General features: G+C 44.2%; 1 protein-coding gene across 3 annotated transcripts; it reads right to left on the reverse strand.

The window, feature by feature from the left end:
* Window positions 1–11,815: 11,815 nt before the first annotated feature.
* On the reverse strand, window positions 11,816–55,827 carry etv4 (ETS variant transcription factor 4). Of its 3 annotated transcripts, XM_083787356.1 has the most exons (13): window positions 55,702–55,827; window positions 55,488–55,586; window positions 54,764–54,854; window positions 54,459–54,506; window positions 48,595–48,648; window positions 30,854–30,986; window positions 29,070–29,255; window positions 27,811–28,253; window positions 19,578–19,646; window positions 18,300–18,347; window positions 17,002–17,174; window positions 14,713–14,814; window positions 11,816–12,350 (listed from the first exon to the last, which is right to left on the reverse strand). In XM_083787356.1, the coding sequence occupies exons 2-13, from the start codon at window positions 55,542–55,544 to the stop codon at window positions 12,120–12,122; spliced, it is 1,635 nt and encodes a 544-aa protein (XP_083643482.1). In that variant the 5' UTR covers window positions 55,545–55,586; window positions 55,702–55,827; the 3' UTR covers window positions 11,816–12,119. The 3 variants fall into 3 exon arrangements, with proteins under 3 accessions (XP_083643482.1, XP_083643481.1, XP_083643483.1); XM_083787355.1 differs by lacking the exon at window positions 55,702–55,827 and having other exon boundaries at window positions 55,488–55,632; XM_083787357.1 differs by lacking the exons at window positions 55,488–55,586; window positions 55,702–55,827 and adding an exon at window positions 55,283–55,476.
* Between the last annotated feature and the right edge of the window lie 16,262 nt (window positions 55,828–72,089).

Genomic DNA, 72,089 nt, shown 5'->3' on the forward strand with positions numbered 1-72,089 from the left:
AAAAAAAAAAAAAAAAACATGGGTTATAGCCCATCGTTTTTTGAAATTTTGAAAAAAAAGATGAACCTCGTTTTTCATCATTTTTGAACATGGGCTATAGCCCATACCGTACGGCATACTATAGCACGCCGTTTTTCATCATTTTTGAGGATTTGAAAAAAATGAAAAAAACAAACAAAACATGGGTTATAGCCCATCGTTTTTTGAAATTTTGAAAAAAAAAGATGAACCTCGTTTTTCATCATTTTTGAACATGGGCTATAGCCCATACCGTATGGCATACTATAGCACGCCGTTTTTCATCATTTTTGAGTATTTGAAAAAAAATGAAAAAAGATGGGTTATAGCCCATCGTTTTTTGAAATTTTGAAAAAAAAAGATGAACCTCGTTTTTCATCATTTTTGAACATGGGCTATAGCCCATACCGTACAGCATACTATAGCACGCCGTTTTTCATCATTTTTGAGTATTTGAAAAAAAATGAAAAAATGAAAAAAGATGGGTTATAGCCCATCGTTTTTTTATTTTTTTTATTGTATAGCAGTGGCTCACAGCCTCAGCCTGATGACCTCAAAAGTCTCATATCTCCCCTGAGCCATAGGCAGTTGCTTTGGCTTAGTGGTTAAGATGTTGGCCTTCATTGCAGGTGACCTGTGTTCGATTCCTGGGTGTTACACTCTGATGAACGTGATTCTATGTTCAACTCTTGATTCTTTCAACTTTACTATCTGAAGGCTAACATACAAACGATCGCTTCAACAGTACAAAGAGGCAGATGTTACTGAGTGATGGTGTAGTAGGGGTTATTCCGCACAGAGAGTTCATTTTCAAATCCCACTCTTCCTAAAGTTTAATGCTAGTTATTGAGCTTAATTTACTGCTATTCTAGCAGTGGCTCACAGCCTCAGCCTGATTACCTCAAAACTCTAATTGTCGTAGTGGTTAAGATGTTGGCTTTCCACGTGGGAGACCAGGGTTCGATTCCCGGCTGTTACACTATCATATAAAAGAAGACCTCAACAGCGCTAAGAAACATCTGATTAATATGTTTCTGTGTTATTTAAACTTTACTAACTGAAGGCTAACGAACAAAAGATCACTTCAAAATTACCAGGAGACTTTGCCTGAGAGTGTCTGACTGATGGTGCAATGGTCTAATCATCAGGCTTTCAGTACAGACATTCCATGTTCAAGTCCTGTTCCTCCTACAGCTCAATGCTGCAGTAATTTGAACTTTTCAAGGCTTGAATAAAAAATAAAAACTCAAAAGCACCAGGAGACATGTGCTGAATGCCCAAAGGTGCCTTGGCATAATGGTGTGGAGCGCTTGACCTGTTGCCTCTGCTACAGGCAGTTGGCAGGTTCAAGTCCCATGTCATGACATCAAGGTGCTGGAGGACCATCGGGAGAGGGTGCTCTCTCCCCCTGTTTCCTGAGATGTAACGGTTGGGGCTTATGTCTGAAAGAACCCTGTCCAGCTAACCTTTTACCATGAAAATGTCCAATTTAACATACTCTTACCACCTCTCAGTTTGCCCTTTTCCAACTGGCCTGGAAGCCAGACATAAAAGAGGGACTTTCCAACCAAGTTTTGGCCCAGTATGCAAATACACAGACTATTCTTTCTGTCAGATGATGGGCCAAATTGCTATTTTATTTTTAAACGTTTGACCTAATTCTTATCTGTAAAATTTTAGGTGGACAGGGTTCTTTCAAACATAACCCCCAACTGCTACTTTTCAGGAAACAGCGGGAGAGAGCACCGTCTCCCGATGGTCCTCACTAGTACCTTGCATGGGACTTGAACCTGCAGGCAGGTGGTAGCAGAGGCTACCGATCAAGCACACCACACCATTGAGCTAAGGCACCTTGGGGCAATCAGCAGATGTCTCCTGGTGCTTATGAGTTTTTATTTTTTATTCTAGCCTTGAAAAGTTCAAATTACTGCAGCATTGGTTGAGTATTAGTTTTGAACCAGTAACCTTTGGATTATGAACCTCAGATTTATCTTTTGAGCCACATCGGCATGTAAGGTACAATCGGGAACTTATATTTAACCAGCCGTTTAGAATTTAGATGGACAGTGAAAATGTTCTTCAGGAGAATTGAACCCGGAATGTTCTGCTTATAAACCCCAGGTTTATCTACGGTGCCACACGGGCATGTGAGGTACAATCGGGAACTTATATTTAACCATCCGTTTAGAATTTAGATGGACAGTTCTGTTTATAAACGTCTAAAACAAGTCTAAAAATAGACGTGTTTTAGACGTCTGTTTTGAGGATATGAAAAAAAAACAAAAAAACATGGGTTATAGCCCATCGTTTTTTGAAACTTTGAAAAAAAAAAAAAAACTCGTTTTTCATCATTTTTGAACATGGGCTATAGCCCATACCGTACGGCATACTATAGCACACCGTTTTTCATCATTTTTGAGGATTTGAAAAAAATGAAAAAAAAAAAAACATGGGTTATAGCCCATCGTTTTTTGAAATTTTGAAAAAAAAAAAAAAAACTCGTTTTTCATCATTTTTGAGGATTTGAAAAAAATGGAAAAAAAAAAAAACATGGGTTATAGCCCATCGTTTTTTGAAATTTTGAAAAAAAAAAAAAACCTTGTTTTTTATTATTTTTGAACATGGGCTATAGCCCATATCGTACGGCATACTATAGCACGCCGTTTTTCATCATTTTTGAGGATTTGAAAAAAAAAAAAAAAAAAAAAACATGGGTTATAGCCCATCGTTTTTTGAAATTTTGAAAAAAAATAAATTAACCTTGTTTTTCTTCATTTTTGAACATGGGCTATAGCCCATACCGTATGGCATACTATAGCACGCCGTTTTTCATCATTTTTGAGGATTTGAAAAAAATGAAAAAAAAAAAAAAACATGGGTTATAGCCCATCGTTTTTTTAAATTTTGGAAAAAAAAATTACCTCGTTTTTCATCATTTTTGAACATGGGCTATAGCCCATACCGTACGGCATACTATAGCAAGCCGTTTTTCATCATTATTGAGGATTTGAAAAAAAAAAAAAAAAAAAAAAACATGGGTTATAGCCCATCGTTTTTTGAAATTTTGAAAAAAAAGATGAACCTCGTTTTTCATCATTTTTGAACATGGGCTATAGCCCATACCGTACGGCATACTATAGCACGCCGTTTTTCATCATTTTTGAGTATTTGAAAAAAAATGAAAAAAGATGGGTTATAGCCCATCGTTTTTTGAAATTTTGAAAAAAAAAGATGAACCTCGTTTTTCATCATTTTTGAACATGGGCTATAGCCCATACCGTACAGCATACTATAGCACGCCGTTTTTCATCATTTTTGAGTATTTGAAAAAAAATAAAAAAATGAAAAAAGATGGGTTATAGCCCATCGTTTTTTTTATTTTTTTTATTGTATAGCAGTGGCTCACAGCCTCAGCCTGATGACCTCAAAAGTCTCATATCTCCCCTGAGCCATAGGCAGTTGCTTTGGCTTAGTGGTTAAGATGTTGGCCTTCATTGCAGGTGACCTGTGTTCGATTCCTGGGTGTTACACTCTGATGAACGTGATTCTATGTTCAACTCTTGATTCTTTCAACTTTACTATCTGAAGGCTAACATACAAACGATCGCTTCAACAGTACAAAGAGGCAGATGTTACTGAGTGATGGTGTAGTAGGGGTTATTCCGCACAGAGAGTTCATTTTCAAATCCCACTCTTCCTAAAGTTTAATGCTAGTTATTGAGCTTAATTTACTGCTATTCTAGCAGTGGCTCACAGCCTCAGCCTGATTACCTCAAAACTCTAATTGTCGTAGTGGTTAAGATGTTGGCTTTCCACGTGGGAGACCAGGGTTCGATTCCCGGCTGTTACACTATCATATAAAAGAAGACCTCAACAGCGCTAAGAAACATCTGATTAATATGTTTCTGTGTTATTTAAACTTTACTAACTGAAGGCTAACGAACAAAAGATCACTTCAAAATTACCAGGAGACTTTGCCTGAGAGTGTCTGACTGATGGTGCAGTGGTCTAATCATCAGGCTTTCAGTACAGACATTCCATGTTCAAGTCCTGTTCCTCCTACAGCTCAATGCTGCAGTAATTTGAACTTTTCAAGGCTTGAATGAAAAATAAAAACTCAAAAGCACCAGGAGACATCTGCTGAATGCCCAAAGGTGCCTTGGCGTAATGGTGTGGAGCGCTTGACCCGTTGCCTCTGCTACAGGCAGTTGGCAGGTTCAAGTCCCATGCCGGGAATCAAACCCTGGTCTCCCACGTGGAAAGCCAACATCTTAACCACTACGACAATTAGAGTTTTGAAGTGGTCAGGCTGAGGCTGAGGCTGTGAGCCACTGCTAGAATAGCAGTAAATGAAGCTCAATAACTCTAGCATTAAACGTTAGGAAGAGTGGGATTTGAACATGAACTCTCTGTGCTGAATAACCCCTACTACACCATCACTCAGTAACATCTGCCTCTTTGTACTGTTGAAGCGATCTTTTGTATGTTAGCCTTCAGATAGTAAAGCCCCTGGGACTCCGAATCCATATTCAATACACACACTTTTGCTTCAACACTCAACAGCCTTGTGTGGCGCTGTGGACTAGTGTGCTTGGCTGTAAACCAAGAGGTTGTTGGTTCGAATCCACCTCGGGGACGATGGTGCTTTTAACATGATCCGAAGCAGTACTGTTTAAACATTCTTGCTCTGTTTAACTCAAAAGCACCCGCAGAAATCTCCTGAATGCCCCAAGGTGCCTTGGCTCAATGGTGTGGAGCGCTTGACCCGTTGCCTCTGCTACAGACAGTTGGCAGGTTCAAGTCCCATGTCATGACATCAAGGTGCTGGAGGACCATTGGGAGACGGTGCTCTCTCCCCCTGTTTCCTGAGATGTAACGGTTGGGGCTTATGTCTGAAAGAACCCTGTCCAGCTAACCTTTTACCATGAAAATGTCCAATTTAACATAAATGGTGAATGGTGCATGCACAATCTCTGTAAAGCGCCTTGGATAAAGGCGCTACGCGCCTTTATCCAAGGTGCTTTACAGAGATTGTGCATTACATTCACCCATTCATACACCGATGGCAGCGGAAACCATGCAAGGCACCAACTAGCACATCGGGAGCAATTAGGGGTTCAGTGTCTTGCTCAAGGACACTTCGACAGTAACTCTGGGGGAGCCCGGGTTTGAACTGGCAACCTTACGGTTACCATCCAGGCACTCTACCCCTGAGCCACTGCCGCCCCACAAGGCACCTTAGGGCATTCAGCAGATGTCCCCTGGTGCTTTTGAGTTTTTATTTTCTATTCTAGCCTTGAAAAATTCAAATTACTGCAGCTTTGGTTGAGTATTAGTTTTGTTTGAGTTTTGAACCAGTAACCTTTGGATTATGAACCTCAGATTTATCTTTTGAGCCACATCGGCATGTAAGGTACAATCGGGAACTTATATTTAACCAGCCGTTTAGAATTTAGATGGACAGTGAAAATGTTCTTCAGGAGAATTGAACCCGGAATGTTCTGCTTATAAACCCCAGGTTTATCTACGGTGCCACACGGGCATGTGAGGTACAATCGGGAACTTATATTTAACCACCCGTTTAGAATTTAGATGGACAGTTCTGTTTATAAACGTCTAAAACAAGTCTAAAAATAGACGTGTTTTAGACGTCTGTTTTGAGGATATGAAAAAAAAACAAAAAAACATGGGTTATAGCCCATCGTTTTTTGAAACTTTGAAAAAAAAAAAAGAAAAACTCGTTTTTCATCATTTTTGAACATGGGCTATAGCCCATACCGTACGGCATACTATAGCACACCGTTTTTCATCATTTTTGAGGATTTGAAAAAAATGAAAAAAAAAAAAACATGGGTTATAGCCCATCGTTTTTTGAAATTTTGAAAAAAAAAAAAAACCTCGTTTTTCATCATTTTTGAACATGGGCTATAGCCCATACCGTACGGCATACTATAGCACGCCGTTTTTCATCATTTTTGAGGATTTGAAAAAAATGGAAAAAAAAAAAAACATGGGTTATAGCCCATCGTTTTTTGAAATTTTGAAAAAAAAAAAAAACCTTGTTTTTTATTATTTTTGAACATGGGCTATAGCCCATATCGTACGGCATACTATAGCACGCCGTTTTTCATCATTTTTGAGGATTTGAAAAAAATGAAAAAAAAAAAACATGGGTTATAGCCCATCGTTTTTTGAAATTTTGAAAAAAAATAAATTAACCTTGTTTTTCTTCATTTTTGAACATGGGCTATAGCCCATACCGTATGGCATACTATAGCACGCCGTTTTTCATCATTTTTGAGGATTTGAAAAAAATGAAAAAAAAAAAAAAACATGGGTTATAGCCCATCGTTTTTTGAAATTTTGGAAAAAAAAATTACCTCGTTTTTCATCATTTTTGAACATGGGCTATAGCCCATACCGTACGGCATACTATAGCAAGCCGTTTTTCATCATTTTTGAGGATTTGAAAAAAATGAAAAAAAAAAAAACATGGGTTATAGCCCATCGTTTTTTGAAATTTTGAAAAAAAAAAAAAACCTCGTTTTTCATCATTTTTGAACATGGGCTATAGCCCATACCGTACGGCATACTATAGCACGCCGTTTTTCATCATTTTTGAGGATTTGAAAAAAATGGAAAAAAAAAAAAACATGGGTTATAGCCCATCGTTTTTTGAAATTTTGAAAAAAAAAAAAAACCTTGTTTTTTATTATTTTTGAACATGGGCTATAGCCCATATCGTACGGCATACTATAGCACGCCGTTTTTCATCATTTTTGAGGATTTAAAAAAAATGAAAAAAAAAAAACATGGGTTATAGCCCATCGTTTTTTGAAATTTTGAAAAAAAATAAATTAACCTTGTTTTTCTTCATTTTTGAACATGGGCTATAGCCCATACCGTATGGCATACTATAGCACGCCGTTTTTCATCATTTTTGAGGATTTGAAAAAAATGAAAAAAAAAAAAAAACATGGGTTATAGCCCATCGTTTTTTGAAATTTTGGAAAAAAAAATTACCTCGTTTTTCATCATTTTTGAACATGGGCTATAGCCCATACCGTACGGCATACTATAGCAAGCCGTTTTTCATCATTTTTGAGGATTTGAAAAAAATGAAAAAAACAAACAAAACATGGGTTATAGCCCATCGTTTTTTGAAATTTTGAAAAAAAAAGATGAACCTCGTTTTTCATCATTTTTGAACATGGGCTATAGCCCATACCGTACAGCATACTATAGCACGCCGTTTTTCATCATTTTTGAGTATTTGAAAAAAAATAAAAAAATGAAAAAAGATGGGTTATAGCCCATCGTTTTTTTATTTTTTTTATTGTATAGCAGTGGCTCACAGCCTCAGCCTGATGACCTCAAAAGTCTCATATCTCCCCTGAGCCATAGGCAGTTGCTTTGGCTTAGTGGTTAAGATGTTGGCCTTCATTGCAGGTGACCTGTGTTCGATTCCTGGGTGTTACACTCTGATGAACGTGATTCTATGTTCAACTCTTGATTCTTTCAACTTTACTATCTGAAGGCTAACATACAAACGATCGCTTCAACAGTACAAAGAGGCAGATGTTACTGAGTGATGGTGTAGTAGGGGTTATTCCGCACAGAGAGTTCATTTTCAAATCCCACTCTTCCTAAAGTTTAATGCTAGTTATTGAGCTTAATTTACTGCTATTCTAGCAGTGGCTCACAGCCTCAGCCTGATTACCTCAAAACTCTAATTGTCGTAGTGGTTAAGATGTTGGCTTTCCACGTGGGAGACCAGGGTTCGATTCCCGGCTGTTACACTATCATATAAAAGAAGACCTCAACAGCGCTAAGAAACATCTGATTAATATGTTTCTGTGTTATTTAACTTAAACGACCAATGCATTCTCTATGGCAATAGCACAAACTTTGGCATGCCATACAAAATTATGAAAAACTAGGATTTTTTTTTTTTCAAAATTCCATAACCCATCGTTTTTTTCCCATTTTTTTCAAATCCTCAAAAATGATGAAAAACGGCGTGCTATAGTATGCCGTACGATATGGGCTATAGCCCATGTTCCAAAATGATGAAAAACGAGGATAAAAGAAAATTTCAAAAAACGATGGGCTATAACCCATCGTTTTTTTTCCATTTTTTTCAAATCCTCAAAAATGATGAAAAACGGCGTGCTATAGTATGCCGTACGATATGGGCTATAGCCCATGGTCCAAAATGATGAAAAACGAGGATAAAAGAAAAATTAAAAAAACGATGGGCTATAACCCATCGTTTTTCTTCCTTTTTTTTCAAATCCTCAAAAATGATGAAAAACGGCGTGCTATAGTATGCCGTACGATATGGGCTATAGCCCATGGTCCAAAATGATGAAAAACGAGGATAAAAGAAAAATTCAAAAAACGATGGGCTATAACCCATCGTTTTTTTTCCTTTTTTTTCAAATCCTCAAAAATGATGAAAAACGGCGTGCTATAGTATGCCGTACGATATGGGCTATAGCCCATGGTCCAAAATGATGAAAAACGAGGATAAAATAAAAATTCAAAAAACGATGGGCTATAACCCATCGTTTTTTTTCCTTTTTTTTCAAATCCTCAAAAATGATGAAAAACGGCGTGCTATAGTATGCCGTACGATATGGGCTATAGCCCATGGTCCAAAATGATGAAAAACGAGGATAATGTATTTTTCAAAAATTCAAAAAACGATGGACTATAACCTGTGGGGACCTGTGTTCGATTCCTGGGTGTTACATTAACATACAAAACAACTCTTGAATCATTCTTTGTTCAACTCTCGATTCTTTCAACTTTCATGTTCAAATCCCACTCTTCCTGAAGTTTAATGCTAGTTATTGAGCTTCATTTACTGCTATTCTAGAAATGGCTCATAGCCTCAGCCTGACGACGACCTCAAAACTGTAATTGTCGTAGTGGTTAAGATGTTGGCTTTCCGGGGCACGGTGGCACAGTTGGTAGTGCTGTCGCCTCACAGCTAGAAGGTCCTGGGTTTGATTCCCGCTCGGGGCGCTGTGGGTGCTGGCGGCGTGTTTCCTCCTCCGCGTCATCAGTGCCCATACCCGAAGGCGGGGTAGGCGAAAGGCCCTTTCTGTGTGGAGTTTGCATGTTCTCCCCGTGTCCCCTAGGGTAGGTACCCTCACAAAAACATGCAGTAATCCTGGTCTCTAAACTGCCTCCCCCTGGCCAGCCGGGACGCCTGATGGAGGGGAAAGGAACTGGTTGGAATAACGTGCTCCTTCCACGCGCTACGTCCAACCAGGGAAACTCCCCCCTGTCAAGTGTAAAGGAGCAACTTGGACACTCAAGCATGAAGGAAGCATGAGTTAAGTCCGTTGCTCTCCCTAGGTTGGCGGAGGGTGTGTAGAGCCCAGGATCACATCACAGGATGATTGACACAGGGGTGAAAAATGGGTTACAAAATCGTGGGACAAAAAATATAAATTTAAAAAAAGATGTTGGCTTTCCACGTGGGAGACAAGGGTTCGATTCCTGGCTGTTACACTAACATACAAAAGAGTATGTGAGGGCTACTTAGTGACCCAAACCCGGTAGTATATGGAAGAATCACACCCGTGTGAACTGAGCGTTGCAGGATCCTCAACAACACTGCTGCTCAACAGTGCCACTTTAGGTCACCCAGTAGTATTGCAGCTGTTCGTACTCTAAACAGACAGACGTACAAACATACACACACGGCCAGTCAATGGAGCGGTTAGGCACCGCTCAAAAGCATGAAAGCACAATAATGAAATACAATGTTATTATCACTTTTCAATAAAAGATTTCTACGGATTATACGCTTTTATTTTTAAGACAGAGGAACCATTGATCATCCTTGTTTGTCTTGTTATCCAGACTAACATCAAATGTCAAATCAGTAACTGATTTAGTCTTTACCCTTTCTGTGTTCTGTTTTCTCACCTAATTCATTTTGCAACATGTTTTGCTATTTTGTTTTGTGAAACGTTGTGTTTTCCGTTTCACTAATGTGTTTTGTGACATGTAAGACCTCAACAGCGCTAAGAAACATCTGATCCCCAACCGTTACATCTCAGGAAACAGGGGGAGAGAGCACCATCTCCCGATGGTCCTCCAGCACCTTGATGACATGAGACTTGAACCTGCCATCTGTCTGTAGCAGAGACAACGAATCAAGCACACCACACCATTGAGCCATGGCACCTTTGGGAATTCAGAAGATGTCTCCTGGTGCTTTTGAGTTTTTATTTTTTATTCAAGCCTTGAAAAGTTCAAAGTACTGAAGCATTGAGCTGTAGGAGGAATGGGACTTGAACATGGAATGTCTGTACTGAAAGCCTGATCATTAGACCATTGCACCATCAGTCAGAGACTCTCAGCCAAAGTCTCCTGGTAATTTTGAAGTGATCATTTGTTTGTTAGCCTTCAGTTAGTAAAGTTAAAATAACACAATGATATTAATCAGATGTTTCTTAGAGCTGTTGAGGTCTTCTTTTGTATGTTAGTGTAACAGCCGGGAATCGAACCCTTGTCTCCCACGTGAAAAGACGACATCTTAACGACTAAAACAATTAGAGTTTTGAGGTCTTCAGGCTGAGGCTGTGAGCCACTGCTAGAATAGCAGTAAATTAAGCTCAATAACTAGCATTAAACTTCAGGAAGAGTGGGATTTGAACATGAAAGTTGAAAGAATCGAGAGTTGAACATAGAAACATTCAAGAGTTGTATTGTATGTTAGTGTAACACCCAGGAATCGAACACAGGTCCCCTGCACTGAAGGCCAACATCTTAACCACTAATCCAAAGCAACTGCCTATGGCTCAGGGGAGATATGAGACTTTTGAGGTCATCAGGCTGAGGCTGTGAGCCACTGCTATACAATAGCCTTCAGTTAATACACCTCTACATGTTCAAATCCCTGTTCTCCTATAGCTTAATGCTGGAGAGTTTCAACTTTACTAACTGAAGGCTAACACACAAAATTACCAGGAGACGTTGACTGTGTGTGTCTGACTGATGGTGCAACGGTCTAATGATCAGTCTCCCTGTACGGACATTCCATGTTCAAGTCCCATTGCTCCTATATAGCACCATGCTTGAGTACTTTGAACTTTTCAATTTTCTAATAAAAAATAAAAACTCAAAAGCACCAGGAGACATCTGATGAATGCCCAAAGGTGCCTTGGCTCAATGGTGTGGTGTGCTTGATCGGTTGCCTCTGCTACAGACAGTTGGCAGGTTCAAGGTGTCATCAAGGTGCTGGAAGACCATCGGGAGACGGTGCTCTCTCCCCCGGTTTCCTGAGATGTAACGGTTAAGTTAAATAACTCAGAAACTACAAAACATTTCAAAGTAAAACGTTCCAGCATGTGTCTCCACAGTAAGCTGTATTATAAAAAGTGTGCTGGAGTTTCTAGGTGAAAGTGATTTTTTGACGTCCCTATATCTGCCACTGTAGATTTCTCAAAAAACAAAAAACAAGCACTGGACACACACTTCCATTGACTCACACCTGACAAAGTGTGAAAACTTCACACAGACTTTCAGAGAATATTTCGCAGCTTCTTGATTTCAGGTTCAACTTTACAGAAAAATCTCTAAAAGAGAAAACCAGCACTACATCATCAAATTTCAATGTACGTATGACACATCATTTTAAAGCATACATTCTGTACCTTCATAAAAAAGAAAGAAATAAAAAACTAAAAATGACCAGGACCTACACGTGGCACCAAGCACTGTATCCGGTCACATATGACAGAAGAAAGAGCAGCTTGGAGTCTTCTTAGAGTAGTAATATGGGTCTTTATTAAGCAATCTCTTTAACCACAATCATGTTTATGGATTGAATAGGCCTCAGAAGTGAGAGGAATGCAGCTCTTACAAACTCAAAAAAAAAAAAAAAAAAAAAAAGAAAAACAAAACATCCCTAGAGATTAATTTAAACAAAAGAACAAAAAACAAAAAGAAAAAACACCATAGCCTTATATACACGTGGATGGGGTGGGCATGTGCAAGAGATGGGGCGATTGGGGCATGTATGATGATGATGGGTAGGGACAAGAGTAAAGGTTTCTGAAGGCAGGAGGGTGGGGTTGCCATTAGTACATGTATCCTTTGGAGTAGGTCTGGCCGGCCCCCATGTTTTGGGAGCCTTGCTCCGGGGGATAGGAGACAGCCTCGTCCAGGTGCGACAGAGGCACCGTGTCCTCCTCGTTGACGTAGCGCTCAAACTCGGCCTTCAGGCTGGGCCGTTGATTGTCAGGGAAGGCCAGGGAGATGAGGGCCTCGGGCTCGCACACAAACTTGTAAACGTAGCGCTCCCCTGCCACCTGCGGACACAGAGGAAGGGTTGAGTTAAAAAGAAACATCACACCTGTGTGAAGTGAGAGTACAAACAGCTGCAATACCACTGGGTGACCTAAAGTGGCACTGTTGAGCAGCCTAAAGGGCCATTCACACTGAACATCTTATCATCATACATCATCATACATCTTCTCGTTCCGGCCAATCACAATTTGCGCCTTCAATTTTCTGCGCTCATTTTTTGAGGGGCGCTCCTATATACAGCTTTTTGTCCTTTTGCCATTGACAATGAAAGGGGAATTTGTCTGAACAAATCGGCTTTTGTGGCAACAACATTAAATGCCATTGACAACGAAAGGAGAATTATGTCATGTGTGGACGAGCAAATCGTCTATCACATAGATTCAGTTGTCATCTTACATGTGGTGAAAAGATGAGTTTTTTTAAACATTAATTGTATCATCATGGTTAAAAGATAATAACATAAAGTTAATTAATTCATGAAGAAGTATATTCATTTTTTTATTGGATGATGTACGACAACAAGAACGCCCCTCACTTCACACAGGTGTGATTTCTTTATCACACAAAACGGGCATAAAAGACACAAAACCGGCATAAGAGACCCCTCAAAAAATATATATAATATATATATTTTTTGAGGGGTCTCTTATGCCCGTTTTTATTATATTATAATAAAAAGGTTCAAGTGGTAGTGGCAGACCATTCTGCTCCGTTCCAGTTTGTATTTAGGTAGAGAGATCAAAAGTTAGGGATCTCCATATATGGGCATAAAAGGGACAACCTGGACATCCATACAGTATCATCATCAGTGATCGATGATGATGATGATGATGATACTGCATGGGCAAACACTGAAGACATTAGGATCTCCATATATGGTCATAAAAGGGACAAGGACTGACAGATACAGAGATCTCCATATATCAGTGGGACTGGCGGTGCGACACAGATGTGAGGGCCGCCGCATAACAACCAGAACTCTATTACTCTATTACAAACTATATTGGGTGCGTTCAGATATGCACACCGGGAGCACACTCACGTATTAGTTTGTATTGCACAGTGCGCTCAGTGTCCTATATGCGAACGCACCCTATATGTGAGGGCTACGTAGTGACCCAAACCCGGTAGTATATAGAAAGATCACACCCGTGTGAACTGAGCGTTGCAGGATCCTCAACAACACTGCTGCTCAACAGTGCCACTTTAGGTCACCCAGTAGTATTGCAGCTGTTCGTACTCTAAACAGACAGACGTACAAACATACACACACGGCCAGTCAATGGAGCGGTTAGGCACCGCTCAAAAGCATGAAAGCACAATAATGAAATACAATGTTATTATCACTTTTCAATAAAAGATTTCTACGGATTATACGCTTTTATTTTTAAGACAGAGGAACCATTGATCATCCTTGTTTGTCTTGTTATCCAGACTAACATCAAATGTCAAATCAGTAACTGATTTAGTTTGTACCCTTTCTGTGTTCTGTTTTCTCACCTAATTCATTTTGCAACATGTTTTGCTATTTTGTTTTGTGAAACGTTGTGTTTTCCGTTTCACTAATTTGTTTTGTGACATGTATTTCCGATTTGTTTCGTTAAATGTTGTTGTGTTATGCACTGATAGTGGGGAGATTTGTACAGAACCTTAGAACCCTTGCAACCTGCGGGTGCGTGCGTTGGGTCCGACGTACCAACAGTGCGACAGGCATTAGTCCAACACCCTACCAAAAACCTAAACCTAACCTCACAGGAAGCCATGGTTTAGTTTTAACCTGCCACAGATTCGTTTTAACCTGCCACACATGTCGGGAGCCACGGGTTAGTTTTAACTTGCCACAGGTTAGTTTTAACCTGCCACACATGTCGGGAGCCACGGGTTAGTTTTAACTTGCCACAGGTTAGTTTTAACCTGCCACACATGTCGGGAGCCACGGGTTAGTTTTAACCTGCCACAGGTTAGTTTTAACCTGCCACGCATGTCGGGAGCCACGGGAGAGTTTTAACTTGCCACAGGTTCGTTTTAACCTGCCACGCATGTCGGGAGCCTCTTCGTTTTAACCTGCCACGCATGTCGGGAGCCACGGGAGAGTTTTAACTTGCCACAGGTTCGTTTTAACCTGCCACGCATGTCGGGAGCCACGGGAGAGTTTTAACCGGCCGCTGCTTAGTTGTAACCGGCCACGCATGTCGGGAATCGACGGTGTTGTCGGACTGTCAGTATGTCTAACCAACGTATGCACCCTGCAACCTGCAGCCGCTAAAGTCCAAGTGTGATAACAAAAAAAAAGCAAAAGGAAGAAACTAGAACATTTTCATTAGAGCTGAAAATGCGTCCCTCAAAATATTGTGAATAAAATACCTTCTGCATGATTCCCTTCTCATAGTAGTACCGCAGAGAGCGGCTGAGTTTGTCGTAGTTCATGGCCGGACGGTTCTTCTGCATGCCCCACAGCCTGGCAACCTGAGGAGACACAATAAAGCCAAAGAATCAGACCAAAGAATCACGAAAAACGGTAACGGTAACGCATGCAGAAAATAACCAAGCTACAAGTTTGTAGATCATCTATTTTCGGTGCATGACACTGTCAAATAATATATCAATTTATTTAGAACATTTGTGGAGAAATATTGCAGCAGTCTGAATTTTACCTACGGCAGGAGAAAGAGAAAGGAGGGAGAAAACCGCAGAGAGAGAATAGCAGAGCAGGGGAATGCGGGAGGGAGAAGAAAAGAGGTGGTTACGCATCTGGGATGGTTCAGCTCTGGTGGCTGGGGCCTGGGTTCCTTCATGGGTGACTGACTGGACAGTTGGGTACACTTTAGAAGGCTTCAAAGAACACAGTCTTCTCTTTCTAAAAGATGTTTCAACATATATTTTTCTCTCTCTCTCTCTCTCTCTCTCTCTCATTTCTGAAACAATTCCAAGTGAAGCTTCTTTTGTTGAACAATAACTGATCCCACAATTGAACCAGAGCAAAGATGATAACCCACCACTGTGAGTCACAACTCTGCCCTTTAACCACTAGGGGTCCTCAGCGATAAGTCAAAGGCCTCAGTTCTCCCTCTCCATCTGTGTAGGCATGCAGGGCGAGTCCCCAACATGTGGATTCACTTCCTTTTTATGTAACCCATTACCACTTGAATGCAACCAGAGTCCCACAGTGTGTGCAGTGAAATAAGAGTCAGCGGCTGCTTGTCATGGGCAGGCTATGAAATACTGTCCCCCAAACCCAGGTTGAACTTGGGGCCGACAACAGCAGCAGCAGCAGCAGCACACTAACCTCTCGCTAGTAGTCTCTCATCCCAAGTGGAAATGTGAATCTTTGTGTTGACAAATGTCTTGGGGTATTGTGCGAGTAGGTGTGTGTGTGTGGGGAGGGGGGGGGGGGGGGGGGGGGGGGTGTAAAGCGCTGGAGGAGGTTATAAAGATTTGGGCAGGGAGGGTGCAGGAGGAGAAGAGACGCTCTGCGAGGACAGACATAAAGCGAGGAGAGGAGAGGAGGCTCATGACTCAGTAGGAGACTGGTCATATCCCACGGTGGCTGGCCTAGCCAGAGGCTCCGTTTGATCTCCGAGCACTCAGCCCCTAATTGCCTCTTGTAAAAACTCCTGGACCCATTCATTTTTAATGTACAGTAAAAAAAAAAGATAATGGGAATGACAGTAGGCCTATCTAGCGTACTGCAGGGCCCCCGTCCAAATGCATGATGGACCATCCGGCTGATACGGCCAATCAAAGCCGCAGACTTAACCCATTTAGACCCGAGGACGTTTCTACAAAATATGTCTTCTAAATCTACGTTTTCTGAAAAACCCATGTTTCTAACATCGTCTCAAACATTTTCATGTCAAGGACCCCCAAATGTATATGTAATTGTCCCCCATTTGAAACATTTGAGTTGAACATATTCTTTCAGAATGAACATTTTTAAAGGTTTGCGCCACATCTTCGCGATTTTTCAAGAATAGCAGACCTACAAGCTCGTAGCGTGGCACTGAGTGCCGCGCTACGCTTGTATATCTGCTATTTTTCAATAGCAAAAGTATAACATGATAATAACACCAAAAGGGGGTTTCCGCCCAAAATGGGTTAAACATTGCGAAAAAATGCCCAGACCCGAAGAAATGTGAGGAGGTGAGAGGGAGGGAGAGAGAAAGAGGAGGGGTGGGGGTGCGTGATTCGGCGATAGAGCTTGTCCTTCATTTTGTATCAATCTATTGTTTCATGTGCTGAATAATGTATGGGAGACTAATGGAGCAGGGATCAGAGTACAGAGCATCGTGAGGACAGAGGCCAGATCTCACTTCTAATCACTGGGATCTGTGCTTTGTTTTTAAAAACCCTGTCTGCTAACATGAATTCATCACAACTCAGATCCCAGCGCCCTCCTCCTCCTCGTCACCTCCCTATCAACATTGTTTAGGTGCAAAGGAAAGCGAAGCGAAGAGGAATCGATCTCAAAGGATCGTACAGACATCCGCAAACCTACCTGGAAAAAGAAAACGCATACTTTTCAGGAAGAAAATGTGTTCCGATGGACCGGTTTAGAGTTAGGAGATTTAGTGACAAGCTCCCGTTAAAAAAAAAACTCCACTCCACTTTTTTTTGTTTAAAGAAATCAGATCCTGATGACTGAAGACGACGTACCTCCTCAGGTTCGATGAGTTTGAACTCCATGCCGCGGCCGGTCCAGGCGATGAAGTGTGCGTTACCGGGGTCGTCCAGCAGGGCCACCAGGAACTGCCAGAGCTGCAGGGATCCACGGCGCTGGTAGGGCGTGCCCTCGCGGAACACGCCACCACCCTCCTGCTTCACTTCACCTGGAGGAGGCGGACATTTCATTTTGGTTTTATTGCCAACTCCGGTTATATCAGTATCTCACCACTTTATACAATAATATGAAGCGGCAAGGCCGAAAATCTGCTTTTAACAATTGGTCCTGAATACTAACGCCTCCGACACCTCCAGCACCAGGATCTTTGCACACGGACCCAAAGACCTCTGTTCAAAGTAGGATTTTCAAAGCCTTAAAACTACGAGCGTGGGGGGGAAAAGGTGTCCGGCATGTAAAACACGCTCTGGAATGACCTTATCCTTTGATGTTTTACTAATTCTATTTAAGTCAGTAACGTACATGCATTAGTAGTACGTTGTTGGACTGGGATGTATACTGTACACCAACAAGCCGAACTGTAGGAAAAGGAATGTGTGAGACAAAAACAGGGGATGGGCAATATGCTAATTGGCATCGATATGCGTTTGGCTATAGAGTTAGTTATTTACCGGTTACTGGATACTCGGTACACAAGTGTGGGAACATGAGGACCTCGGCTATGTTACTGGTGCACTTCAGTTGTTCAACCAGTGCTAAAGCCTCCAGGCTCTCCACTCAATCTCCTTCAGCGCGTCAATCTCGAAAAGAACACATGGGAAACTGGCTGTCACCGTTCCCACCCTGACATAGGAGCCCTACACGACACGTTGCGCCACAGAGAAACCAGACCCAACCAGCTGAGCTCCTAACCTGATGTAGTTCACCTGTTACGTACGGACCCCTCCAGTGCTTATTGTGTATAGGGGATGCTAGCTGATACACAGGGAGCTCCAATACCCATTCAAGATGGGGTAGATAGGGATTTGATGCCAAGCACAGAGCCAACTGTGCCTGCTTTGTGTGGCTTGTGTTTCTCTATTGGAGATAGATACTCTTAAGTGCCGTCACCCATAACTATTTCGTACCAACTGACACCTTCCCGAGTGGATTGTGGTGTTTCACGGTAATAGTGTGTGTGTGTGTGTGTGTGTGTGTGTGTGTGTGTGTGTGTGTGTGTGTGTGTGTGTGTGTGTGTGTGGTGATTTGGTCATGCTGCTATATGTTGGTTTGACCAAAGCCTTTGTGCATTAGTGCAAACATGCATATACAGAAATTATGAATTATGACTCACCCTCAAATTTCTCTGGAACCACTCGGGAATCGTTTTCAAACAGATAGCCTGCAAAGATAAGGGGGGGGGGGAACTGTGTGAGTGTTTCAAGTGGCCTTTCTCTGTGCTCTCACAATTACAGTCAAATTAGCCATTTGGGCTCCACGCCAGGCTTAATGAATAACATCTCAACGAAATACAAGGGTGTATTCACCCATGAATAACATTAAGCAGTAAGTGTGTCCTCCTGATCCACTCCACCAAGAGTAGAGTGGAGGGCTTGTTGAGAGTGAGAGCATTTCGCCCTGCAAATATCTGTGACGGATTAGGACAGTCCTGCTCGATTCCAGGACCTGTAAACGTCTGATCAACACTCCTATTAACTCCTCTCAACAGATTTTGTGGACTATTTAAGCACATACTTAACTTGGCGTCCCTACTCCCTATTCTGAGGAGAACATTTGGCAAAACTAGCAGATCTACAAGCTGCCGATGCATCACGTTGGGAGCGTGTCGATTGTTCCGTCTATTCTACACCAAAGATATAGACGTGAAAATAGCCAAAGGAGGAGGCCTATTGTAGACCCCTGGGGGACTCCGGTAAACTCAGTATTTAGGGTTTTAACTGGTGAAAAGGTCTTCCACTGTCCTGTCCTGACTGGCTGAATGTGGGGCAAAATAGCTACAAACGGGGTCACAAACAATGGGAGTGAATGGGTGGATTGTTTTCCCTTTTCTCACTAGGAAAAATACTTTAGCTTTTTCCAGGAGTAATATTTATCCAGGGATTCTTGAGGCGGGGGGTGAGGCCAGGGCCCCTGCCAATGGAAACACAGGCACACCGCCGGTTAGCCAATGGAAACACGGACACTCCAGGCCGGTTAGCCAATGACCGCAAGGCTCCAGCCAGGGCAAGGCTCCGTTATGATAAAGGATGGGCAAGAGAGAGATCCGGTACGTGCAATAGAAAGAATCCCATCCCGTCTACATTGTCTTTAACTATTAAATGACTATTGTTTAACAAGCCTATTGCACTTTAGCCTGTACGTAACTATGGACAAGATGAAAGCACATTTACTTCACACTGGACCTGAGAGTTAATCGATTCAAAAAAATTTATCCATAATAGAACATTCTATACATTTAAAATGGTTCTAAAAGAGAACCATGTAAGATTTTCATAAAGGTTTTTCATTTTGGGAGCCATATGCATGGAGCAAATATAACTCTTTCTGGTAAAAGTGCACAGTGGTCCTTAAGATAGAAGGCATGCAGATTAAGAGTAACATTGAGCCTTACCTTCATTGCTGTGCTGGGGGTTGGAGTAGCCCTCGTTGTGGTGGTACATGGAGGGACAGCCAGGCACATCTGAAAGCAATTAGCACACATCAGTGGACTGGTGCTTACAGCATTGGTTCCATTTATCAAGGAACTCAAAAAAGGGGATATGTATTAAACCCTTTGTGGACAAAGGGTTGTGAACAAATGGTTCCTTATTGCCCCCACTGCAACATGGGCAACAATCCGTCCGTCTGTCCGTATGTCACTCTCTCTATCCCCAAGTTCAATACTGCCAATGACGTGATGTGTCTACAAGCACAATATGGACAATACTATTGTGTATCTACTATTGACAATAGTTTAACTTTATGTTATGTTAATTTAATTATTTTTTTCACTTTCTTTGCTTTAACCCATTTAGGCCTGACCTCAAAATAAATAAAATTTTTCAAAAATAGCTCATAGGTAGATCTATGTAGATCTGCTATTTTTAGGGGTTCCCGCCCAAAATAGGTTAAATATTACTGAATTCATGTTTTACCCATAAAAAAGCACTCAGAATGTAGCTAAACTTAAGTGGATAAAACACTCCCCCCCCCAAACAGGGCTTCTCTTCAGAGATCTGTCCCTCTCCGAACATGATCACAAATCCTCCATTTGGTGTTACAGTATGTGAATATCACAGAGGGCTCATCCCTATAGCGCTCCGGCTGCAAGGGCAAAACTCTGGAATTATCATCGTATCACTTGTCTTGCCTGGTATTTTTAGGCCAAGCACCTGCGCCCGGCTACGGGGTAAGAAAAAAAGAAAGCTGTACAGTATACAATGTCTGTGCTTTGTCCGGGCACATCATTGACTGTCTCAAATAGCTGCATTCGCCAAAATAGATTTTATATTTCCCTCATTAACCTCGCAGTAAATTCTTAGCAAGCTGGAACACTTGTGAGGCGGCCTCGTAACGCGCTGTGAGGAGTCGGTCCGTGGCGTGCTGAGCAGAGCTGCCAGGGTGTCGCCTGTGCGTCACTTGACTGCATGACTTATGAGCAGCTTAAATCCACAGCGAAATGTGTAAGAGTGCATATTAACACGGACCCACATTGACCCTCTGAGTTTAATGAACACTTGTTTCACACTCTCAAATGTGAATTTTTAATATTAGAATATTAATGCTGAATATGTGGCTTAAAATCCTTGATTATGCAATGAAGTATGCAGGTCTTTATGCGATTCTTTCCCCCCAGATATTACTTTGGGCTGTTTGCCTTCATGGTAGGTTGACAGGAAACAGGGAGAGAGATGGGGGGGGGGGGGGGGAGAGAGAAGCAGCAAAGGATTGGGACTCGAACCCGCAACACATCGCCAGGCTGGATTACCAGCCCAGGTGCCCGGACCGCTAGGCTGGCCTGGTTATTATGTGATTTTATGCGGTGACTTTGCAGGGAGTTGTGAAATATGCAGGACGTTTGCACGATTACGCGCAAAAATGGACCCCTGCATAATCTGCGCCATTTGGCGGATTATGCTGTAAATTATGCGATCGCATGAACGCATTTTTCTGGAGGGTCTAGAATCTGTGTGTTACTTGCCTGCATTGAGTTAGCCATTTTGGGCGGGAACCCCTTTTGGTGTTTTAAACATTATGTTATAATTTAGCTATTGAAAAATAGCAGATCTACAAGCTCATAGCGCGCGCTACAAGCTTGTAGGTCTGCTATTTTTGAAAAATCGTGAAAATGTTTATTTCAGAAAACTGGAGGATTTAGAAGATTTTTTTTTAAATTTTGAGGTCAGGCCTAAATGTGTTAAAGACAGTGGCTTAAATCCACAGCTGAAATGTGTTCACCCAACTCAGTGTAAAAACGGACCCAAATGGACGCTCTGACCTAAATGAACACTGATTTCGCACTCTCAAACGTGAAATGAACACTGAGGATTTAGCGGTGAAGAATCCAAAAAGTGCCTCTCGCTGTTCTGGGGGGGCCTGTGACTCACTCCTGGGGAATGCAGATGCAGCGCCGTGCGGGCCACGATAAGACGCCACTGGAGTAAAACGAAGACCTCCATTCCGGGGAGGCAGGAGGAGCAGCAGCGCTCCATCACACTGTAACCAATCTGCCTGCCAGCGACAGCAGGCTTCACCCACCGGGGGAGCGAGTGACGGGGTGGTGGTGGTGGTGGGCGTCTGGTGTGAGAGCGCGGGGTCAATTGGTGCGCAGTGTCGTGGTCATTTTGTGTCTTTCATCTGCACACAATGGGCGGTGATTAGGTGACGGGATGCCAATTTGTATGTGAAACTGGCTCTCAGAACTACACACTCAGGGATTTAACGCGCCGCCTCTACAATGTATACTACGTTTTAGATTCCGTTCCCCTTATAGCAAGTCTTCTTATTATGTTATGGAATTGGGAAAGGCTTCTGTTCATTTAAGTTAACGGTCAGGCATTGATGACGTCGGAAATGTAACACCAAACGGCAAAACCAAGGAGATGATTGTGGACTTCTGCAAGAAATGTCCCTTGATCAATGGGGAACCAGTGGAGAGTGAACAGCGTCAAGTCAACTCTGTGTGCATAACACACAAGACCTGACCTGGAGAACTCACACAGAGAGTCTGTGGCAAAGAAATCCAGACAAACATCTGTACCAACTCAGGCAGTCCTGAACGCTCACAGACTAGAACGTCCTGAAAGTCCTTATTCTACTCTGCTACCACTCAGAGAATCCTGACGGGAGCCGTAAATTAATAGCCATTCCCAGGGATCTGCGAGGCCTACAGCAGGTGGTTTGTTCGGCTGCATTTATCACAGGGAGCCTCCACCGGTCCCTGCTGGATATGACAGTGGGGTAATGTTTGAGTAGAGCAAGTAGGATTACAAAGGACAGGTACCACCATGCAAACCCACTGTTTGGAATGATGCAGACTGGATAGTGCTCGAGGTGTCTCAAAGCCCGGGGCTCAATGCTGAGGTTAGTTTTCGTGGAAAAAAAGGACATGGAGAATAAATAAAAGAACAAGTAAGACACGCAAACGTGGGAAGCGAACGCAGCTCGTAAATTGCAATAACAATTCGAATAAATTACGTACTTTTTAAGTTCTCCTTTTTTATGTGTTTTTTTTAAGATATTTTTTTTAAGTTAAGGTTTTTTTTTTATTATTTAGTGTGTATGTGTGCGTGAGTGTTTTTATTTATTTATTATTATTATTATTATTTTTTTTCTTTTAGTTTTTTTTTAAGTTAAGTTTTTTTTAAGTTAACTTTGTGTGTGTGTGTGTGTGCGTGTGCGTGCGTGTGTTCTGCTAGGTCTCAGTTAGTGCTCACTGCATTCGCAATAAGAACCAAAATGGGCCAGATCGGCATGAAACATCTACACTCCCAGTAAGGAAGACAATCTGCCTCATGGTGGCGCTATAATAGGCCACTTCACATTTTTGTACCGTAGGTGGTACATCCATTTGTTTCCCCCTGCATTGCTTGGACCATGATGATACTACCCAATATAGGTCATACCAATTGTTCATTACTACCCACAGATCCAGTCCAAAATGCACACGAATCGGTCATGTGATATACATGTATGGATCTTTCATATTCCAATCCGTGATTAGCGTCGTTATTTTTGCGAGAGGGACCCATTTTATGCCATAAATGCCACACATCAGGAACACAGCGTCCCATTTAGGCACATTGAGGGGCCTAGATACAACAAAGAGCCTAAAGTTATTTCAGGGGTTTTGACGCTCCAAATCATTTGCCTGTAATTACCTTCACAAAACTGTGGACGGGGACTATTTCTTACAAAAACACCATATATGCACACATCCATACAGCTATCATCCCCAAATTGAAATTGTATGATGAAGGGCCTCTACAACGCACCTCGAAAAGTGCTTTCACTTCTGCCTATAGGGCGGCGCCCCCCAGCTTCGTCGTGTCGTGACGCCTGCACCCCATGGCCCCATCACTAACACAGCCCTGGGTAGGCAACAGCTGGGACCGGGCCAACATTTTCTGTCCAAACCCGTCCCTAGACCAAAAGCGTAGTGCCTGAGACCAAGCGCCCGGCCCAAGCCCAAGCCGACGCAGTAATAATTTTACTGTGTTAATTAAACGTGTTAGTGTTACAGCATGTTTTCAAAATTAACTCCCATCATCCACATTTATATCTCAAAGCATGTGATGTTGTGTTCCCTTCCCATGAACACAGCTGCGCAGTCGTCAGGACCACGCAGAGCATTACCACGCAGAGCATTACCACGTAAAGCGGGAAGCCTGACACAGACGAACAACGTTTACACAATATGAACAACATGGCCGACGTGATTCGAATCCCGACCATTACTTATGAAAATACGTCCAGGCCATCGGGTCCCGACAGGTTTCGGTCGGGACCTCCTCTATAGAAGGCAACCCAGCCTAGCAGAGATCTTTGCTCCAAGGAGCACACATTTCTGGTATTCTTTTCCTTTCAAATCATATCCAGTAATTGTTCTCGTTGTGTTGCCGTTATCACAGTCTTGTCACACCTAATAATAATAATAAACTTTATTTGTATAGCACTTTTCATACATAAATGCAGCTCAAAGTGCTTCACAGGGCAGGACACAAAAATAAAATACAATAAAACACAAGTAGTTAAAATGATAGAACAATGGCAGAGAACAAAATTGAATATAAGAACATCAAATAAATAAAAACAAATAAAAACAAATAAAAACACCACATGCGGCAAATCAGTCAGGGCAGGGTAGGAACGTGCATAGTAAAACTCAACTAAAAGCAATGGTGAAGAGGTGAGTCTTGAGTTGAGATTTAAAAATGTCTACAGAGGGTGTGTGTCTGAGCTCGAATGGAAGTTTATTCCAGGCTGTTGGGCCGTAGAAGCAAAAAGCTGCCTCACCATATTTTTTTGTGCACATTCTTTTAGGCACTTCAAGTAGGCCAGCATTGGAGGACCTGAGGGGGCGGTTATGGACATATCTAGGTAGGCAGTCACGGAGGTACAGAGGTGCGAGACCATTGAGAGCTTTATAGACAAGTAACAGAATTTTTAAATCAATCCTGAAAACAACCGGAAGCCAGTGCAGTGATGCCAAAACTGGAGTAATATGTTCTCTCATGTTAGTCCTAGTTAAAACTCTAGCTGCTGCATTTTGGACAAGTTGTAATCTGTCAGTCGTTTTCTTAGGCAGTCCTGAAAAGAGTGCATTGCAGTAGTCAAGCCGAGAAAAAACAAAGGCGTGGATTAGTGTTTTTGCATCGTCCAAGGACAAATAGGCTCTGATTCGTGCAATATTTCTAAGGTGAAAAAAGGCAATCTTGGTAACATGATTAATGTGTGAATTAAAATTCAATTCAGAATCAATAATAACCCCCAGGTTCTTTACTGTACTGTTACTTTCTACACCTAGCATTTCTCTGCTTGTACCTCTACGAGTAGGAATTTACCCATGATGTGGGGTGTGAAGTGGAGCTTCAGATTCAACGGACATTGCATCATTTTTTTAAGAACCCACAGAATAGAAAGAACAGTACTAGTTGTGGGGAAAGTGCCTATAGCTCAAGGGGCGCTTCTGTGGTCTTTTTCATGAAGGAGAGAACATTACTTGTTCACTCTACAGTTTACAGATTCAAACAGATTTCTCCTTGGAAAATGCCTTTCATCGCTGACATTAAGGCCTGAGTGATGGGCTATAGGAGGCATTGAATCTTTTGAACAGAAGTGTAAAAGGGCATTTACATTAGTGGAGAAATTACATGGGCGAGCGATAAATGGCACTATAATCTAGTTTTTTGTTCCCCTGCAACGGTTATTTATTTGTGAACAGGCAACTGCAGCTGGCCATCGTCGTACGAAGTGTAAGCGTGCACACACACACACACACACACAAACACACACGTCCAACAGACACCTTCTCAAGGGGTGCCGATCTACAAGCTCACAACACGTCACATCCGCGATGCGTTGTGAGCATGTAAATCAGCTATTTTCGGCGCATGGCACAGCCGTACGACGGACTATAAATTAAGCATTTCACAGACACACCTCTCTGGCGGCCATGGCCTCCCGGCAACACACACACACTTTTATCCACAGACAAACATCCTTTTGTTGGCCTTTCTCTCGTCCCTGCTCAAGGCTCCTGAAAGCACAAAGCTCAACTTTGTCAGGGCTATCCGTCTTCCACTCCCTATCAAAAGGTACGGGTACAAAAAGAAAAAAAAACATTAACAACAAAAGTAAAGAAAAAAAATCTAAATGGAATTTAGGTCGACGATCCTCGGGTGTTCATTATGCATAAAGTATGCCAGGTTCAGAGTTTGGGAGGCACCCGTTCCTGTGCTTATAAAGGGGGGCAGCACTGCAGGACCGACCATTTCAGGTCCATTTTCACAGAGTCAATTCCACACTTGTGTATAACGGCTAGAACACAGGTGAATTAAGTGTTTCACCATATCTCACCACCCTCCCTTGACATGGGGGGGAGGGGATTGAGAGAGAGAGAGAGTTGGACCAATGCTCTGGGGCTACACACTCGTACAAGTCAATTTTTACACCGTCAAGAGTTACATTAACACTCAGGAGTTTTACAGCGTAGTTGTCTAACAGACTAGGCTCACTAACTAACAGAGAAGGCTCCTTTCTCCCCACCCCCCCCCCCCCAACACACACACCCTCAATCCCTTCAACTTAAGCCCCCCTCTCTCTTCTCCAGGCCAGCCAGTGAGCATCTCAGGTTGCTGCGGCCACGCTCATTTTTCCATTATGAGTTCATCTGCCTGCAGAAAAAGGAAGCCAACAGTGCAACCTGAAACCCTGGAGCACTCCGCCGGGGACGCTAGTCTTTCCTATGCCCTCCATTTTCTCAATGAAATTCCTCTGCCTCTCTCTCGCTCTCTCTCTCGCTCCCTCCCCCTCTCTCCCTCTCTCTCTCTCTCTCAGAGACCAGGCGAGAGAGAACCGCATAGTGAAGAGAGAGAAAAAAAAAAGTTGTTCCTCTTTTTTTGCTTTGCAAAAGTGTCATAGAGTTGAAAGGAGGAGTTTGCGAGGAGGAGGAGGGGTGGAAGTCTAGGAGCCGATACAGTAAAAGGGGAGCGTGTTTTGGCTTTTTGAACATTTTGTTCTAAGGTTGGCTGCACACACACCAGGGGAGGATTTGTCTTCAAAGAGACTCTTGTGGAGGCAAAAGCAAGGCTTAGCGGTTCCGACGGGCCTGACGCATTTTCAGCTTGACACGCTTGCAAACAACTTAAACGCGCTTGTTTAACCACATTAACCCTGTCGGGGAGGGGTTAATGTTAAGCACATTCTTTCAAAAATAACAGAACTACAAGCTCACAATATTGTTTACCATTTGTCTTTTGATTAAGTATATCAGGCTTAAGTGATTAAAGTCCTTGAGCCTACTTGATAATGATCCTTGTTATCCCCATTACAAATATATATCCCCTTTTTGAGGGCCACTAGCCCCTCCTATGTCCACCTTGGAGGGTTTGCACACAAACATTATGTTAACACAAACATTGAAGACGAAGCACGCAAATTGGACATGCAAAGGAGATGATGTATGATGATGTATGATGATAAGAGCGCCCCTCACTTCACACTTCACATTTATGAATTAACCAATTAAGACCAGAGGTCGATTCTACAAATGCCTTCCAAAAAAAGTGGTTCTCAAACTTTTTCATCCCAAAATGATATGTATTTGGCCACAGAAAATGAAAGTTCTTTGTGCCAGGGACCCACGGAAGAGAGGATTTGTAAAAATGCAACATTTTTAAAACACTTTCAAGATGTTTACATTTTTTTCAAAAATCACAAATCACACCTGTGTGAAGTGAGGGGCACTCTTGTCGTTGTACATCATCCAATAAAATAATGAATGTATGAATTAATTTGTCAACTTATGTTATTTCAGAAAACTGGAGGATTTAGAAGATTTTTTTTTATTTCGAGGCCAGTAATGGGTTAAAGAGAGGTTGGCGATTATTTTGGACGCGCAGAGTGGTTGAGGGGCGTTGACGCAAGCGAGCGTCCTCCTCAGGTCATCGCTAGACAAACAAAAAAGCAGCTAAAAGCACCAAAGATATGTCACCACTAAAGGTATTCAAACAGTTAAATGTGGCTTAAATGTGGCTTATGGCTTATGGTTTCCTAATTAAATGTCAGTTATTTCCCCCCCTCCTATAGATTTGCCCTCAAGGAAGGAGTCTCTATATGCAGTGGAGTGTCCGACTGTCACTCACCAGGGTCATAAGTGTAGTCCGTGGGCTCCTGTTTGACCATCATGTGGGCCGGTGGGAACCTGTGTTGTTGGTGGGGGTGTGGATGGTGGTGTTGGTGTTGGTGAGGGTGGGGGTGGGTCTGGGGGTGAGGGCCCCCCGGGCCCCCTGCCGCCATGTTGTGGGCCGCCCGCTCGTACAGGGGGTCCAGATACTCCTGCTTGAAGCTCTGCTGCAAGTAGGGCAGGCACGGGTCAGAGTGCTGCCGATGGTACACACCACCACCACCTCCTCCTCCTCCTCCTCCTCCACCTCCACCACCCGGTCCTCCACCCCCTCCTCCTCCACCACCACCCCCGGCATGGGGGCCCGCGGCTGGGGCAGGCTGCATGCGTTGGAAGGCCTGCTGCCCCTGCGGTGGGAACGGGGTGCACATGGGGTCTGACGCAGGGCCCTGGTACCTGGAACTGAGAGACGAGATTGGGTTAATATTTATAACTAAGGGCTTGGGCTTCCTAAATGTAATAACCAAAACGCAGGTCTATGGGCCCTGATTCACTAAGCCGTTTACACCCATATTTAGCAATGTAAAGGACATTTCCAAACTTCCCACGTTAGTAGTCTGATTCAATCATCTTTTACTTTTATTTTTATCAAGTCTGCTCGGATGCAGACTTACATGGGACCAAAGCTTGCTGTATGTCATTAGAATGCCTTGTTCTAGACTACTGACTTGGGAAGTTTGGAAAATTCCTTTACACCCAAAATATCTGTGTAAATGGTAAATGGTGCATTTATAAAGCGCCTTTATCCAAGGCGCTTTAAATAGATTGTGCATCACATTCACCCATTCACACACACATTCATACACCGATGGCAGCGGAAACCATGCAAGGCACCAACTAGCACATCGGGAGCAATTAGGGGTTCAGTGTCTTGCTCAAGGACACTTCGACACCAACTCTGGGGGAGCCCGGGTTTGATCTTGCAACCTTGCGGTTACCATCCAGGCACTCTACCCCTGAACCACCGCCGCCCGGTGTAAACCGTGTAAACATCTTGAATGTGAATCAGGCCTATTATGTCTATAAATATTATCTATACACATCATTGCAATAACGGTCGGAACTGGTCAGAGGGGACCTTGAGTCGGGCATTGATTACTTCATGTGGGTAAACTAAAGAAATCGATAACAAATCATATGTTCATATATCGTGTGTGCATGTTTTTGTGCATTTGATACGAAGCCCTTGTCATGTCACGGTATCAGTGTGTGTGTCACCTGGGGTTGATGGGGTAGCTGTGGCTAGGCAGTGGCTGCTGGGTGGAGGCAGCAGGGTTCATGTAGCCAGCGTCGGGCCGTCCGGCCACAGCAGGTTTGGGGGAGTAATGCTGCTGCATGGGTGACATGGGCGTTCCGGGACAGGAGCTCTTCCCTCCCGCTGCAGCCCTTTTCTGCTCATAGGCACTGGGAAATGGAAACAAAAGCACGCGCACACACACACACACACACACAATAACCACATTAACCCTGGCATTCCTGTTTTGGGCATGTCATTATACACCCGAAAATACTCCAAGATTTTCAGCGTTTTGCCGTGTAGGATCGGTCATTTGCGTTGCCATTGTCGCGCGGCGAAGTCTAAACCATAGTCAACGCAAGCGGGACGCACGTGGTCGGAAGACGGTTGTGCGTGGGAGATGGCACAGGGCTTAATGATGAGTCAATACGACAAAAGCAGGCTAATGGGAGCCATGTAGTGAGGCCCGCGGTGGTCAATAGCGTGTGGTCACTCTCTTTGCTGTGTTGACTTATGCATGAAGAGCTGACCAGGGTTTGGTTTCCTGAACATAGTGCTTCCACGTCCTTGTTTCTGTTTTTATGTCGTCGAGACAGACTGCACAAACACTCGCAGAAAAGAGACACATTGAGAGCTATATTAACACTAGTGACAACACATCCATACTGCAGGTACAGTAATGCTTGAAACCTGCTCAAATATAGTGGTGGGAAGTAACACCTGGCTTATGGCCAGCCTAATTAAAAGTGGATTGTGCCTTCTGCCTGCACTATTCATATGTTTAATTCGTTATTTTAATGCCTGTGATATACACACTATATCTCATTCTCACACAGCAATCCTATAGTATTAGACACTCAGTCCTGAAGGTGGCGGTAACGTCAACATTGTGCCGATTTTGACCAAATAGAGCGAATATGGCGATGTCATTTCCGGTTTAAGGAACAATAACATCCGGTACTAGCTTTGGACTGTGCAGCACTATCAGATGTCCAGGATGCTAAGCGATCATTGTTTATTTGAATAACTACATCACATAACTATGTACATAAAGACTGCGCGCTTGCGTGATCGACCGTGCACATGCGGATTTCGGACCGGTTTTAGGTAGATCGGCCGTTAGCCAAACAAGCTAAAATTTGCTCAATTTTGTTATATTAAGCTCCCGATTACAGGGGATTAAACAATTACGCCAATAACCATAAGGGATTTATTGATTCATTACGTCAATTACGTCAATAGCCATAAGGGGGTTAACAATTTTGAGGTATTTGTACATTCCTTCAGTATTTCCAATTTCTAATACTTCTACATCTCAGAGGCAAATATTGTACTTTTACTCCACTACATTAATTCGAAAACTTTAGTTATTATAGTTACTTTGATTGTTGTTACAAAACATACATTAAACACTTCAGCCCTATACATTTTGGCAATTTGAAAATATCTAAATCTTTTTCAAAATATTTGTACACATTTGAAAACTTGAAATGGCACATTCTGCACAGCGAGTACTTTCTAGTTGGGGTACTTTAAGTACATTTTGAATGATGCCAATACTTTTGTACTTTCACTCAAGTACATTTTGAATTTCCGGACTTTGACTTGTTAAAGGAGTAGTTCTACTTGCAATATTTATACTTTTACTTAAGTAAAACATTTGAGTACTTTTTCCCCACCGCTGCTCAAATGCACCCATGTTGTGCTGCAGTTACAATGTGACCTCTGTGTATGTTTTTTATTTTATTTGTATAAATCTTTTTACCTGGCGTAAAGGCACTGCTCTCCGCTGCTGGGGTAACTGAAGCTCTGCTTGTGGCTACAGGACTGGCTGGGGTCGGAGCCGGGGCTCTGGGGCTCTTTCTTGATGGTGACCGGTGGGCTGTGGAACGCCACCGCTATACCAGGGGGAGAGACAGGAACGGAGAAACGGACAAGTTATTAGCGCTTCCATTCAGCAGTGGCTCTCACGGTGGGGTCCGGGCAGGGGGGGGCGGGGTCCGTAATTGAGGGGGTTCCAGTAAAATACCAACAGTCAGACACACACCATGAGTCAGACACCCTCCCCCAAACCCTAACCTAACCCTAACCTCACAGGAAGCCACGGGTGATCTTTTTAACCCGCAGCACGGATTAGTTTTAACCCGCCACGCATGTCGGGAGCCACGGGTGATTTTTAACCCACAGCACGGGCGATTTTTGACCCGCAGCACGGGTGATTTTTGAACCACAGCACGGGTGATTTTTAACCCACAGCACGGGTTTGTCTGACTAATGACTGTAGGACTGTCGGTATGTCTAACTAGCCTGGCTAATAAGCCAGACACGAAAAACCTGTTGGCAGCCAGGCTAATGTCTAACCAACGTATGCACCCCATAAAAATCTGTAACCACTTTTAACCCCATGTACACATCGAATACATTTGAAAATATCAACAACAAAAAGAAAGAAATTAAACCTTTCAACACCACAAATCTTGTAAGTATGGGGGTAATCCTGGCACAAAATATTTTCAGATGGAGGTCCGCAGCAAAACGCATTAATTTGGGGGTCCTTGATTCGAAAGTATTTGAGATACACTGACATACAGAAGATAGACCTCGACCTCCCCCCTCTCTCCTGATATGACTGCCGTCAAAGGCTGGGAGGCAAAAGCAAATACTTCTGTCCACACAGGAATCCGGCTGACATGCCAGCCAGAGTGCTTAAGAGACAGTCAATTGAAACCATCAGGAGGCAGACAGACAAATGTAAACACACTGGTGTGCGTTGGCACATACGCACACATACACACACCGACAATTTAGCACACGCATTAAAAAAAAGCTCTCTCACAGTCTCTCCCAGACAGGCGCGCACGCACGCACAAACACACGCACGCACGCACACACGCACACACAAGCACACACGCTAACAAACTGCACACGTATTGACAGACACACACTCACACACATACACGACAGCATTCCAGCAGTCGTTTGGAAGTGCAGCGTGTCCTCGCCCACTTCTTTGCTCTGTGCCAGACACAACAGCAGCCATAACTACCTCGAGTCAAAGTCAAGCTCAAACCTAAACAACTGTACGGGCCAGCAAGAGCGTCCTCTATGCTGATGAAAGGCAATGTCACACCTCTGTGAGAAATGCACATACACTGTATATGTGACTCTGCATTCTTTCCTATCGGGGCCCAGATGTTAGCAGCATGGGTATATTTGATTATCTTTGGACGGAACAAAGACGAAAGGAAAATAATGAAACGAGGAGGAGAGTTTGGTTCTTAAAATAGACGCGTCTGTGTGTTCTGTCGCTACGTGAAAGACAAATACAGTGACGTGTTCTCATTCCTTAATCACTTAAGCCCCGCTTTATACTTCTGCCATTTGAAAAAAAGCCGACAGACAGTGTTCACATGCAGTGTTCACATGCACATGCGTTAAGATTTAGGCGATTTTTTTTTTTTAAACTGAAAACTGAAACAAAATTGTGGGGGTGAAATTTGAAAAAAGTACAACTAATGCAATGAAATGGACCAAATGCACACTATTGCTATTGCTATTACGGTAGTCAAGCTCAGAATGGAAGAAGTAGCTACATCATTATTATACAGTACGTCATATCCAATAAAACTATTTTTCCACATAATTCCTTTATCGACAAATATTACTGAGTTACTTTTGTAGTCACTTAAACCCTATACACTTTTTGATCAGGGTCCTATAGTCTATTCTAAGTGCCCTCCTTTCTTCACTCCACTAAATCTCTTCACTGAAAAAAACTCGCAATGAGACTGCATTGTAGATCTGAGTTTTTCGCGGAACGTTCTCCTATTATGATATTCCCAAAAAGGGAGGATAAGGTTCATGTGGTTAGACCGCAATTTGCCGTTTCCTTGCTGGTTTTCTGATGCAACACATCCAAATGTCCCTAAAAAACACGTCGCTAGTCTTTGCTAATCCCGATTTCTCGCAGCTTCCCGGTATGAGACGGAGGAGATCTGTCCATCAAGCATTGGGACTACGGGAGGGGGGACCTTTTGACTCGATAGGCCACAGAAACCACCCAGTGTGGAGCTTCAAACTGCGCCGAGGGCCCACGTGTTTATTATGCGAGGGGAGGTTTTCACCCAGAGAACTGTACAGGATGTTTTTCTGGTCTCGACACGGTAAACAGCAGCAGCTGTGCACTTCCAGCTGGGGAGGCCTGTGTTTATGCCTGTGTGTGTGTGTGTGTGTGTGTGTGTGTGTGTGTGTGTGTGTGTGTGTGTGTGTGTGTGTGTGTGTGTGTGTGTGTGTGTGTGTGTGTGTGTGTGTGTGTCAGTGCCGCATGCATGTGGATAGATGTGTGCACTTTTTTAAGCGTTCTTAATTTCCGTGTGTGTGTGTGTGTGTGTGTGTGTCGCGTGCATGTCTGCAGTGGGTGTGGACCTGCTGGAACAGGCCACACTGAAAGCTGAGCCCAGGTAATTACATACTGTAGCCCATTCACAAAAAAAGGGAGAGGAATGAGACGCAGCGAGCGCGGCTGGCTGACTACACAGCCTGAGCCGATTCTGTCCCACAAAAACCAGAGAGCAGGAAGAAAATCACATGGAAACAGAGTCAACAGACAATGGGGGGAAGAGATTAGATTGAAACGATCCTATACACAAAATCCTCAGTGTTAATCCGACTCGGAGAGTTACGATGGATAATGAACACTAGGGGTTTTACCGTGTGCTTCGGTTTGGCAGGACAGTTTCCACTTTTCAGCCCATGTGTGCCTCCGTTGAGAAATTGAAGAGAGATCCATTTAGAACTATCTGTGTTTGAACTTTGAAGTACAACTTCCAAGATGTAGGAGCCCCCCCCCCCCCCCCCCCCCCCCCCCCCCCAAAAAAAGTCCAAATCGTTGACTTTGGAGTTCAGTTGATTGACTTATACAAACTACTTCCATAAATAAGACTAATGCTGCGTTCACACTGGCAGATGCAAAAGATACAAAGATGCAAAGCTATACAGCATATTTGTAGCTTTGTATCTTTGTAGCTGAAGTGGAAACCAGCTCAACTTTAGTTACTGTCACGCGACAGTAACTTTTATTTTTTGTAGAAGAGGCAAACTAATGTTGTTTATGCCATCGGCACAAACAATATTAGTTTGCCTCTGCTACAAAAAATAAAGTTACAAGTTAGTAGTCGCTTGTTGCCAATCTCTTGTATTATTTCCCACCACTGAGTACCCTTGCATCTCGGAAGACAGGCAAGAGCAGCAGCCTCGGTAGGCCAATCAGAGGCAGGCGGGGCGTTGCCATGTCTATGCTCGGACGTAGAATAGATATACGCATTGGCCACGCCTCCAGGTCTTAAGACCTGGTACCTGGTGCTCCTTACACCCAACCGGATCAAAGTGGTTGGGCCGACGTTGCCATCCGGCAGACTGAGGTGATTTTTAAAACCTTGATTTTCTATGGAAGCAGGCAAGCAGCAATAAAAAAAATGACTGGGATTGACAGAGTCTTTGGTTGAGGCCTGGTCACTGGCACATGTCCACCAGTCGCAAACATCTCGCTGCTGAATTCCACCAGACAGATTAAAAATTAGATGAAAGCATAATACAAAAGAATTAACAAGTACATTTAGAGCACACCATTCTCAATCTCATGGCATCTCCTTTATGCCACCCCAAGTTTTTTCAAGGATGAGGTACCCTCCCCCAACACATCTGAACCGTCACACACATACTACTAACACCGTCACTAGGGCTAGCCCTAAAAACGATCAGAATTCTAAGCTTCGACGACGGGCCGCGGGGGCGGGGGGATTTAAAAAAAATGAGTCAGTATTTCATGAATCCCTGCAGTGCTGCTCAAGCACGTAGTTTTGAATGGTAGCAGATCTAGAAGCTCTCAACATTTCATGCTACAATGTGTTTGTAGTGATGAAGGCGCTGGAAAAACTATTTTACGTGTTCTAATTCCGTGCCACCGAACAAAGCATTCGAATATTACATTTTTGGGAATCAGCCATAACTGTCACACCTCTTTTACGACAAAATATACATTGTATATCCAACTCGGCATTCTTTCCTATCGGTAGCCAGATGTTAGTAGTCAGTTGAGTTTGTTTGTGTGTTTAGTAAAATAAAAGGGGGGGAGAGCTTTGACGTCACACAGTGTCACGTCAACATGCTAAAAAAAAACCCGTCTGGCCTGGGACATCGACTCACTCTCCCATGACTGGCAGGCAGGTGAGGAAGTTTTGGCTTTAGCAGAGGATCAACGGGATTAGAGGGCATTTAGGCAGATTTCCCCGACAGACACAACGGGATTCCAGAAGCTCCTCTAAGTCTCCGCCAGCTCGTCTAGCTCCCAGAGCAGAGGGCGGGCACATGACCGCCGCTCTGATATTTTTTCTTTTCTTTTTAACCCAGCGCGTGTTTGTCTACCGGCGCATTCCCCTTTCTCTGGTGTGGCCGTGAACTGCAAATAAGTGGTGGTGTGTGTGTACACAAGTCCACTCACAATGCAGCCGAGCGGAGCCGCTAATGCGATTGGCAGGGACACGGCCCTTTTGATGTGGCCCCGTTGCTTTATGAGGACGGCTCGAGAACATGCTGCATTTGAAAACACTGCAGCCTAGGAATGACGTTGAACGTACACACAGGTGTGTGTGTGTGTGTGTGTGTGTTCGTTCTCATCTTCAATATTTAATAACTATGTTAAACAAGTGACTGGGACAGCACTGTGTGTGTGTGTGTGTGTGTTCTCATCTTCAATATTTAATAACTATGTTAAGCAACTGATTGGGACAGCACTGTGTGTGTGCGTGTGCGTGTGTGCGTGTGTGTGCCCGTGCCGTGCCGTACGCCTTTGTCATTGGTGTTCCAGCCTGTTGCCTGGCATGCTTTTTCAATTAGCCACTTGGCTGATGTCCCCGTTAACGAATCCCTAGACACAGAATACTCTAATTAATGGAGGCAGGGTTCAAAGCATCATGCAGAGATAGAACAGAATCACGCTCCACTGAAAAACAGGCACAGAGACCTCAGGTTCATTCCTATTCACATAATGATCTTTCAGAAGAAAAAAAACGTTTAAGGTACAGAGAATAATTTTAATGTTCCGATTTCCCGGAGCTGTTTTAAATCATAACAACCCCCCCCCCAGAGTCTAACAAGTATTTCAAACTCTCTGGAGTATAGCAGTAAATCTCCCTGCTCCAGATGATGTCAAATTTGCTGCAAAAGGTTTATAAGGAAGTGGCAGTCTTGTAAATAGAACCGGGGCAGAGTTATGTTCACGCCGTTCAACGCTAGATCTCTTCCTGGTTTTATTTGGGGCAACGTGACCCCGGGCTCTCGCGGCTCTGGTTCCCTCCTTTAACAGCTCTGTGCAAGTGTTACATCACCCCTTCTCAAAGATCCTCATGTTTCATAGAGTTTCTACAGAACATGGCAGTCAGGTGGGGTAGGGTGGGTGTGGTAGAGCGGGTGGTGGTGGTGAACATCGATGGACACAGAGCATGATGCGCCGACCACAATTTTGTAAACCATTTTTCACCTGGAGCCAATTGCCTAAGCTGGAATCATGGGCGCTATACTCTCTCTCTCTCTCTCTCTGTCAACCTGGGGAGAGCCCCGAACTGAGCATGAGGAGTGAGCAGGCCACTTCTCATCACCTGACAGGGAGGAGTTTCCCCTATAGGACGCAGCGCTTGGAAGGAACACGTTTTTCTCCTTTCTAAAATAGCTGCACAGAGACTAATAAAATAAAATTATAGCTGTCACAAGACAATATTATCGTTAATTGATATTGAGGTATTTGGTCAAGTAATAATGAAATATTGGATTTTGTCCATTAAGGCCCAGGCCTAGGGGTGTGGGTGTGTGTGTGTGTGTGTGTGTGCGCACGCTCACGCATGTGCGTGCTAGCTGTGGACACATTCTCCCTGCCTTGGAATGGAACATTGGGCAGATTCTCCACACATCCTAAACTATAAGATACGCTCGGGGGGGGGGGGGGTTGGCTGCGGGGGCTTGTTTTATCTCCTCCTTCCCGATTTCCAGCCTTTCTTCTGCTGTCCGCCATTCACTCCCCATTCTGAGCACTGAACACCATCTATAGAGGAGCCACCCCCCCTCACAGCTAAAGGTCGGTTGGAAGAGGGCCTTTTCTTCTTTTTTTTTTACATAATGTAAATGGTGGGTGGGGTTAGCGGGGAGAGGAGGAGGAGGAGGCAGGGTGAAAGGTGATGGTCATGGTTGAGTGCTTTAGGAAGTAGAGGGATCATTACATACAAGGGGGTGGTGGAGTTGGGGGTGGGGGTTGCCATTCAGTAGATACCCACCACAAACAAATCCCAGGAGCGAGAGATGGCACCCTGAGAACCGTCATCACTCAGGCTCAAAACCACCCCAACCTCTCGGGTCACACAATGGCCTCCACCAGCTGGGACATATGGAGGAGCAGCAGCTCTACCGTGTTCTAACGGGGGTTGTCGTCTCGTCTGTATGGCTGGAAGCACCGCGGCGGAGCTACAACACTACAGACTGACACACCAAGATTTACCGCGTAATGGAACGAGGGAAATAACAACCATGAAGGGCCACGATCAATGAAATCACAAGACAATTGCACTTAAAGTGTGACACGTTTTTTTCTTCTTCTCCTCAGTAAGTGTTCCTATAGCCCAATTGCAACATTTTATAAAACTTAAAAAATAAAAAATAAAACATTCCAGAACGTCTGATGAAACTACTGTATCTCCATTAAGTAAAGAAAATTATATATATACTGTACATATACATATATACACATATATACAGTACACACACCCAATATCCATTCATGGACATGTCTAATGTCCAATAACCGGTTCAAATGTAAGCATGTGTTCCCAGGACCCGTAGGAACTTTGGTTAGATTTAGTTGTAGGAAATACGGTTTGGAGGTGACGGTGGAATACTAGTCACCGTGACAGTGCATGAAACATGTTACACGCCACCTGTGCACAAGCCATCTCGAGGCGAGGCAGTGGCGCTTGGGGGACCGTCCCATGAACTCCCCGTCCTATTTTAGAACCAATGTTTCCTACCATTAAAGGGCCTGGATATGTGGGGGAAATCCAGCCCCGAAAGTCTGGAGTGGATCTGGAGAGTCTTACCATGGATGTTTATCTGCAGTCGAGCCAAGTCTTAAGTCTCTGGAAGTCTGCAGCACACGACAGCCTGGCTCGCACTTAACTCATCACTTTAGCGGGTCAGAAGACTCAGAACCCAGCTCAGCTCCCTGTGTCAAACAGGGTGAGTGCTAAGCTAGCTAAATCGGAGTACAACACGCGAGCATCAAGTAAATACTCATCATTTAAAATCATAGTTCAACGGGCCAATGTCACACAGACAGTATACCGATCGCTCCGGGATTATCTCTCGGATTTATGGGGAAATGGTGCATATACCTCAAATTTGGTACACATGTGCACATGCAGCATACGGCCCCACATGCGATCTGTCCAGAAATTCAGTGCTTGAGTCCCTGCTGCTATTGGCTCCCTGCTAGCTGGGTCCCTGCTGCTATTGGCTCCCTGCTAGCTGTGAACTGATCCCTTAAGGAGGCGGCAGATCGATTAAACCAACAAGGACGCCAATTATGTTACAAAGCCTTTAAAAAGGTTAAAAAGGAGGTTATTGATTCAGCGTGGCGACAAACAGCATTACTGGACGGGAGGCAGAAGAAGAGTAGAGCAAACTGTGTAACTGACTTGGACACTTTTGCCCTCGACTCGGGTTACATAATGTATGTTACATGCTTAGATTTAACGTTCAATCAGTGTGCCTTGTATAGGCAATTTTATAGCAAGGCCGTATGCAGAGCAGGGTGCAGTTTCTATCAATGATGTGAATGTCATACTAACCAAACATAATAACAAAAACAGCCAACGGCTGTTACAATACCTATATATTATTATTATAAAATATATATATATACACATACAGTGAATGATACAGATTGTAGGGTATAGAAAGGAAGGACTAGATAACAGAAGAGGAGACAGAGACAGATGAAGCAACACAGACATAAATGGAGAGAGATCGAAAAGGGAAGTGAGGCGTTACGATATGTATTACTAGCGAGCGTTTGACCATTTCGATCCAGCCATTCCACTGGTGCGTGGAAACATGTGCTGGACACGTGTGTGTGTGTGTGTGTGTGTGTGTGTGTGTGTGTGTGTGTACGCACTACGCACGCTTCTCAGGTCACTGCAGAGTCAGGAAGACGGGGAGACAGAGGGAGAGAGAAAGAACATGCTCGAATGAAAGGGAGAAGAGAGAGAGAGAGAGAGAGAGAGAGAGAGACAGCCAAGTCGAGCCTGGTCAGAGAGGAGACAGAGAAAATCGGAGTGAGAGAGAGCGAAAGAGAGGAAGTGAGAGAGAGAGCCAAGACGAGTCTGGCAAGAGAGAGTCAGACAGAGACGGAGTGTGTGTGTGTGTGTGTGTGTGTGTGTGTGTGTGTGTGTGTGTGTCAACAAATCCTAAACACAGAGAAGGAAACAGAAATGGAGAGAGAGCGCGCCGAGCTGAACCTGGCCCCGCATCGACAAACTCGTCCTCATCTCTGGGAGTCGACGGGGCCCCTGAGTGGCTTTGGTGTCTGCCTTTTGCTCTCAGGGCGACCAGCAGCACTGCGTCCATTAGTGTCTGCCCTGATCTGATTTACAGGTCGCCCTCTCTCTCTCTCTCATCTGATAATGGTTCAGCTTCCTTGAATATTTAAAGCATTGTTGTCAGGTACCTGCCAAACGAGCCCAGCCAGATTGATGGAAAGTACAGTGCAATCAACCGGAGGAGGAGTGACGGACGGCTCCTGTTGATTCCGAGGGTCTGGCCGTTGTGGAGGAGGTAGTGCGAGAATAACGACATGTTTTTAAACGGTAGAATTTGTTGCGTCAGAATGTCAGCATCATGTGGATCATCACGGGAATTAACTGCTGCGAGACGGCTTTCGCAAAAGTTTCGCTTCTCCATTTTCCAAATATATCAAATTAGGTCACAATGTCCTCGTCAGCTCCAAGTACCGTGACCCCCCATTCCTTAGGGCTGTGACTGTGGGTCAGTTTGATTGTGTGCATGTGGTGCCCGATACGTGGTCAAGATGCGAAGTCAGCTCTTTGAATGATCTCTGTCCCACGTGGCTTTGAATCTTCTCAATGAATCAAGCGAATATCGACTGTATCGTCAGTCATACACGCACAATCTAATATTAACTCCTGTTAATTGTAATTGCAAAGTCCTGCTCTTTGCTGTGGACACAGGGAAGTCTTCATTTTACTCCGAGAATGGCCAAATAGATGGATCTCTATGCTATAAATTAACCACTTGCAGGTGTCTCTACTTTGGACATGTTATAGGCAAAAACTAAGAAAACATTTATTTTCTTTCCTGTACATTATCACTCTTTACACAAATTAAAAATAAAAACTTCCAAAATAGCAACGATAGCCGATCTAGAAGAAGCACACACAACGTCCCATCGCAGCACATCAAGTATGGCGGAAGTGGTTAACCAATTTAGGCCCGACGTCGAAATAAATAAAAAAGTTCGCTCTGAAAGAATATATATATTCAAAGATTTATCTACAAGCTCATACGAGCTTGTAGATATGTTAAAGTATAACATAATGCTTATAGTTAAAACACCAAAAGGGTGTTCCCGTCCAGAAGTGGTTAAACACTTCAGATTGTACTACAATGTATCAAACTTCACGTAGCCCATCGCAGCAGATCACAACATGTATGCATCAAACCCTTCCGTCTTTCACATGTGTTCCGTTCACTTGTCCATTACGCTTCCAATCGCGCCGCGTTGGCTCTTTATAAATTGGCCATTGACTGTTCATAAATCTCATCTCTGGCGTTGCAGTTTAGCGTAGCCCCCCCCCCCCCCCCGATACAATACATCCCCGTTGTAGGACACGTGCAGCGCGAGGGACGATCCGCGCGGGCAGGCGATGGGAGGGTATGTAATTAATCTGGCACAATATTGACTCCTCGCTCACCATCCCTCACCCCCAATATAGCTGTCCCCTCTTAATGTTTAATGTAGCAATCGATCCCCCCCCCCAGCCAGCACAGTTACTGAAATGATATAATGAGGTCCTACTGTCCGCCATCATATTGTGCAAGCGAGGCAGAGATTGTGTGTGTGTGTGGTATGAGAGTGTGTGCATGTGAGAGCACACGAGTGCAGTGCCTCTCCATCCCTTTGTGTATGAGCAAAGATGTGCGTGTGTGTCTGTGTGCGGCACACACACACACACACACACACACACACACACACACACTTGTTTAGAGTGTGTGAGAGTCCGGGGCAGGAATCTGTCTTATCTAAATGAGATAACACATGCAACATCGAGTTTCCGTCAGGCTCCAGAAAGGCCTGGACACCTTGCTCTTAATTATCGGAGCCTGCGCCACGTCCACACAATTCCCTCTGCGCTTCTTCATCACTCCTCGCAATCTCTCCCTCTATTTTCCCTCCTCCTCCTCCTCCTCCTCCTCCTCCTCCTCCTCCTCCCTCTCTCTCTCCATGTCTTGATCGGGATCTTGATCGTAAGGGCCCCCGTGTGGCACGTTTGACCCCCTCTTGCCCCCTTATCTCCCCCTGGTCCTGATTTATCCGTGCTTTATCTTTATCCGTCCATCTATCAAAGCCTCCCCTCTCTCTCTCTCTCTCTCTGCCTGGATCGATATAGCTCCATAGCGATGGCTCTCACTCACTCCACACACCTCCCTGTCTCTCTCTCTGTGTCAGCAAGTTGCAGCAGGTCCATTCTCGCTACGTCGCATGCCCCGTGCGCTTCTGTGTTTGGACAGGCATGTGTAGACACGGACCTGATTTGTGTATGGGTCTATTTTGGGTCCATTCTTAAACTCACAGAGCCAAGTTAACACCGCAGATTTCTTGATTTTAAGAAACCGAGACTGTACAGATGGAACCATAATTGGCTGCTTAAAGGACCACTTCACCACTTTTCAACTTATCTTCATTTAACTGGTCCTCACTAATGTTCATGAACAAATACCACATGGCACTTTATCATTTTATATGAGCATTGGTGAGGACCAATTGTAAGAAGGTAGGTTGAAAAGTGGTCCTTTAGGTTTCATTTGTACACTCTCGGAGGTCTGTTTAGTTCCTATCATTCACTTAGCTCAGTGGTTCTCAAACTTGTTTGGCCTACAACATTTGCCTTAGAAAATAGACATCAAAAGTCCAGGCAGTATGTTAAAAACCAGCATAATGGCAAATAGATATTGCTTTCTATTTATTAACAGTTGTGCTGGTCAGTAAAATACTTTTTTTCCCCCCCATGTTCCACCTCTCATCCATGAATACGGTACCTGAGCACCTTGGATTAATTGAGTACTTCAATGGAAACTAGATGAAAGGCTTCCTTGGATTCATCCTTTTAGCAGACCTTGTACTGTACTTCCCTGTGCTTGTCCATGCAAACCGTTAATGTTTCAAACGGTCTCAACCTTATGAGACCCAGCGGTGTCATGGTTGTGGATTATACTGTATTTAATTTTTCTGTGTGTGTGTGTGTGTGTGTGTGTGTGTGTGTATGCCCACTCGTGTGTGTGTCTCCACGTGTCTACATACTGTATTGTGTGTGACCAGAACCTGACAGACAGGGTGGAATACATCACAATGTGTTTATGCGTACACACTCAACATGTTTCCTGGTGTCCCGACGGCTTGTTGCTCTTATAACGTGCGACTATACTACCATTATTTTTAGCATCGCTCACTCTCCCGTACGGCATCTGTTCTACGCCTCGCTCTGCGCTCACTTTGGAGAGATGAAAAAAAAAAACACTCCAGCTGTAGAGAATGTTTAAAACACAGCCATCCGTCCGCGGGGGGGGGGGGGGGGGGGGGGGCTTCCTCTGGCACATGCATGTACAGTCAGGAACACATGTGCTCTCTTTTCCTGTTTCCCTTTTCCTCTCCCCATGCACATTTACGCACAGGTAAACATTCTCACTCTTTTTCTGCGACACACACACACACACTCTGTCTTGTAATAAAACACACAGTGCCGTCCATTGACAGAGCCGGTGGCTGCTCTAACGCCGGGCTGTATGGGCCTGCCTGGCTCAAATCCCCGCAGCCACTAGGCTTTGACAGCGCTGCACTGAATCAACACGCACTGGAGGCTGTTTCACGCCTATCACCCCTGCCTCATGCGCGTCTGGCCCGTCACTGAGCCATGCTTCATCGGGTTTGGTCGGCAGCCCGCATGGAGATACAGTTTGTATAAAAAACAGGGCTATAAAGAAACAAACTTACTTAAAAAGTACTGTTTCCATAAAAACAGGGGTAAAAAGAAACAAACTTATTACGTTTTTTTTCTTCCCTTTACCTACCTTATTTTATTTTATTTACAGTTTTTGTTGTTCTACAATATATCATTTGTTCTGGGGAGAAAACATGTACAACAACTAATAACACCTTCTCAGCACAAGCTGGGAATAAACTGGTAGTTGTGTGTCCATTACAAATAAAATAAAACACAGTAAAATCAATTGAGGACAGTATGAAATACTAAAGCTCTGTCCAGTGTAGAGTGAGTGGCAGGGGAACATACTAGCCGAGAGTTTTCTCCTGGAGTAACAGGCAGCCCCCCCCTAAATCCCCCACTCCCCGCTTTTCATGAATGGAGGTTCACTCCCCTTAACTCAATCTGCTGCCTCAGCCAGTCTCTCACAACCAGCCCATTCATAAAACCCTGGGGCTCAAGTGTGTGTGTGTGTGTGTGTGTTGTGTGTGTGTGTGTGTGTGTGGTGTGTGTGTGTGTGTGTGTGTGTGTGTGTGTGTGTGCTTGGCGTGTGTGTGTGTGCTTGCGCCGTGTGTGTGTATGCACATAAAGCACATGTAGAAAAAGCATGCGTGTAGTATGGGGAGAGTGTCGAAAGTACATGTGTGCGTACCGTGTGGTTATGTAGAGCATTATGCAGAAAGTTTCTTTGTACATGTACATATGTGCATTGAGAGTATATGTTTGTATGTGTATGCATCACACCAACTCGAGTGTTCCAATGTGCATGCCTGGATGGATGAGTGCCCGTCACGGCCAATAAAACCACTGCTCATATTCACACACACGTTCACTTTGCATTACTTCACTTGTGAGGACATCAACATTTTAGGACGGTGATTTTTATGAAGACCATGAATTGTTTTCCCAAAATAGCAGATGTACAAGCTCACAACGGGTCATTGTGACATTTAGCCCTCACAAGTATAGTACTACAAGCACAGACACACACGCACACAACACACACACACACACAAGAGTGATGACCTCCCCAGAGCTAGCAGAATCTGCGTGTCACCTGGCTGTTTTCGCCGACTTTGTTGCGTAGCAGCTGTATTTTGGAAAGCCGAGAGAACACAGGGACGCATGCTTCTCTTTTCAGCGGAGAGGGGAAGAGAGAAAGGGAGGGGTTGGTTCACCCATTCACTCTCTCCTCTGCACTCCAAATGGGGACTGATTGGGCCAGCTCCGATCTGAAGCGAGCGAGGGGAGGAAAAATCAGCCCGAATGACCAGACAGACAGGCCGAGAGGAAGAGAGAGATGGGGGGGGGGGGGGGAGGATGTGAATCCATGACGAGGCAGAAACGCACACATCCAGAGAGACAGACAGACTGCTGGGAAACATACAGAACTGGCTTACTGTAGTTTCTCCTGTTTTAGCCGTTTCTTTCTCCTTTTATTACTCGTTCACAATTCCCCTTTTTTGGACAAAATCACAGTCTCTCTCACTCTCTCCCCCTCTCCCTCCCCCTCTATCTACTCTCTCTCTCTCTCTCTAAAAAAAAGAGAAAACCAACAGCAACAGCATTCTATAGCCACAACTTCCTATATATAATTACTACAAGACACAAATCTAAACAATCGGCCCACACAGCACAGAAATCACTGGATTAGTTCACATCTTGGAATACTCAATGTGTAGAGTGGGGGGGGAGAGAGAGAGAGAGAGAGAGAGAGAGAGAGAGAGAGAGAGAGAGAGAGAGAGAAAGAGGGGGGGAAGGGTGTCCAGAGTTTTAAATTGGGCTTTAGTTTGTACAGGCACAGGAAGGGAGGGAGGGGTTTAGACTAGAGTATCCACTTGGAGAGAGGAGGAGAAGGAGAGGAATGAGGGGGGAGAGAGAGAATGGGGGGGAAGGGGGGAGGTCTGTAGTACTGTAGGGCTTTTTTTATGAATGGAGATTGAAGGAGAGCAAAAAGGAGGCGGTTGGGCGGGGGGTGGGGTGGGGGAGTGCAGCAGGGAGGGAGGTGGAGGCACACTTCCTCTTCTACACCGAGGAGAACATTTATGAATGGGTCACATCTCTGCGAGTGTAAACAACATACTTGGACAAAGAGGGCCGGTCCTCTCCGGGCCGACTCGCACTGAGCTCTTTCACTCAGGCGGACGACGCGGACAATGCTGCCACATGTATGCTTTTGATCTCTTCCAACCTGGCGTCCCCCGTCTTTGGCAATTCATCATAGGTGAATTCAAATGTGAAAAGTGACATGTTGACGTGTCAATATGAGAATCTTTCAAAATGTCAAACATTTTCAAAAATGGTGAACCTATATAGCCGTTCTTCAGGCTCACAACGTGTCACAATTATGCAACACGCTGTGAGCTTATATATATATATAAGTATATACAGTAGGTCTTAAGTGGTTACGTGAGATTTCATCTTTTCACAAATTATGAGAAGTAGGCGAATGTATTTGCTGTGAGTGTGAGTGATGCCTCCCTGTGGTTATTTGTCAATGGGCAGGAAACAGAAAATGGATTCTGTACGACAACACTCGTACCCCCGAAGCTGCTGTCAGTCCACAGATATCAAACACACCAGTAAACCTTTTTCTTTGTACCTACAGTTTTTGCCTTGCTGACTCAATCATGCACGCTGAGGGGAAAGTTATGGCATGCTGTTATCACCAACAATGGCTTAATTACATTTTAGACAAACACGTGTGCCAGTCAAGTACATAAAACGTTGTGTGTTTGCGTAACCTTCCCTCAATGGCAGCGCACGGACAGAGCAACACTTGTTAGCCATTAAGTGAGGGGAGAATGGACGAGATCAGATAGGTTTAGCAGATGTTGCAGGTATTGCACAATCCCTGCTCCCCCCCATGCCTCCCACCACCCTCTTCTTTGTCTTGCTTCTTGATCTAGCATTCCGATACTTCCCAACGGTTTTGACCTCACCGCCTGTGTCACAGCTCTCTGCATTTAGTTTTTTTATGTCTGACTTGTACTTGTAGTTGCATGCTGTATCGCGCATTGAAACTATAGCCGATGTACACGACGCGTTGCAAGCTTCAAGATCTGCCATTTTCAGTGCGTGAAACCAGCGTGCTAACCAATTGCAATCAATCCGGCATTATCTGCCTCTGTGTTGACTCCACCACGCCCATGCAGGTAACTACCTGACTCAGTAAACAACAATGTTCAATTTTACCACGGCGCCTTTTCAATTCAAGCCTTCAATTATATTTCGGTCAACAGGGATTAGGAGGTTTGCTCTGTGCTTGTGTCTTCTTTTTTTTTATATATACCGTGACAGAGTTTCCAGAACAAATGACTCACCTGCATAGTTAAGTTGTTTTTTTTTTGGGGGGGGGGGGGGGGGGGTGGAGGTAAGAGAGAAACACTCTGTACCCAGGAACCGTCAATGGAACGTTGGCATGGGAAAAAAACATTTAAGCCCTTTTTTCTATACGGTGTACACTGTCGGCTTTGACAGATCCGACGCAGACTCGCAGGGGCGTACCAGAAATGCGCAGATGAATATATTTTTGGCAGCTTGTCAGCCTCGCTTTCCCGTCAAGCCGAGCTGAATAGAGATGCACCAACTGCGCCTCTGTGGGCCCATTGACTGTGAACAGCGGGGGCACTGTCTGTCAACGCCGAACCGTCGCCGCTACTTAGAAGTGAGCTGCCCGTCAAACCGCTGAGCCCCCCTGACCCTGCGGATCATACCGTCCGTCCGCGAGCGAGACCCTGACAGCTGATTGGATGGCGGGGGCTGCGGGGGTTAAGTAGACATGACCTCTGCATGCCCCAGGGTTCATCTCCACTTCCTCCTGCCCATTGTTGGCCGACAGAAGGGGACAATGTTTCTACAGGGCATGTGTCACCGAGGAGGGCTTCGCCAGTTGTGACTTGGGACACGGTTAAATCACGCAATGTTTACACACAAAGGCTGTATGGGGGCTTGGCATGGGAGGAAGTGACATTGGCTGAGGTTGACGGGTAGCTGTCACCTATAGTTTTGAGATTAGTTTCATTTAAAATCAATCGCGAATGACAATGTCCCATTTAAGAAATGGCTAAAATATAGACTACATCACAAGCCTTTAACCCATTAAGGTCAGGAACCCATTTTTGGGTTGTTGCTATATACAGTATTTGAAGTTTTTCAGAAGGCCTTTTTTTTATCTGCATCAGCTTGAAATAGGATACAAAAAAGGAGGAATATGATAATTTATTTAAAATTATTTTTTTTACTTGCCCAAAATAGGGACACCAGGTTGAAAGTAGTAAAATATACTGACGTCAGCAGCGTTGCCAAGAAGGGAGAATACTGTAGTTCTTTGAATGGCAGAAAACCTAAAGTGTTAGCAGTGTGTTGTACAGCAGCACACACACACACACCCCCACACAGTTCCTGAATTGCCATTGTTTAGACATGCAACGAAAAAGGGAAAACCATTCAAAGAGCAGCCACTCCAGTCCGCGCGGCCCTGGAATTTGCTTTCCCATTTTACACCTTCCGACGAGCACAAAGGCCGATGTTTGTACCTGGCCCCTTGAATGAATCTTATACTGGTTTCCTGTGCCGTACCCATTCATCTTTTCAAAGCCATGCAAATGGGCGACGGTGGCTTACAATGCTGGCATCAAAATTCATTTCAGGACCACTGGGTCATTAGTGCCCCATCGGTCTCAGCAACGCTTTGTTCTCCAAAAAGGACATTACTGTAACATCACCACCAAGTTACAGTATCCTCCTTACCCTAGCCTCTGGCACTTCCACAACACAAAGCTGACCCTACACCGCTGGTTTCACTTTCACTTCATAAGTACAGTACACCACACAGACAGACACACATGAAAACACACACACACACACACACACACACACACACACACACACACACACACACACACACACACACACACACACACACACACACACACACACACACACACACACACACACACACACACACACACACACACACACACACACACACACACACACACACACACACACACACACACCACACACAGACATGCGCACATAATGAATTCAGGGACAGCTTTTCCGGACTATATCTCATAGGTGGGTCTGAATTGTATGTTCACATCCGGCTTCACACAGGTGTTAAGCTAAACTCGCTCAAAGACACACATGAACACACACACATTTCAGAGAGTTGTGTACTTACAGTTCTCGGAGTGGAAATCAGGAACAAACTGCTCGTCACTGTCAGGGACCTGAGCTGAAATTAGAGGAGAAAACGGAAGCCGTTAGGATGGAAGTTGTTATTGGGTGAGAGAACAAACTCTCTCTCTCTCTCTCTCCCTCTTTCTTGGGCTTGAAACACGAGCCACAGCGAGGCCTAACCTCTGTGCAACCAAGTGACCTTCACCCCCTCCACCCAACTGTTACTGTGTGCCAGCACTTCTTTGTGATCAATACACCATAGTTAGGTTGAGAGGATCTCCCGAACATCCTCGGTGATGACTGCTAAACCACTTAGACCCGTTTTATAGTTTGTCGTACTGTGGTGTCGCGCCACAAAAATAGCCAATCTACTCACGTGTCGCTGAGTATCTGCCAAGTTGTGGGCTACTTTGACAGTTTTTGCCTATAGGATGTCAGGTTGAAAGTGGTTAACCTGCTGGCCTGCCTTCTTGCGAAATTTTCAAATTCACATTTCTCGACCATGGCATTGTACAAGATTGTAGCATACAAAAAGCCATACGTATCATACGCATGCAATGATTGGACCATAAAAACCTTTGTTGCTCGTCAATATTTCAAAGAGTTTTTTTTTTTAATGTCCGGTGGGTCTCCATCGTGAGTGGAGCAGTAAATACTGGTTTGTGAAACCATTGTCGTTGAGCATCGTTCGTGACCGATGATTCAAGTTGACGCATCACTATGAAAGCCACGGGTGATTTAAGACTTTAAGAGCAGCACTTATAGTGGAGCCAGAGTTACTGTCACTCACACAGACTACCTATTGAACCAAGCTGATGGCAGATCAATAGGGAGGCAAAGCTATCTTTTCACCATCCGCTTAATAATGGACCCCACGGCAGATAGTCACTACACTGTAAAATCCCCAGTCTTCATTTAACTAGACTAGAGTGTAAATTTACCTATAAATGTCATGGTTGATCTAACGCGGAGAGTCTTATTTATTATTAAATAAAGTTATTTTAACACTCACAATTGTACTTTGTACCATTCTATATTCCAAACCACTGGCATATCATAAAACTCACTTTAACCCTGGTCAGTGTGGCAAAAACAAACTGAACCTGCTGTATCCTTAGTTGACCGGGGTCCATCATTGACCCCACCTCATTTTTCCCTCTACACCGGCAAGGCCAAAATAGCCTATCTGCTATTTCACAGAATGTTCACCTAGTACAACATACCCAAGAAGTGGCATGTTCATTTGGTTAATTAGTTTTGATCGCAGAAAACCAGACAGACTAAACAGGCGGTTCAAGCTAAACAAGTGAGGATCTGTCAATGTGGTAAGACTAAGTAGCTCTGTGGATGTCACATCTCTCCCTCTCTTCCTATCCAGCTGAGGTTGATTGGGGACATTTGCTGGGGCTAGAAAGCTCTCTGGAGTTTGTCATCTGCTTTTGAGAGGTGCTCGGGAGTCACTCTGGAGGTCAAACTAGAAGTGTTTATAGAGAGGCAAGGAAACCAATGAGACCAAAGAAAAGAGGGGAAGTGTGGATGAGAGGGCAAGTTGAGGTTAAAGCTACTTAGAACTTTTGTCACCCGGGCCATTATCTCTTGTGAATTAATGACGTGTTTTCTGCGGCAGTACTTAATCATGTCGGAAAGACGTGATCTGCGTACTTCTCCTGCCATGGAGTAAATGTAGCGAGATACAGTTCATATATCACCCCGTATCCGTTACAATGCGTTATATAAGCGTTTACTGTGCCATAATGTATATAGTCCTCAGAAACAATATACAGCGAGCTTACAGTAAATACTGATTCTCAAAAATAGATAAGTCAATATGTAGATATAGTATGTGTACCGTGTTATTTAGCACTGGGATACTGTTACCCAGTTGGTTTTCTGCAGGGATACAGTTTCAAGTATCAATGTTCCTGATTACGTGTTCTCTCATAATGAGGCTCATTTAGAGCCTAACTGAATTAGTGCAGTCAGTTATGCCAAGCCCAGGTGCAGTGGAGCTAGACAGACGCTATTGTGTGGCCCTAATTGTAGGAATACCAACCCATTCACAATTGTGCATTTGGAGCTTTGGATTTTGACTCACACAAACAGGTCAGAAAAGCCCCCCATCATCCGACCGCCAAATGCCCAAATAGCGGGTGAAAAGGTCAAATTCACCCGCTGAGCCATGAGCGCACTGGCATTCGATTCGTTGTCCTGAGCTTAATGGCCTAACCCCAAAACTAGAGCGGAGCCAGGGCCAGCAAACTTCTAATCTGGCACCGGTCCAAGTCCACAAGGGCTTTCTGGGTTTTCTAAAGTGTTTCCATTGCTCGGGCCTCGCACTTACGTCATGGTGCAAGCTAACTGGTAGGGAAAAGTTGATGGCTATCATTAAATATCATGAACCCAATCTGGACCGTGATGGCTAACAAAAATAAAATGGCACCACACTGTGGGCAATCATAAACCCCTCAGCATCTTCGGCTCACTACACAGGACCATTATGAGACCCAACAAAAGTCCTCTCTCAAAGTATTGACCAAACGCAGCTTCCTCGTAGCAGTCGCCATTACTTCTGAATTTCTTCTCAAAGTGGTAGGTTCATAGTCCACAGTAACCACATTCTGCCAAGTTCTGGGACCGTGACCTCACCCAGGCGAGCAAAAGAACGAAGCCCAGACAACCCAATCATCAACCTCAGCAGTGGAGCCTCTTCTCTCTCACACTACGTCCACTTATGGGTTCCGCACCATGAAAACGCCAGCATGGAAACCAAAACACAGAGATGGAGACCAACTGAGAGAGAGAGAGAGGCTGGTTAAGGACACCAAGGAGAAAAAAAAGAGGAAATCAGAAATTCAAATCCACTTTCTTGCTTGTAGCCCTGCCCCTGCTTCCTGTGCAGAGGAAACCGGATGATAGCGTTTTGGAGCATGTTCAGATAAATGACATTGATTTCTTGTATAATGCCACGTTCTGTGGCTTGCTATACGGTAATACTATTACCCCTGCTTTAACTTTGCAGCCTCTTGCCCCCGAGGAGAAGAATAAAGCTGTTTTATGAGACAGACCAGAGGCCAATATTTAGTCCAACAGATCAAACTATAAATCATTTCCCACTGGTTTCAACATGTCTAAAATGGAATACACTGGACATGCGCTCAGAAAAGGGAGAAAAAAATAAATACTAAAAACATTAAGGATGTCTGAACGTCAGGGCAACTGGCTCACAGACAAGATCAAGACCCTGATTCTTAAGAAGTTTGCGTATGGCCTGTCTGTGTGTGTTCCGGTTGTGTACATGTGTGTGTGTGCATGTCTCCGCGGCCTCTACGCACATGCATGCTTGTGCATGTGTATGCACATGTGATTGTACACTCGTCGCTGTGCGTCTGTGTGTGCCTGTGCACTGCAGTGTGCACGTGTACGAAACTCGCTTCCAGGAACACCTCGTCAGGGGCTTTGAGATGCAAGTCAGCACAAGAAGGAGAGTGCGTTTATACGAGTGTGGACGCATGTTGCCCTCGGTGCTTCCAAGCACCTTGAATGACTTTTTTTTTTCTCAATGGGAGATCCTGGGAGGAGCCAGAGCCTCTCAGTCATATAAAGCTAAAGGCCACTGTGGCAAGATGTGACAAGCTCCTGAACTCTCACCATTCAGAACTTTTCTACCCCCCCCCCCCCCCCCCTCTCTCTCCGTCTCTTCCGCTCTCTGTTCGTACAAAAAAAAAAGAAGAAAAAAAAAGAAACCCCTTCAGCTACCCAGTTTTTACAATCTTGGTGAATCCCTCATAACCACAATCAGGCGTGATAAGGTCTTTAATTAATTCAACAGGAAAGGAGAGGTCTTAGCCGGGGAGGCTGAAAAACAAGCCGGTACTTAGGGTTAAATAACACTTTGATAAAGTTACACTACCAACTTCCACCCCTGATTCCGTCTCAGTCTCTCTCTCACGCTGATCCACCGCCGCCCCAATTTGTAACGGAGGCGCAGCGCCCGATATCTCAACACTGTGCAGGCCTTTGTGGCCAAGTGCATGAATACAAATACAATGTCCATCAATGGAATGACACTTTGAAGCGTCTCCCATTGTTGCCCGTTTTATTGGTCATTGGCGTTTCTCTTTGTCTGCGAAACACCGGTGTGAAGTGAACTTGTTGCTTTGACGCTGCATGAGAATTAGGTGAGGAACCTGAGGTGTGGGTCCGGGGCCGTTTTCCTCACACCATACACAGTAGTCCTGTCAGGGGTGTATAGGCCCTGCTGGGCCCTGGCTAAAATGTCTTGCTCAACTTCAGCTCACACACACACACACACACACGGGCCGCTTCCTGTCTCTCTGGGCATCTGCTAGTGACTTCCCTACTTCTTTTTTGTACATGACTCAAAGTCAATGCTAGGACACGCCGTTTGAATGGCTGCAACGAGTTAAGGCGACATAAGCAATTTCTCGTGCTTAGGAATATGAAGAAATCCCCTTTGGCCACAACAACAGCACCACCCATTCACCATACACCGATTTCCTCACTGCATGAGAAGGGAAATATTTACACTCAACATGTAAAATAAATGTGTCTACAGCCAAAACTAAATAAGATCAACAGAACATGGGTGACCACTGACCATACACTGCAAAATGTAAAAACTAAGTGGCATTGCTGGTGAACTCGTTGGGCGTACTACTTGGTCGTAGACGAATACCGAAAACAATATTTAATCTAGAAGCTCACAATTCAATCTATAAATTCACATGTCGTCAGTTGCTGTCGCGATGCGTTGCGAGCTTGGAGACTGGCTATTTCCTTTTTTATTGTAAATACATACACAATTTTATATACATACACACACAATTTTATATATATATCTAAATATATATATAATAAAAAAATGCATCAAATCAACCGGCTATAACAAATAACCTTTTTAATGCACTGTGCTTTAAAAGGGTTATTGTCCTTTCTTGTTACAGTTTGCAGCACACAGGTCTGTGTTCCTGCTGCCGCTGTGCACGAGGTTTAGCAAACATTACCAAACAGGCCTAATGACTCATGCCACGGCGTTGTTGTCCCGTCCTGACATATAATTGCTCCATTAGAGCTCACGTCAACGTTGCACTTATAAAGTCTACAGGCTGACAATTGCCTCCGACTGGCCTCCATTTCATCGCTATGTGCCTTGAGTGACACAAGCCAAATACGCTGTTTGTTTGCATTGGCTGCAGGCTTGGCATGCGGAATACATGCCAACATGGCCAAAATAGGACATGCTCAAAAAGCTAATAGTCTTCTGGTCTGTGTTCACTCTAAAAATGTACAGTTTTTATTTTTTGCTTTCTTTCCTTGTGCTGTTGTAAAGTTTATGAGCATGTGTGTTGCATCAGAGCGTTTTGGCTCCCCACGAGACTCTTTACTGCAAATTCAACCCTCCTAAACTGAAAAGGTCATCTTTATACCAGAAGGTTGCTACACTCATGAGTGGACTAGCCTCCAGCATTCCTCTGAAATACTGCACAGAAAACAAGACAACCCAAACATCTGTGGCAATTTTCTAACACCAGGTTAAAATGCTGTGCACACACTAATAATGGAGAAATCAGGTTATTAGCCCCGTTTTGACATCAGACACATTCACGGCCAGTTCCGCAGTGGAAAACATTATTGAAAGATCTGCAAGTGTGTAACACATAATGTGTCATTATACAGTAAAGAGTTTTACAGATTTTTCATATACCCTTTCTCACATTTTCTCAATTCATCATGTTGACATTTCCCAAGCCACACGAAAGTCAGCCTTATCATCCACAAATAGAGCAATATTCTCCAGTGAAGCATGCAAATTAAAAGTAAACGCTGCCTGCAGGCAAGTCTCACCTTCTGTGAGCCATGTCTCTTGGAGTTGGCTTAAATCCTGAAAGAGGTCTGAAAAGACAAATAGTAAGAAAAGGATTAATCCCTTGGGCAGCACTACAACAACAAAGCTGCTCAAGAAAGTTACTCGCCCACTATTAGACCAGTACTTAGTCACTATTTGTCAACTTAAAAGTCTAGTATTTCTCATAGCATCTCCATAATATCTGAGTACTTATGGGACGGCTCACATATATTATCAAAGTAAGCCTATGTGTCACATAATCGTAAAGGGGCTTGAGGCCAACGCAGTTCTTACTGTACTTTACCTTCTGATTCCTGAGGGGGTAATTCTGTGTCCATGTATTTCCTTTTCGCTGCCATCAACAGTCTATTTAGGGGCCCATTTCCTTGTGACTTCTGCAGAATAACAAACAGAGGAATTAAAACAAACTCCCAATAGGTAATTTGCAGTATATGTAATATAATATATATATATATGTGTCTAGCCTACTGTATCACACTAAAGTGATTAATAAATTAACAGCTAACAATGTAAACAATAATAATTATTGGGTTTATCTTTAAAAATATAGTTTAATGTTTTATATTTATCATGACACACGGATCTTACATGTACATGTTTAAGAGCCAAAAGATATGTGTACATTTTTAAGCTAAGGTGAATTTAAACAGCGTGAAGTCTGGCTATCCCAACATCGGAAAAAGAAAAACAAATGCGCTCTCAGCGCCTCAACTACATTGACCATTTGGCACACAAACTGAAGGGTTCTCACACCAGAGCAGAACATTGACAATGACAAAACACTGTAAAATGCAATAATTACTATGTTTAGTCACTGCAGCAGTCGGTGGCGATCTTGCGATTGCTCAAAGCGAATTGAAAATGAGTTTCCATCGCGTATATGACTTGCTTGAAACAAAACTCAGTGGAGAAAAACGATCGAAAGAGAACGCCAGAGGTAGAGGTAGCCATAAAGTCCTAAAAAATTAGTGCAAAGAATTTAACGAAAAGACTTCTTCCATACGTACATTTGCTAAAGTGTAAGGCACTTGCTGATCCAAATATCCATCCATCTTATAATCCATGCGTTAACCGTTTGTGGTCATTTAGGCTAGTTGCGATCCAGCCTGCAGGGAGAGAGACGAGCGAGGTTAGTTGTGAATGGAGCTGCGTGGAGGCTGCATGCATAATGAGCCCCATTCACAAAAAACACAGCGAGCAGAAGCGACGGCAAGTGATTACCCCAGCGGGCTGCCGCTGCCCTCTTTACAGTATACAGATCTGCTGTGTTTTTCCTTCTAAATGTCTGCGAGTCTGATGAGAGAGACAGAGATTTTGGCTCGTCAGGAGGACATCACAAGATGTTAGGTAGCCTACTCGAGAGTATGTAGAAATGAACAACATCAAAACCCCCACATTTTAACCCAACACGGTCCCTGCAACTCCGACGAGCGTGTGTAAACAAATGTAACCGAGTGGCCATTTAGTTACATTTGTAGCTAGTAATTTACTAGTAACACCGTCGGAGTAGTTCCAAAAACGATTTCACTTTGTAGACGTAGAATTTAGTAGGCCAATTATTTACCCTTCTTTCATTTACGTTGCCTATTCCATACAGCATTATGTGTCGTATGTTGATAGCCTGGGGGTTGTGGTTTTAGTACAGTTAAATACACATTTCTTTCCCCGTACAGTAAAACACCAAGTGAATTATGGTTGGTATTCAGTACTGAATGTGACATTTGCAACTTTTGTTGACTTTCAACCTACGTTTTGGGGGAGCTGAGCTCAGCTCGTTGTCGTGCGAGAGAGAAGGAAACTGGCATGGCGTGAAAAGAAACAGATGTGTGTGCGGTATCTCACGCAGCTAGATTAAAAGTATTTAAACCGTTAAAGTATACGTCAACGGCAACACTTTGGTTAAAATGAATTCGACTTTACTGTGAAGTCATTTTCAATACCAGTACTGCTTGTGTCAAAGTGTTGACTTGACTCGGATGTACTAATTATAAATAGGAAGACTTTGCTTTTCTCGCTCTGTCTGTCTTACTTTGATTGGTGGATTTCCTCTTTCAAGGGCTCGAGTTTCTCTGTCTTTGTCTTGATGAATGCCTCGACTTATGAATGAAATCTCGGTTTCCCCCTATCAACCAATCAGCGACCCGAAAGTCACGGTACCTAGCAACAAGGGGCGGGGATAGCTCCGCGACAGCCAACCCATATCAAGAATTCTGCGGGCTTTTATACTGGATTTTCCAGTTGTTTTTCATTCACAAAAAAGGAGAGAGGGAAAGTTGAGAGAGAAACTTCCATTCATAAAAACCTGCCCTAACATGAATGTCCCGACTTGTTTTTCTCTACTAGTCTCTTGCCCAGGCAGACACAGTCAAATAACTTAGTTTGTTTACCTTCTTGCACGTCTCCCTAACCCTATAATTTATTACAAGTAAAGTTATGTCCTTGCTGATGGAAAGAAACCAGTCACAGAAGAGCTAATCGCCTCTACCTATGCATCAAAAATGAACACCCAGATTAGTTCTGGGCTATATATTTTTGTGGTTTTTATACCACATTAAAACCATAAGGAATGAGCTCTGCCCTGTGTTATGTGCACGAGGCCTCCAAAATAGTCTTATGATTTGTTTTTAAACTGAGCTCAACTAGAGCCAAACCGTTTTTTCTTTTAAAAAGTGGACAGCCCGTACATACACTCCTTGCTATTATGTTTTTGGATAAGCCAGGAAGTGGAGCAGACTGTCGGCATTCAGTTCTAGGCTATATACAGCAGGCAGGGGATCTTAACCATCCAAAGGAAAATGTGTATTTAATTCCCACGCTTCAGACCTGAATTTTGCCACAATTATTTAACTTACAAAAAAAAACAACAACACTGAACTGACCATACTATTAATTCCATATTTTGTGCCACATGTTTTATCCCCGGCCGGGTCATATGGAAAATGGGACCCAGTGCCTCCCTGATTGGCACTCAGCATCAAGGGTTGGATTGGGGGTAAGTCCCTGCGGTATACTAACGTCATGTGCAGGGGGTGTACTTGTACATCAAGCTGCCTCACGCTACAGATACAGGAGATAGGCTCCTGCCCCTATGGGCCTCATGGCTCAGCAAGGCTTACTTACTTTACTTTTGTGCCACAAGCCCATTTGTTTGCCTTATACATTATACACGCACAGCACACCCATTGGATCATTTTGAGGCTTTGATTCTATCGTTATTATGAAGATAAACTGTATGTCAAACAAGCATTTGTTGATGGTTCAACCCTAACTTAATAAACCTGCCTTTTGTTTTATGATGTACTTATGAATTGTACAGCACATGTTTTATCTGCATTGTTTGCTTGTTTACTTTGTTCTGTATTTTTATTGTATGTAAAGCACTTTGTGAGTCCTCTCTGTGAAAGGTGCTATATAAATAAAATTTACTTATACTTACTATGTCTTTTAAACCCTTATATGATGTTTTGATGGTTGCCTGTCTGCCTGTGTGTAGACAGCACGTAGCACTCGTCTCTGTATCTCATTATTGAACACTTTGCATATTATGACTGTACTACACACATGTACTGTAGTAGGCATACTGCACTTGTTGGGATACATCTCCACGTTAAGGGGCTAAGTGCATTCCTCAGTGCATGGTGAGGAGGGGAGAGCATGTCCAGTTTGCAAGCATGCTTTTTGAACTATGAGAAGCTACAATAACCTGCATACATTATTGAACGGGACAGGACTGAACGAACAGGATGATGTATTTGAAAGACAAACCTGTGCTGTCAGTTCAGTTGCAATTACCTTTGTCGCCAATAATGTGTCAGTGATGCGAAATACTATAAAACACTGATTAAACGCCATCGCGCACATCTTCTACCATATTTATTAAGTAGTTCTTGAATCTTCACTATGATGAATTGAAATGGGGGAAAGAAAACAGCTCATGGCCTGAGATCCATTAGGTATTACACTGATGCTGCAAACACACCGTATAGCACTAAAACATATTGTTAAATGTGCTGTAATAGAGATGTCCAGCTGCACTGGGTCTAATAGGGCTTTGTCAGCAGTGTGATGAGTATGGCCAGAGAGGCATTGTGAGCTCGGTGCGGTATGTGGAGTAGCCTACTCTCAAAGTGCTTATTGATCACAGTGAGCCATGCTTGATGGACGGCTACAATTATTGTTATTAGGAGCTTCAACTCAACTGTTCCATTCGTACAACAACAGAGGTGTGTCATGAGTGTGTGTGTGTGTGTGTGTGTGTGTGTGTGTGTGTGTGTGTGTGTGTGTGTGTGTGTGTGTGTGTGTGTGTGTGCGTGTGTGTGTGTGCGTGCATGCATGCGTAAGAGAGTAAAAACAGATGTGAGCATCCAGTGTTTGTAAGAGACAGAGATTGAAAGAGAACTAGAAAGAATGGATAAAAAGAGAGGGGGGGAAGGAGGCATTTGGACCGAAAGAAAGAAAGAAAGAAAGAAAGAAAGAAAGAAAGAAAGAAAGAAAGAAAGAAAGAAAGAAAGAAAGAAAGAAAGAAAGAAAGAAAGAAAGAAACTAAAATAAATGTGGGTGGAAAAGAGGGAAATGAAAGCACAAGGAGGACTGTTCTCTGTGGGGTATGGGGGGGTGGGGGGGTGGGGGCGTGGAAGCCTTCGTTGGCAACACCTCTCCCATCACTCTCCTCTTCCTCTCTCTGGAACAACTTCCTTTACTCTCCTCCCACCTCCTACTCCCTCGCTCCAGATAAGGCTGATGGTGACTGATAAATGAATGGAGATCTTTGACAACCCAAGGACATCATGCAGGGACTTACTGGAAGCAACCCTCCCCATGCAAAACATCCCATCACTGCCTACGTGCAAGACTTGATCAAAGTGAGAGGATTACTTTAATGACCACATTATTATATCAATATAGATTTTTGTAGTGCATGGGATGTGGTAAGATACCCAACTTATAAACTGAATGTATATTGTGTGGCTGCTGACACAGTGTTAATTGTGGTTCCTTTAGTACAGTCGTTCCCAACCTGTGGGTTGGGACCCCGAGGTGGACTCCATATGGTTTTGGGGGGGTCCCCAGATGACAATGAAGTGGCAATTAAAGTAACCTTTTTAATACCTAAAAAGAAAAAAGAAAGCCAAGCAAAATACTACTGCATCAAAAGTAATCAACAAATTATATATATTTAAAAAAAAAACTTGTATTTCTCTTCAGAAGCGCTAATATTGTAACATTGACACAGCATAACATCAGAAATGATTCCAGAACATCTGCGTTGTGTTGACACAATCATCGAGAAATAATTAATAATAATATTATAAAATGACCCAAAAACAGGAACTCCACTCCTGTTTCCTTCTTCCGATCACGTGACACGCGCGTTGATGCAGTGCAAGGCATGCTGGGTTACAGGTGCATATTGGGAAGCCGATTATTATAATTCTTTTAAGCTAGATGTGTGCGTACCGAAGGCACGTGAACCTCTAGTTTTTTACAATGCTGTAAAGACTGTGCTGTTTTTGCTAGCTATACACCAGTCTAATTAATGTTGATCTGGAATTTTTTTCCATGTACACCACTGGTTCTGAATTAATTTTGCACTTGATGAATTTAGCAATTTACCATAAAGTTATCATTATATATTATATCAAATAAAATGTTTTTGGAAATGAAAAGTTTTGTTAGACTTAAAACCACTTTGCATCCCTATTTTAACAACACAATTTTTTGTCAATATCACCACAATGATTCTTTGTCTGAGATAAAAATCCCCTTAGAGGCCTGGTCCACATACAATAATGTAAAACTTAAAAAAGAAGGCTACATAACCTTGAAAAAAAAACCCACACTTGTGTGAAGTGAGGGGCGCTCTTATCATCATACAACATCCCATTCCGGCCAATCACAATTGGCGTCTTTTTATCCTCACCTTTTCAGCTCTCAGCCAATCAAATCATCGCTATGGGGTACACAGACACACAAAGCATGGGCATAGCCTCAAAAAAGGGGGGGGGAAAGCTGCCATTTAAGCTTATAATTTAGGTGTGCTCCCCTCAAAACTACATGGCTAGCTGCCACCCTGTGGGTTTTGTATTTACAGCTGAGACAGCAGCTTGCCCTGCTGGGCCAGAGTGGTCCATAGTGTGTGTGTCAGGCCTCACCCCTACTGGGAATGTAATGAACTCCCATACCAGAGCCATGCCATGCCTGGCCAACTAGACCATGCCAAAACCAAACCATATGGGCTACACTCAAACCATGTGTGTCCATGCACACGAGTATGAGTATTTGAGTATTTATGGTCTTTATAAAATTTCATAAAAAAATAAACAATAAACCGTGTACTCTCCATTAAACCCGCGTTTAGCACGATGCAATTACAGATTAGATATTCCCCATGACCAACACATTTTGTTTCAAGACTACTTTAATTAAAAGATATTTTCCATTTTCCAGTTACTTCAAGGTCAAATTAAGTCAATGACTCAAACATGCTTAAATTATATTTAAGCTGATTGTGAGTTGTGATCTGCGTGGCTTTATTTAAAGTATAACGCAGTGCAGCTTTAAAGTTGGCATCCATCATAATGGTGCTAGGAGACTTCCACTATACATGGAGGACACAGCCTGGTTCTCAGCGAGGGCACTGGGCATTGCTAGGCCATTAAAATAAACAGGACATACTCTCTCAGGCTGCAGGCGGTGGCCAGGAGAGACAGGGAGGCTGGGTTGTTTGGAGTGGGGAACGAGCTTCCGAGGAAGAGCCGCCTGCTCTCACATGCCATGTCAACTGGAAGATGATTCCCAATGCAAACAGTCATCGTGTGAAACCAGGGCCTGTGTGTATATGCAATGTGTGCCCCTATTAATGCTGTGCGTGTCCGCGTAACTCACTTGTGCGTGTAGCCCACAGAGACTAACCTTTTGTAGTGTCGTTTTACACAGGGTGACCAAAAATAATCTCCCAGCTCCACATCCCCACCGTGCTGAGCTGCCAAACGAGGACCAAGGAGGACTGCCCACGCAGTGTCCTGCCTGCTGCAAAACGTTTCTTCCCAAGGTGCTCGGATTTGCATCTAGGGGATAATTTACTCCATCCTCTTGGAAAGCAAACAATGCATTGCACACCTGAAAATAACCACAGACAAAACAGAGACACCTATGTTTATTGCAAGGTTTTTTTTAATACGGAAAGAGCACTTCCTTGAGAGGTCACACACGCAATATTTGAACGTTCAACCTTCCTGGACTGATCCTCATTGTTGAAGGAGCTCTGACGACTGTATTATACAGTACCATGTGTGGCTCTCTGGAAAGCTTCCTCGAGCAGCACACACAGGCACAAAAGATGATTTGCGAGTAACCTTCGTCGACATGATTGGTAGTACAGTAAGTCAGGGAGGCTGTGTGTGTGTGTGTGTGTGTGATGATTTACAGTACATCTCTGTCCTAGGGACTGGTGTGTGTTGGGGATGGAAGGGGTCGGATGGACTGTCACTGCCTGCTTGTTTTAGACGACAGGGAGACATAAATTGATTTCCCACTTCTGCAGCACCCCTGTGGAATTCCTGGCAGAAAGCTTCAGTTCAGTCAGCGCCCCGACACTCTCTCCATGGAGAGCCCTGCCCTGCTTGTCCTCAACAACGGATGAGCTTCGACAGGGGTGTCTGTGTGTGTGTTAGGAAGAGAGAGAGCTTGTCGGTGTGTAAAGGAAATGGAGAAAGGGGGTCTTTCTTTAGTTCTTTAGTTCGCAAATGAGAAAAGAATGTCTGTGTGCACTTTAATGTTTAATGTATGTGCTTTTTGTGCGTGCCGCCACATACACACGTCTAACCTCCTTGTTCCTCTCTGTTGCTGTGGTGTGCCGCGGGGACGCCCAGGGGACTGTTCTTCATTCCCCAGGACACGGCACTGTTGCCGGGATGCCTGCTTGTGTATAGGCATAGTCAGGAAATGTCACTGCTGGCATCTGACGAGGGCTAGTGCGCCAACCCAAGCGTGCCTCCTAGCCACCTGCGGCCCAGCCTCCTCCGCTGCAGACACTGGTCCGTTTGTTTGTTCACCAGCCAGTCCCACCATTCCCCACCAAAGTCTGCCTGTCTGGCCTGCCCCGGGCCTATGAAAGATCAATCAGGTGAGCACAATAGTGTTTATAGGGTTGTTTTTGACTGGGGAGCCCTGTGGAAAAGTAGCTAGCATGCAGCTGCACTGGCCGAGCTCAGCTGCCAGCTAACTCTAAAGCTCCCTGCTTTTGTATGGCGTGTGTGTGTGTGTGTGTGTGTGTGTGTGTGTGTGTGTGTGTGTGTGTGTGTGTGTGTGTGTGTGTGCGCGCGCGTGTGCGTGTGTGTGTGTGTGTGTGTGCATGCATGAGAGCAAAAAAGAAAACACAACTGCAAAGAGCCACATCATATACATAGGCTATATACACGTGTGCAGAACTGCAGACACTCTCTCACACATGTACGCACACGCACACGCACATGCACGCTCGCGCGCACACACACACACACACACACACACACACACACACACACACACACACACACACACACAGTTTAGCTTCCCTTGCCTTCAATAATCCCCTTTAAATTTTACTTTGATCTATTGTGGCTACTCTGTGGGAACAGATTTAGTTGTTGTCATGTTAGACTCACAAACACAAGTTGGCACAAACATTGATAGAAGCTTGAGTGCAGCCTGTTTGATATTGGGATATTTTTCCAACGGCAGTTTCCCAGAATGTCACAGTTAGCCTACTTACCTCTGAATAGGAGTATGAGTATCTATGGAAGTTCAATCAACTCCATCTGACATGTTACTGTCACAGAATGCTTCTGTTTTTCAGAGTCACTATTTAAATGTTAATCTTTGCTTGCAACATTCAGTATCCTTTGTTAATTTTGTATCCACGGATTCCACGCTAGAATGGAATGAGCTGAAATGCTGCTGCAGATGTGAAGCCTTGAAGTACTGTAATGACAAATGGTTTCCCATTAAGTTCAGCAAAACTCCACCACTGCTATTAATGTAGTAGTACTAGTAGTAGTAGTGCCTTGCAGTATGCAAATGAAATTGTAAAAATTATAATGTGATGTGAATTGAAGTAACTATCCTGTTCTACCTCGAATTTGAACACTGCAAAAGTGCAATTTATTTTTTCCTTTTTTTATACCACCGAATAGAATAGAATAGAATAGACTTTTATTTGTCATTGCACACAAAGCATACACTGAGCATACAACGGAATTTCTAGGGAGCTCCCACATAACCGTAGTACATAAAAACACAGAGCAAATAATACAGCTTTAAAAAAGCATAATACAGGTCTAACAAGTTTCAATGGAAGTTAGCTCTTAACCAAGCCATTTTCTCAGGACATATTTAGGTAGTGATTCAGGGCTGGAGCCAGGCTAGGCAATTGCATTATTTGCTTCAAACTGTTTTGTTCATGCAACAATGAAACAAGCCAATCTCAGCCTAATGGTTAGATTCTTTTACTTGTAGTATAAGATAAAGACCTTTAGCCACTTTAACCCTATATACACTTCAGGGTCCCCCAGGGCTCTATGTTTAATTTGGTCCCTTTCCTTCTACACCTCTTTGGAGAGCTTTGCAGATCGTAGATTGTATCGCCTCCGAATAGGGTGCTGGGATTCATGTGGTTAAACACGTTTCATTCACACTCGTACACTACACACATGCACAAGTACACTTTTAACCCAGCCTTCATTTATTTGCCAGTGGCATATGGGGAGACCAAAGATTGTGGTGGTGGTGGTGGTGGTGGTGGGGAGGCATTGTTTTGTTCTAAAAGCAGAGTGGCTTTGAGGAGAAGACAGAGGGGAGCCTTGTTGATGTATCTCCCTCTCTCTCTCCCCACACAGTGCTGGTTTTGTGTATACACTCCTATTGTGGCCACAAGCCCTCTCTCACCCACACTGCCATTTATATCCCATTTTCCACTTCATTTCCATGCTAATTTGGGGGGACAAAACAAAATGCCATGTACGTCAGTTGTAGTGATGCAGCTGGATTGTCTGTCTGTACGAGGGGAACTCCAAACTAAAGGATGTCGAACCCCAGGGGCACGGCCTGCATGCCATCAAAGCTCCCTTCACTGAAATCAGAGGTTGTATACATAGATGGTAGGAATGTTTGGCATACGCGAGATGGGGATGTCGAAGATTAATTTAGCTTTGTGGAACACATACAGATAATTCAAACAACACACACGTCATTTGAGCTCTTTTTACCTCATTACTATACTTTTGTGTGTGTGTGTGTGTGTGTGTGTGTGTGTGCGCGTGTGAGTGAGTGAGTGAGTGAGTGAGTGTGTGTGTGTGTGTGTGTGTGTGTGTGTGGTGGGGGGGGGGGGGGGCGTAATGGTTCTGTGTCGCACTGTTTTCACAAGGGAGCCTGGGCAATTTGATCTTGTATTCCTGTAATAATTTTGTGTCCTCACAACCTCTTATAGCGTAAACTCGAGGCATAAACAATGCCCCCAGACTTGGCCCTGTTTTGGGGGCTCTGTGCAAGTGAGTGTTTCCTTTTTTCCCTCTTTTTTTCAGTTCTGGGAGATCTGATAGTGTCACTCAACTTGACCGCAGATGTTCCAGAGAAGACGTGGCATGGTGAATCATGCTGGAACCCAGGCTACTAACAAATAACTCGTGTAGTGTTGAAACCAAAGTGCACCATCACATTTGTTGAGAAACTACAGATGTTTCAACGTAGGCCTACAGAAGTTTTCTCATATTGCTCTCCATTAGTGAAAACACTGATGGACACCCTCTTTGGTATGGCTGAACATTGTGTCCGATTCACAGAACACAGGTGTTGTTTTAATGCAAAATGTAAACCATCAAAGACATTGCCTGCATAGATCAGATATTCAGTCTGATATCTTTATGTGCCTATCATCATTATCTAACACACACACACACACACACACACACACACACACACACACACACACACACACACACACACACCAAAGCAAAGCAAAGCAAATAGAAGCAGATAAAAGGTGACCTTTCCCACCTGTAAGAAGCAGCTTATGCTCGGCGTGTTGGAAATGCATTGGCATGCTGCTCTGGCTTTGAAGTGGGCAGCCAGAAGGGGAACTATGTGAGACTGGCACCCGTGCCATCCTGTGCCATCTGGGCATTCACGGTATGCGCATCGGGCGCCCTTGGTGGTGGTGGTGGGGCAGGTATGCGGGGCTGGCAGCACAGTAGCAATGTGGACGTGGTTTACGGGGGCTATTAAGTTAAGCTCGGCACCCCGGGGTGGAAATGCCAGAGGGTTTACTGCCATGCTGCTTTAATGAAAGGTGTCCTCAGAGACACCGCCGCTATCTATGATATTAACACCATGTCTACGCTAGCATGTTTTGGGTAAATAGTACTCCCATCGCAGTTTTGTAAGCGTTTAATGCATGCATATACATAATCACAGGTATTGTTGAACCGTGTTGTTGATTTTCAAAGCGCCGCGGCACTTGAAAATCTGTACTTTTTGGCAAGCAACACCTATGCAAAGGAGCATAAACTAAGCTTAAGTTAGTGAGTAAATGAGTCCTCTTGAAATCTTCCAAAAACAGCATAACGTTTACGCAAAAGCAGACATCAAATTTGAAAAAGGGATCAACAACCTTCCATAATTGTTCTGCTCATCAGTTGTATTTCCGACTATACAGTATATGTCAAACATGGGCGTGCCACCTATGTGCGGTCTGAAATAGTTGAAGCAAACCATGTGACAACTACACCTTTCTCAGACACCATAACCATTGGTGGCTTTCATATTGTCAATGTGTACAAGCCCCCAAGTGCCAACTGGGATCTGCAGGTCTTACCCACCCACCCCCACCCTGCCATCTATGTGGGGGACTTTAACAGCCACCATCCTGACTGGGGATACCCAGTAGTGGACGGTGATGGAGAGGCACTTTCAGACTGGGCATCTAGAAATGACCTTGCTCTGATACACGACCCCAAACAAAGAGGAACTTTCCACTCCGCCAGGTGGAAAAAGGACTACTCCCCTGACCTGTGCTGGGTCAGCTCTTTGAATGGAACGCCCTACCCCGCACAGATCCTCATTCTTGACGATTTCCCACGCAGTCAACACCGGCCCCTGCTTGCACACATTGGCCTACAACTCCCAGTCATAAACAGCCCAAGGAAGATGCGCTGGAACTTCCGCAAAGCTAACTGGAAAAAATACAGTATAACCCTGGACCGGAGTGTTGTCACAATTCCACTCCACACCATCACTGTAGATGAAGCATATCACCGCTTCTGTAGTGACATCTACAAAGCTGCCCACACAGCAATCCCTCGAGGCTACCGACCCCTCTACGTCCCATGTCTGGACGAAGAAAGCGCTGCCCTCCTACAGTCCTACAAAACATCAGGGGACCCTGAGATTGCAGACCATCTCATTGACTCGCTAACCACAGCCCGGCGAAAGAAATGGGAGGAGACAGTAGCTGACCTGAACTTTACCCACTCTAGCAGGAAATGTTGGAGCCTCATCCGTCGCCTAGGAGCTAGCTGCACAGAAGCCCCCTAGCCAAAGCCGAGCATCTGTTACACCCAACCAAGTTGCATCCCACCTACTGTCTATTGCAAAGGCAACGCAAGACAAACACACCAGAAGAGCAGTTACAACTGAGCTAAAACATCAGAGAACGCTTGAAGAGGAAAGAAACCCTGAGCCTTTTGTGGTTGCTGAATTGGAGAAAGTCCTGCAGGGCCTGAAAAGTGGAAAGGCAGCAGGATATGACAACATCTCTCCAGAGTTCATGATACATCTTGGCCCCCGAGCCCTAACCTGGCTGACACAATTCTACACCAGGATCGTACAGACAAACTTGATCCCAAAGAAATGGCAGACAGCTAAAGTAATTGCCATACCAAAACCTGGCAAGGACCACAAATTACCAGCAAGCTACCGCCCAATCTCCCTACTCAGCGTCCCCTTCAAAATCCTGGAACGCCTAATACTACAACGTATTTCTCCAAGAGTAGAGGACATTCTCTGTGTGGATCAGGCAGGTTTCCGCAAGAACCGCAGCACAGGAGAACAAGTACTGGCCCTAACCACCTTCATCGAAAATGGTTTCGAGAACAGACTAAAGACAGGTACTGTGTTTCTTGATCTCACAGCAGCCTATGATACTGTCTGGCACAAAGGCCTCATACTAAAGCTCACAAAGGTGCTCCCTGTTTGGGCAACAGCAATTATCCAAACTCTGCTGACCACTCTGTCCACCTCGGACAGAACACAAGTGCATGGAGAACACAGCGAAATGGATTCCCGCAAGGCTCAGTCTCCAACCCTGTTCAACATCTACACAAATTACCTACCAACCACCAAATCCCGCAAATTCATCTATGCTGACGACATCTGTCTGGCATTTCAAGCACCAGACTTCGACCCACTGGAACAAGTGCTCACCGAAGACCTCTCCAAACTGGACCAGTTCTGCAAAACATGGCGCCTAATACCGAGCCCAGCAAAAACTGTCTCCAGTGTATTCCATCTCCACAACGCTAAAGCTGCCAGAGAACTAGACATCTACCTGAGTGGACTCAAACTGAAGCATGCACCCTATCCAACCACCCTGGTGTGACCCTCGACAGAACTCTGTCCTTCAAGGAACACCTAAAAGGGACGGCAGCTAAGGTGAAGTCGAGAAACAATCTGCTCTGCAAACTTGCTGGTGCAAAATGGGGGGCGGCAGCCTCCACACTGCGCACCTCAGCACTGGCCCTGTCATACTCTGCAGCAGAATATTGTGCCCCTGTCTGGTCTAGGTCATCACACACACACACCAAGTGGACAACCCAGCTCAATACCACCATGAGAACCATAAGCGGGACTATTCGCTCCACACCACTCCCCTGGCTCCCAGCATTATCAAACATAGCACCCCCACACATCCGGCGAGCAGCAGTCTCTCAAAGGATGCTTCAAAAGGTCAAAAACTCTCCCCATCTACCAATCCATGCAGACATTTTCAACCCACCCACTGCTCGACTCCCATCGAGACGACCAATTTGGAGGAACCCCCCATCAGCTGACTTCACCATCAAATCAGCTTGGAAAAGGGAATGGGAGTCCAATGAGGTCCCAGACAAACACCTGGTGTCAGACCCCAACCAACAGGTCCCTGGTACCACCCTCCCAAGGAGACAGTGGTCTACGCTCAATAGATTCAGGACTGAACATGGCCCCTGCTTGGCCAGCCTCCACAAATGGGGCAGTAGCCCAAGCCCACTGTGTGCGTGGTGAGGAGCAAACTATGAAGCACATCATAGATGTTTGTCCTCTCCAAAGACTGGAAGGAGGATTAATTACCCTCCACACAGCAGACCAGGAGGCAACCGTTTGGCTTAAGGACTTTGCATTAGCTAAATAAAAATCACACCAGTGTGAACCGAGTGGTGCAACTCCCGTCTATTGGTTCTCTGTATCATTCCAATTTGTATCGTTCCAATTTCTTCTCTGTATCGTTCCAATTTCTTCTCTGTATCGTTCCAATTTCTTCTCTGTACTCTGGTGCCCCCTACTGGTATAAATAAGTAACATACTCGTGCTCACTTATACATACATACAGGTACACATACAGGTACCTACCTACCTAGGTACACGGACATTGCTGGATGTAGGAGTGGATGCACCACTCAAAAAGTATATGTGTCACCACCTCATCATTCAATAATTTAACCAAATGGAATACACATGATGATTTCATCATGTAATTGCATTTCTTGTCTGCCCGAGTAATCTGTACCCTGTTATGAAATCTGTGGTTTTGATAGGTCCATTGGAAAAACATAATTTTACCCAGACCAGTATAAATTACACCCCCAGTAGACTATATACTGTAAGGTACTTTTACTGTGTGTCCTACAGTGGCGGACAGTAACAAAGTACGTATAGGCTACTTTACTTTAGTAATGAATATGTCAATACTAGGATTATCTATACCAGTAAGACGCCTGAGGGGGAAAAACGACCTAGGGGGAGGTCGCGTGCACTGGCCATATATGGAGCGTGTCTTGGAGGTACAGGGTTTGATGAGGTCAGACCAACATATGGAATGTCAAAACAGGTCAGCTCCATATATGGAGATCTAAGGGTGGCAGTGGGGGCAGTGTCTTGAGTGTACAGGGTTTGATGAGGGCCCAGGTTTTCATCGGCTGCCGGACGCGGCTGCACAAATATCTTTGGGGCAGAACCGTCTTCTAGAGTTTAAATGTACAGGTATCAATCAAAAGGGAGACATCGAAGAGGAAGGATGGATGGGGAAGGATCAACATTATGCAAAGTCAGAACAGGTTCTGACATATATCCATATACTAATATCGATGACATCAGGGATCTCCATATATGGGCTTAATTGCAACAGCAGGTCACACTTTACTATGATATGATCCCTGATTTACTATCATCTCTGATGATGTCATGTGATGTCACGAGACCTGGGCACCATTTATGGGGATTTTGAGTGAGCGGACTGACCTCATGCTTCCTTCTATGCATGAGGAGTCCAAGCTGATTCTTTTCACCTGACAGGGGAGAGTTTCCCCGGCCGGACGTAGTGCTTGGAAGGAACACGTTATTCCGACCAGTTCCTTTCCCCTCCATCAGACGCCCCGGCTGGCCATGGGGAGGTAGTTTAGAGACCAGGATTACTGCATGTTTTTATAAGGGGAATTGTGTTGTTTTCTTTTCAACTTGGCTCCAACCTGGGCATGCATATACTGTATATAGCCATGTATACCCGAGGGACTGGGAGTGATGCACAGAAGTGGGAAGTTGGTCAGATCCCCAAAATATAAATAATCCACAAATCAGACATTCACAACATTTTGTAATAAATTGTACAAACAAGCAATGTGTTGATATTAAAAGCGTACTACTATAACAATTATTTTCAAAGTAGGCTACTTAAGTAAAAATGAGACAGAGCAACAAAATGAGACTGAGAGCAACCTTCACTTGTACGTGACTCAAGTCAACCACTGGTCCCCAAAATAACGTATTATGAATGAGATCAGAACTACCATACAATATTTCATCACATCGTCATGTAGCCCCGTAAGTAAAGTATGTAGCCAACCCGTTTTAGTGGCTGCTTAACATCCCAGTTTGTTTGCTGTGGGTGTTAAACTCTTATATTCCATGCACTGAAGCCCACAATCTGATGTAAATCTCCCCTTGTGCCGTTAAAATCGGATGAATAATACCAACCTAGAGTACTTTGGTCGTATATAGTGGGGCGGGTATCGTGCGGACACCTTTCTCCACAGATGTTTCACATAGCCACCACGCTCTCGGGTTTCCTCAATGCGTCCATTGAGAGCTCACAAGCGCCGTGCGGCATGACATAATAAAAACAATATTCCATTGAGAAAACCAGGGGCCCCTATGACGGGCACTACCAAGCAAGCGACCACTCCCTGCTAATGGCATGGCATGTTTATGCTACTCAGGTATAGTTGCACTGATGTCAGCCCTCTCCCCGGCCCTAACATCGGGGGATGAAGTCAGTGCTGCTTGGGCAAGTGAGATCATTTTTCCATTGACTGGAGAGTGGGGCAGTGTAAGGGACACCTCGTTTGGCAATCAGGGAGATGCTGCTTGCCTGACTATACATGCCTGTCTATCAGCCTGCTTGTGTCCAGCTGCCTGTCTAACCATCTGTCAGCTTGTATTCTTTCCTTTTCCCTGCTGTTCACCTATCTGTCTGACGGTCTACCGACCTTTCTCAATGGCTGTTTGTCTGTCCATATGCTTATACCTGCCTGTCTGTCCCTACACACCACCTCACGCATGCACGCACGCACGCACGCACGCACGCACGCACCCACCCACTTCCCAGGAATGTATACACAATATCAGCATGTGTGCACACAAGCACCACACACGGACCACACGCAGCCATTAAGCACACGCACAGTGCACTGCACACACAGCAATGTACATGTATACACATACACACACATTTCCCAAATCTCGTCTGTGTTACATCATATTGTCCAGGGGCAGTGTTAGTCATCCTCATGTGGTTTACTGGATCAACTCCCCATCTCTGCTACTCTGTGGGGGCAATCACACACACACACACACACACACACACACACACACACACACAAATCAATCTCTCTCTCACACACACACACGCGCGTGCGCACGCATGCACCACCACCACCACTACCCATCTCAGCATGACATCAGCTCGTCCTGGGTTACTCGGCCTCCCGAGTGTCCTGATGGCAGAGATAAGGCAGGAAAGTCACTGATTAGCCGGGAATCTCGTTACACAGGGAGCAACGGATCCCTCCTCCCCTCCCTCCCTCTCTCTCCTCCACCTCTCTTTTCCTCTCCTCCTCCACCACCTCCGCTGAGTGACACAAAAAAACACACAATTGGCTCTGGTGGCCAGAGGTGGCAGGTAAGTAAAAAAAAAAGAAAGAAAAAAAAAAAACGAAAAAGCACTTGCGTGTGTCATGTATGACCTTGGACTGACAATTCAAATCCAGCCAATGCAGCAATTTCCGTTGGAAACTGAACCGGGTAATTTATATAGTGGGAAATAAACA

Source organism: Protomyctophum parallelum (assembly GCF_964188405.1).
Source record: "Protomyctophum parallelum genome assembly, chromosome: 17".
NCBI classification, from domain to species: Eukaryota; Metazoa; Chordata; class Actinopteri; order Myctophiformes; family Myctophidae; genus Protomyctophum; species Protomyctophum parallelum.

Excerpts from the sequence above, each read along its gene's own strand:
- etv4 (XM_083787356.1), bottom strand. The coding sequence starts at position 55,544 with ATGGATTATAAGATGGATGGATATTTGGATCAGCAAGTGCCTTACACT. Across the intron at positions 28,254-29,069 it reads AGCTACCCCATCAACCCCAG|TTCCAGGTACCAGGGCCCTG; the intron begins GTGACACACACA and ends CTCGTCTCTCAG. Across the intron at positions 19,647-27,810 it reads GGACTACACTTATGACCCTG|ATGTGCCTGGCTGTCCCTCC; the intron begins GTGAGTGACAGT and ends AATTGCTTTCAG.